Source organism: Equus quagga, chromosome 7 (genome assembly GCF_021613505.1).
Source record: "Equus quagga isolate Etosha38 chromosome 7, UCLA_HA_Equagga_1.0, whole genome shotgun sequence".
NCBI classification, from domain to species: domain Eukaryota; kingdom Metazoa; phylum Chordata; class Mammalia; order Perissodactyla; family Equidae; genus Equus; species Equus quagga.
In genome coordinates this window covers 122,145,791-122,217,879 of record NC_060273.1, presented here as the reverse complement: position 1 = coordinate 122,217,879, position 72,089 = coordinate 122,145,791, and the positions used below count along the sequence as shown (strand labels likewise).

The window sequence follows — 72,089 nt, the reverse complement described above, 5'->3', positions numbered from 1 at the left end:
TGCATAGTGATAACATTTAGAAAACTCTTCAAATCACAATTCTAATTATGCTCCTTCTCATTTCAATAATTTCTCCTTATTACCTATTATCTAAATAAAACTGATTGTATTTTTTATCCTGGCCTTCAAGTCATTCCTTAATCTGGCGTCAATATATCCTTCTAGCCGTATTCCGCTATGTTGTTTATGCAGACTATGCTATCGGCAAACTAAATTATTCAACATTACCCCAAATACTCTACTTTCCACTCTGTGCCTCTAATCATGTTTTCCCTCCACTTAGAATGCCTTTCCATTATCACCATCCTTCAAAATTCTACCGTCTCTTGAGGATCAACTTAAATGTCACCTACAGATGACAGATTTACTAACTCTCCCAACCAAATAAAAATCTTCTTTGTTTATACTTTCACAATTATCTGAAGCATATTTCTTATGGCGTTTGTAAGATTTTTATTTGTTCTAGAATTATTTTATTTTATAGCTATTAATATTTTTTATCTTTATGTTTATTTTTTACTTTTGATTTTTTAAAATCTTTTTACTGATAAGAAGACCTAGCACCTGCAGACATAAGTATTTAAAAAGTAGTATAATCCACTCTTCCTAGTGCCGCTATATTTATCTTTGTAAAACACAGAGTTGAGCCCATGGCTTTGTTGGGTTAAAACTTATACATGAGCATTAAGCATGATTATGTAGTCTAAACCCATACCACACTCCTTTTGTTAATTAATGCTGTAATCCAGCAAATGTTTGGTGAATGAGATAGGTGTTAGGAACTTTAAGAAAAGTAAATAATTAATTAAAAGTAAAGTTTTATTTCACTGAAGAAGAGAGGTATGTGTCAACATTCAGCCCTTTATTTTTATGTTCTTTAGCCTGATAAACCTATCTATTTGACGAATTTTCTCCTGTCTCCTTTCTACAGTTAGTAACAGAAATGATGTTTTTTTCATATGGTTCAGTAATTCAAACAAAAGCAACACTACAACATCTCTTAGGCTTAAAAAAGTAACAATATATTGGGACCTGCCTGGTGGTGTAGGATTTCAGTTTGTGCCCTCCTCTTCAGCAGCCTGGGGTCCACTGATTTGGACCCCAGGTGTGGACCTACACACAGCTTATCAAGCCATACTGTGGCAGGCATCCTACAAATAGAATAAGATGAGCACAGATGTTAGCTCAGGGCCACTCTTCCTCAGCAAAAGAGAGGAGGATAGGCAGCAAATGTTAGCTAATCTTTATCAATAAGTAAATAAATGAAATGTATCATATATGTTTCAAAAAAGTAATAATATTTTATTCTTTTATATTTCAACTTCCAGTAAAAAGAAAAGCAGTCATTTAGATGAGAAAAAAAATCTAAAATTATTTTTTTAATTTAAAGATATTTTAAATATCAGATTTCAAAATTTAAAAAATACATTGCAAAATCTGAACTGCATTCTTTCAAATAAAAGCATTTTTCACTTAAGACCCAGAGCATATCTGTTTTTCAAAATCCATGTTTCAATTAGAAATTCAACATGGACATACCACTAAAATAGGATATAGTGGTATTTTTTAAAGTGATCACTACTCTCTGACTCAGGTAAACCTTCGGTATAAGTTCTAGTCTTTCTCATGAAATTCTACTGTATTATTCTCCATCTAAACTGATAGTAATAGAATAAATTTATTACATACTGAAAAGTGACTTTCAATATACAATCAACAAATTGTCTGAAATGTAGATGTACAGATGATCATGGGAAAAAAATCAGATACGATACAAGCCCTGGTCAAAAAAGTTTTTCTTTAGCACACTCCTACCCGCTTCCCATACCTCCCTCTCGGTGTTAGAAACCCCTCTGTCTCCATCAGAGATCTAGCCACCATCAGCTTTACTCTAATTCAGCTGTCAGAATAGTTACCAAATTATAGACAAGCATTTTGATTTATTCTTCCTTTTGGAGTACTGACGCTTTAAGAGACTTTGCTTACTGACCTAAATAAATGTATCAAAAAGGGGAGATATGGGGCTGGCCAGGTGGCGCAGTGGTTAAGTGCACACATTCCGCTTCAGCAGCCGGGTGTTGGCTGGATCGGATCCCAGGTGTGGATGTGGCACCACTTGGCAAGCCATGCTTGGTAGGCATCCCACATATAAAGTAGAGGAAGATGGGCAAGGATGTTAGCTCAGGGCCAGTCTTCCTCAGCAAAAAGAGGAGGATTGGCAGCAGATGTTAGCTCAGAGCTAATCTTCCTCAAAAAAAAAAAAAGTGGGGAGCTATAGGGCATATTCCAGGAAAAGATCCACTTTTGAAGCAGCTTTTCCCAAGCACCAGAATAAAAAAGGTATAGATGCCTTACCTACTCCAGCTGTTATTGGCCATGCTTCTGAAGGAAAACACAGACACAAATAATACCAGGATTCTGGATCTCAGAATTCCATATCCCAAGTCCTAGCAAGACACCCAACACACAGTTAACGCCTATTCTGTGTGGCTAATTAGGGCGTCAGCCTCAAATTCTTGCTTTCTGGTTTCTTCCCTCATCAACAATATTATAATGCAGACAACAGTCAAGATCCCTTTTCATCACCCTCTTCCCTTTCAGCCATAGCACCTTCCTTTCTTGGAAGTTGTACTTCAGGAGATTTCACCCACAGACTCCATCTACATGACTGTCACACAGCAGAGCAAAAAGGAAGAAGGAAACTTTAAATGAGATCTTTAACTCTTTTGCAATCCCACCAAAGTTTCATTCACCATATGTCTTTAAGAACTCAAGTTTTCCTTGAATCATAGCAAGGTTCTTCTTTTTTGGGAAATGAATGGAGAGAGACACGAGTTTTCGCTGAACATCAGTGTGTGTTCTCTACACATTTGTATAGTTAGTAATAAGAACAATAACTGCCATTGATCTGGGAACTCAACTGCTTGCCAGGCACTATTCTAAGGACTTTCTGTGTATTATCTCATTTAATTGCCTCAAAAATCAATTAGATACTACTATTATTCTCATTTTACACAAGATGCAACTGAAACACAGAAGTGTAGGACCTTGTCCAAGACACACGGTTCATAGAGTCAGAACCCACACTTCAGCAGTACAGTTTCAGAGCCCCCCAGGGCCTTTCCTCACATATTTGGATCCTTTATCTTTTTCATTTGATTTTTATAACGATTCTATGGAAAAGTCCAGGGTGATTATTTTTATTTCACAAATGAGAAAAAGATTTCAGAGGTATTAAGTGACTTATGAAGTTCTAGACTGCATTTTTCAATATGCTGTCCACTGTGTGGTTACGTAAATTTAGATTAGAATTAGTTAAAATGAAATAAAAATTAAAAACAGTTTCTCAGATCCACGGGCCACATTTCACGTGCTCGATAGCCTCATACGGCTAGTGGCTGCTGTACTGGACAATGTAGATTCAGAGCTTGTGCAGACAGTACCGGTCTCCGAGAATATGCCTGTTGAGTCTCCGGACAAAGGCAGGCAGATCCTATCCTTAAGGTCTAAGTTTGCTAAGAGCAGACACTCTAAGTGGATCAGGATGCCGCTGCAGCACAGCCAAGGTATTTTTAATACAAAGGAAGGGTAATTTATAGTTAATGTCTTTTAATATAGTAATCGCCAAGTCCATTTTAACACTTAGATTGTAAAAAAAAAGAGAGTTAGATAAGGGATTAGAATACAAAGGAAAAGCTAATCAAAATTATAAAAGATAAGGAATTGTGTCTAGTTCAGTTTTGAATTAATCTCAAACCATAACTCATTCACTAGCATTCAAGTAATCTACTACTCTGTGGAGAAAACTAAACATTGGTAACCATACTATAAACTTTACAATGCAAAGTTTTCAAAAGTTATGAAAAAATTACATACTGCTTTGCATTGTTACTGGTGCAAGTGCCGATCACTAGGAATTCCGTGAACTTAAGATAGAGTGCCTCCTTTTCTAATGAAGTCCATGACTTTATAAAGAGAGTCCTTCACAGTGATTTTCTGTTCCTCTGTTCAGTACTGAGCACACTGTTAAACAAAAACGATTGACTAGAAATAAGGTGATGCAGGCAGTAATGGCCTTGTCTATAATATAAGACCCTATTTCCCGGGAAAACATTTAATTCTATACAAACTACCTTGCAATTAATTTACTGAAATTGAACCAAAACTACTAAATACCTTGGTGCTTCATTTTAAAGATAATATAATTCCCCCTTCAGTAAAAGCAAATGTGGTTTGGTTTTATGGTGAAGATTCCACAGACATAAATGAGAAAAGAAATAAGGATAAGAAAAAATGATTTTGTGGTTGTGGATAGGCAAAGCTAACTGGGCACAGAAAATCAAATCCATGTGGTAGTAGTGTGAAGGAGGGTGGTGGAGTGTGGTACGCAGGGAACTCAGTGTCTCAAGAAGAAGGAAATGAATGGATTCCCGGGGGCTGGAAGTTAGCACTAAGGGAAAGCATTCCATATCAAACCAGCCAGTACTGATCTCCCACTGTCCCCTTGCCTGGTGAAAACAATTGAGTTACGTGGAACCTAAAAAATAGAGAAAGAATGAGAAAGGTAAAAACAGAAGAGAGAGAAGGAAAGAGAACCCACTTTCTGTTGGAAGGAATAGAATTACCAAGCTACAGAGGTAAAGACGGACTAGCTCTCCACTCCTGACATTACCTGAGGCTCAATGTGAGCCTGAAGCAAGGTGAGCAAGCCCAAGGTGGGCAAATGTGAAGGAGAGGGTAATATACCACACTTCCTTTGCCTTTTCATGGTTTGGCTCTCCCTTCATAAGTTGAGCACGAGGCTTGTGGGTGAGTTGTGATTCCTGAAAATCGCTAATGAGGCTATGCAAAATAGTTAATTTACCACCAGGGAGCTTTTGGCTTGTCTCTGCGTTTATCTTCCTGGGGAAAATCTCTAGAATAAAGAAATCAGGGACTATTGCATGTCTTACCTAAGACAAAAATCATGTGTGCAAATCTTATCCCTGACAGGAACTTAAAATATCAGCTGTCTCCTCCCAATTTCTATTAAGACTATCTTGTAACCTTTGAGAAGAGGAGTTTTCCTACTTTGAAACTGCCTCAGGGAAAGATGCTTCTGCTTCTACGGCAGAATAGTTCTCCTGATCTTTCATCATTCACACCCTGAAAGTACGCAGTGAAGAAAATCTGTCTTCTCTATAAACAAGTCTCTCAAGGAGCTCACCCGGCCTTGTGCTCTCTCAGTGGTGATAAGCTTTTCATGGACAACGATCAAATCTCCCTGTGTCTTTAGCACTTCATACTAAGAGTTTTTTGCACATTTAACCTTTTGATTAAGTGCCTACATATTTCCCAATCACTTTAATGATAAAAAAAAACACTGAAAAATTTGCAGTCATAATTTATTCGTTATCTACAACAAATTGCCTCAATTTTGATTTCATTGTTTCAAATGTGACCAGGGAGTTTGTTTCCATAATTACTAAATAAAAGAAAGCAAATATTTCCTTACTGGAAAGTCAATAAGTACATTTTTTCTCGGTTATGGTTTAAAAATACATCCAAGAGTACAATTGCAAATAAGATACTTAGCTACTCATTTTATTAATTTTGCCATTTTGAGTTTGGCAAGCCAGTTTTTCAAAGCACTGGTGTGTGTTAAAAAGTAAGGGCCTATTTTTGTGTTTTTCAATATAATAAGTTTCAACTGGTGATCTATTTCATGCAAATAATTAAATAAATTATGATATGTGGTGAGTAGCAAATTGCTAATAGAATATGCCTATCAAACCTGAAGAATATGAGAATGTGCATGTGGGTTCAGTTCAGTTAACAGAAAAATTGGATTCCAATCATTTACTCTTGATAGCAATTTTGCCCTCTGTTCTTGGGTTCATCTGCTATAGCAGTACAAGACAAGCTGTATTTGCAAAATACCACCTGGGAGCATGCCTTGCAGAAAATCCGTTATTTGCTTAACAGTTTTATGCATGTTCCATACATTATTTGAAAAGTCTTCAGATGCACAGTTGACATGTTACCAGGGGATTCTGCTTCTGCAACTTTTCGATAAAAAGTAGCACATCTAAAAATCAGAATATAAGAATATAAGATTTCTGTGGAGTAGTATAACAAAGTAGCTGATTAAAAATGGAAAGACTTTTTACCCTTCATAAATTCCGTTTAAGCTCTTTGAAAGTTGAAATACTAATTAGCAACATAATTGTTTGAGGACAGTTAAAAAAATATTTTCACATTAATCCTTCTTCCATTAAAAAAAATAGCTTTTCCACACCTGCTATTTAGGCTATTACGTACTTTCATTAACTTCCTTTCTTGTGAGAAAAAAAGACTGTGGCTTTACTAATGGTAACATAAGGCCTGAAAACATTACCAATACCATATGAATGGACGTATACTGGGAAGAAAACAATTTTTGGGTACTGGTTTGTGCATTATAATAATGACACCTCTCACAAAATGCCATTTGCATTTTTTGGAAAATTTGCTCTTCGCTATATTTACTTCATTTCACTCTATCCTAAACTGTAGAAACAACATTCCACAGAGCTTAAAAAAAATGCCTATAATTTGGTCACAAAGGGAACTGTATATGAGAGAAGTGAGAGAGTAGATCAACTCTATCACATTTATCATAAAAGAAATCACCATTGTCTTCCCTGCAATGAATTAATGGTGTCATATTTGTACACATATAAATTGAGTGAGATAATTATATAGGCTAATACTTATGTAGGCACTTTTCTAAGGGTTTTACCCATATTATCTCTTTTAATATCAAAACGACTCAACGATGTAGGTGCCATTATTATTTTGTCCATTTCACAGATAAAGAGACTGAAGCCTAGCGTTTCAATTTCTTTGAAACTTTTAAAAGGAAAAATCAAAAATAGTTGTTTTGAAATATTCACATTAATCAAGCATAGCATAGCATCTCACCCTCAGTGGATACTCAATAACTGAATAAACATTTCTATGCCTTCCAAGAATGTTCCACAGAACACTGGTTTGAAGAACACTGATAGTATTGCATGAAATTTATTGCAGCATTCAATATGTATGAAAAGCTCTAGTCAAAATTAAAAATGGTGGGTTTTTTACGTAAGACTTCTTAGAACCCAAATTATAACAACGTGTTAAAAAGAGGGTACGATTTGCTCTATTTTTTGAAATCATTAAATTACAGAATCTGCCTTGTTTAGACCTTCTCTCTTGAAGAGCTAGCATTTGGCAAAACACATTTTCAGAACATTCTTTAAAATTTGCCCTCTAAAGTGATCATTTTTATGTTCTTTGAAGGTATTAGGCCTTGGAAACAGTATGTCATTTCAATTTGCAGTTTTTGTGCCTGATTCTTTGTCCCATGAAGGAAGAAACTTGATGGTAAACCCACAGATTTCCATAAGACACAGAAAATTTTCACTGTCCACGTCTAAAATATTTGGTGTGTTCAGTCAGGGATTTTAGTTGCAAGCCACAGAAGCAGATTCAAGTTGATTTTGGCAGAAAAGGAATGTATTAAAAAGGTATTAGTAGCTTAGACGATCGCAGGAGAACTGGAGAACCAAGCTCAGAAACAGTTTAAGATGGTGCTTAAAATCATGCCATAGAACAGCTGCCACCTGACCAATGCCGGTACACGACCACTGCTAAACCCAGCACTGCTGCTGTAGCAGTTGACCATTACTGCTGCTCCTCTTGCCCCAGAAACTCAATCGTGTTTTCATTGACTCCACCATCAGGAGGAATTTTCTAGTTTCCTCATTAGTTACTAGCTTCTGAATCAAACACTAGAGTGGATCCATTTGATCAGTGGATCCATGGACATATACTTGCAACCTCACCAACGGGAGGCTGGGAAATATGAATTTGGCAATTTCATATTCCAGCCTCCCATCAAGACTCATAATGTGAGGAATTCCTCCAACCCCAGGAAGGAGTTCAGGTTCTAAATAGTTACAATGGATTGGAAATGTGCACCACGTGGAGGCACTAATCTTCTGCGTAAATTGAGTTCTGTATCTTCTAAAGGGGGTATGGATTTCACTACAACGAGAGCCATCAAGAAGTTAATATTTCAAAGTGTGTGTAAAAATGTCTGCACCTAGTAAGTGCAATAAAAAGTTTTGTCAAATAAAATTGCATAAAAAAGTAGTCTTTCTCCTGATGCTAGTGACTGAAGGATAGAAAGAGAACTCTGGTAGATCATAAAGAATCAGCATTGAGAAACACAAGTGTTCACAATCTATCTATTTGTTACAGCTGTTTGCCCACCTGGTAAAGACATATGTGAATGTATCTGGATAATCAAGAGACAAGGACTTTCATTGCCAAACTCCACCTCTTCGATGGCTACGACTTGCCCTCATCTCCAGCTCTCCACTTCCTAACTTGAGGAGATCTGTGGAATTCTACAAAGATCTCTTCTCTTTAATTCCAGACACACATATAGTATTTGAATGTTTATCAGGAGTGCTTGCCTAAGTCTTGTACCAGGCACTTGAAGTTCCTAACATGGTGCTTAAGTTAGATAATAATAATAATAAAGATATTATTGTCTACATATTATTGTAAACTACAACTGTGATCGAGTGATAAGCCTCCGAAAATTTACTTTCTAGTTTATCTGCTTTGGAGAAACATAACGTATTTTCTACCCTCATGTCCTACCCCAAAGTAGAAGTCAATGATTAATTGAAGTTTATGTTCAAACATCCAAAACCGGAGAGTAAATGCAGTGGAGTAGTTCTCGGCCATGTGAACCAGAAATTCCACACATCGGATTTACTGCCCCTTTAGTCTGGAAACTATAGCTCTAATATCTTCATTAGGTATTGATGGAACTCTCTGACTGAAGAGCCCAATCAGAGTAGCAATCATAGAACATGTCACCTAACAATCCACTATCAAAATCTATTTCATGATGAGAGTAAGTTTTTGACAGAGGATACAAATTTCTGAAAGTATTTTGCCTGATGAATGAGTAACTATGGAGGACTGGTGACTATTGATTTCTGCTGAGGAGAGAAAACAAAGAAGTTAAATCACCCTAAGAATACAGCTAAGATCCCAACCATCCAATGACAATTTCTCCATGTGCATTCTAGTGGCTTACCATTCTGGGGAGTTTCCAAACAAATGCTGCCCAGGGATAAATGTCTGATGGATATATTGGGTACAGCAATGAGACATAATAGCCTCCATCATGTTGAGCAAGAAAAAAACAGATCCATGTGAATGTCATGATTTTTCTCTCCCATCAAGTGTCAGGCATAGCCCTCAAGAAAATGGGGTAATACTGATGTGAGCTCCGTGAGTCAAGGAGTTGAAAGAAAGATTTCTTGGACTCTCAAGCTCTGGCAGTAGTGCTCTTTTATTCAGAGAATAGTATGGAATAGCATGGGGACAGGACCTATGGACAGTAAAGAGCTGCAATGTATTGAGCGTTAGAGCTAAATTTATAAGGCATAGTTATGTGTGCTATTTCTTTACAAGACAAAGGAAAGATGATGTAAAAAGTCATTAAATGGTATCAGTGTAGGTGGGGTCTGGTTCTTGAGTGGTCGTATAACTTTAGATATGTATTAGGTCATATAGATCGGCATGTAGGCCAGGACACCTTGGGCTTCTCTACCTGGGGCAGTCTTGATCCGCATCAGTACTACAGGGACAATTATGCATAGACACTCATGAGACCCCTAAGTATCCAATATGGCACTCAATTAATCTCTTATTTTGTGCCATAATTCTCCAAAGGAAATTTTCTATAAGATAATACAATCTAAAGTCCCCTATCTCTATCTTTTTAGACTCCATGGGTCCCAATTTTACAGGTCATTATAGTGTGTCTTGGCAGCACACACTCCCTACATTTTGATGGCTTCCTTCTTCGTTGTGAGATTGTAACATCAGCTCCCATTATTTTGATTCAGAGCTCCCTACACAGGGAACTTCCTTCAACACTCAACAAGAGGCCCTCAATTTTACATGCTTTTCACCCAAAGTTAACCATGTTAGAGACTCTGTAGTTTGTGGGTGGATCACTATCTCATGCCTGGACTACAGGAAACAGCCCATGCAGTTAAATCTAGCTTCCCGATCTCAACAAGGAATAGAAAGACAGGGATGGAATAGACTGGCCTTTTTATGTAAACCATCTTCCTTCACTTTCCATGAGGGCAATCCTCTCAAGAAGTACAGTTAAGTAGGAATTGCTTTACTGAAGACACAGGGGACTTTTCAATTGAAGTGTAATAGCGGAAAAATTAAAGCTGCTCTTAAAATAAAACTTTTCTTGATCCAAAGACAGTCACTTAGGAAATCAAGCCCTTCGCATATTTCCCCTTTAAACCTCTTTATTCTCCTCCACACATTTCCATTATCACTTGGGTTTTTTTCACAGGCTTTGCAGCACCATGAAAAGCAAGACCTTTTGCAAACCTTTTCTATGCAATTCTCCATTTATCTGTTTAGAAATGTCTCCAATAGAAAATGATTTTGCTGCCTGCACCCTTAGCCTTCCTTCTTCAGTTCATTTCCTCCCTCTGGGTAATTTAAATTCTAATTAGCCCACTCAAAGACCTCATCATAAGAACAAGATAAATACTGAGAAGGGACCAGATGCTAAGTGACTTGGGATGGTTCCTTTAGATAGGAATGTCCTGTCTCAGTCTCCTCTCCAGCTTAAGTTGAAGACTTGGCTTTTCATTGGCTGATATTCCTATTGAGTTCAGCATTTCCACACATTATAAGGAAAGATATAAACTATTAGGATAGAACAATATAACTTAAACGAGAAACGTATTTTTCTGACAATCATTTACTCTGAAATGTCCTTCGTCATCCCACAAAATGTCACAATACTGTGTAGAATCAAGTTTAAATTATTTCCTCCTTCCTCCTTAAGTTTGCCAGAATAAGAAGGACATTTTATGGGAGGCTTAATTGCTCTTCCCTTTGAAATTAGCCAGAATTGGAGGTGTTCTCCCTCTGTCGTCTGTCCTGACAATGTGGCCAGTTTTGATTTTTAAAGCAATAAGCTGAAAATTGCTCATACAGTACCAAAGAACTGTACTGACAATAAATGTTCAACCAAGAAGAAAATAATGGTGATTTTTTGCAACAATGAAGAAAAATGACTGTGTCTATATATAATGATTTAATGAGTGTATCAAAATTTTCTATTAACTGGATCTCAGGGAGAATTATTGTACACATATTATCTCTGTATTCAAAATCATTAAAAGATTTAACAAGATTATTTCTCAAAATAGCTTTTTGTTTGACTGATAACTATTGATTAAGTGATTAGACAAAATAAACAATTTCAAATCTACTCTCTCATGTTCTGTTTACTTAAGATTTATTACTATTTCATTCCTTTGCATCTATAAAGCTACAAACTGAAGCATATAGTTAAGCATGGGACAAATTTTCAATTTTTTCTGAATTTAATAAAAGGAGAAAATGAATTCTAAAACCAAAGGAAAACAAACAAAGACAAGATGTTACAAATCAATAAACCAATATATATAAAAAATCCAAAGGAGAAAACTGCATTTTAAAATGTCTAGTCACCAAAAGAAACGTAATTTAAGTTAACAGAATTTATAATGTCATTTCATAAACATATGATAAGTAAAAATGTGCTCTAGAGCTAAATCACATTGAAACTTTGATGTGGTTATAAATAGGCTCTAGAGAGCCAGTCTGGGATCAAATCCCAGCCCTGTCGTTTACCGACTGCCTGGCCTTGGCGAGGTGAACTCTCTGCATCTCTTTACAGTTTTGTCCTATAAAGTAGAGATAATAAGATTACCGTAATGATTATATAAGTTTATAGTTGCAGGCACTTGAAAAGGACCTGGCCAATAGGAAGAACTCTAGACATGTTTTGTTGTTGTCATGGGTTGCTGTTTTTGACGTTTGCAATACTACATGCTGTAAGACAATGGAACACAATACTAAATCAACTTTTAGAGAAAAATATACATACTTCCTATTTCTTTAAACTCTCAAAAACACATCATGTAAAAAAATACATTAATGATGGCCGGTTCTTGATAAGACTGTATTTTGAAAATAACATTATTCATGTGTAATTACAAGAATTAAACATAGGTTATCGCAAGTATTTAGATTACAAGTCATTCTTAATAATACAAGAAGATACAACATGGTGAACAGCAACTGTGGAAAATATGCTTCATTCAAAGAAGATCTAAGATGGATAGATCCAAATTCATGTCAGGAGAGTGATGCCACAGAAATCAGATATTTAGCATAATGAAATGTCAGATATCAGAATTTAGCATAATAAAGACAGACCCAATGTCTACTGAAATGGAAGCTCTAGAACACACTGCGATGCACAACTCCTCAAAAGGAGATGAAAGAGAGTTCGGCTTTAACATTTGGCCAAAATGCTTAAATGCTTCATCAGTCTACACTGTTAATTACCAAGAACAATTCATTGTTATAACACAAATGGGAAGTACTCATGCTGAGTCGGAAAGATTAACCATGATATTTTTCTGCTCATTCACCCAAACACTTTAGCCTTTTTGACTTCTCATTCTCCCTTATTTATTGTATATTATCTACTCTTGAAGGCAGTCTCAAAGCCTATCTCCTCAAAAACCACTGACTGATTGCTACCCCTCTGCCCACAGGAAGTCATCTCCCTCATCTGAATTCATACTGCACCTATTTTCTCTTATCCATTTGCCCCTTATTCTGAGCAAGCTTTTGCTTTTAGCTAACTTTTCACATGCATATTTTTGCTGTTAACTAGATAAAATTTAAGTTCCTTTAGTTCAGAGATAAACTTGAATAGGTTCTATTCCCCTAATTTATCTATGACATCACCTTGTACAATGTATTTTCACCAATATGTGTTACTTAGTGAAAGAAAGGAAAAGACAAATAGGGAATTTATCCTCTTATTTTTTTTATATTAAAAAACCTGAGGTGGGTGGGTCGGCCTGGTGGCACAGCGGTTAAGTTCTCACATTCCGCTTCGGTGGCTTCGGGGTTCACCAGTTCAGATCCCAAGTGCAGACATGGCATCGCTTGGCAAGCCATGCTGTGGTAGGCACCCCACATAAAATACAGGAAGATGGGCATGGATGTTAGCTCAGGGCTAGTCTTCCTCAACAAAAAGGGTAGGATTGGTGCCAGATGTTAGCTCAGGGCTAATCTTCCTAAAAAAACAAAAAACAAAAAACAAACCTGAGGGACCAGCCCGGTGGCATAGTGGTGAAGTTCGTGCTCTGCTTTGGTGGCCAGGCACTCGCAGGTTTAGATCCTGGGTGCAGACCTACATATCACTCATCAAGCCATGCTGTGGCAGTGTCCCACATACAAGATAGAGGAAGATTGGCACAGATGTTGGCTCAGTGATACTCTTCCTCAAGTAAAAGGAGGAAGATTGGCAATAGATGATAGCTGAGGGCCAAATTTTCTCACCAAAAAAAAAAGGCTGTTTCCCAACAGGCTGTCATGGGTTAATAAATTTGTTATTAAAAAAAAAAAAAAGCCTGCAGTTGTTCATTTGAACTTAAATCACAATATTCTTGCAAATGGCTTAATATTTGCTACTGGATCAATGGTAGTAACGATGTGATTGATATGAAAACACTGTCATAATTTTCAGAGTGAGGTAAAACATAAGATGAACAAAAAATAAGCCAATTGTTATTATAATAGCTATTTTTAAGGAAGCAAAGTATTTCTTTTATTTTCAAATTATTGCAAAGAAATTCCAGTTGATTTTCCTGAAGCTATTGCTGTTCTCTTTTTAACCGATGGATAGATGGCAGCCTATAAAATTATGCCTGCCTTGTAAGTAGTATTCTGCTTCTCTGTCATTCAACCATTAAACGTCCCATAGGCAGGTGAGAGCCTCAGCAAAACACATCTAATATTATATCAAAGCTTGTCATTCTCCTTGCCAAGGGCCTGACCATAAAAGGCATCTGAATCTGAGCAAGCTACTGGAATTCAATCAAAATAGAAAGTGTGTAATGGGAGACTGCAGACAACGGAGATCAGAGAGACAGGGAAGGCAGGATTTTACAACTGTGGCAAAGGTTAGGAACAAATTTCTCATAGACACAATGAAAAACAGTTCCATTTTAATTAGGAATAGAACAATTGTATATAGTATTGCAATTGTATATAAAATAATATGTATATTTAGTCATTCTTCAAAAAATTTAGGCTCACTTGGAGCACTGTGCAACTAACATATAAAAAGATAAACAGAGGCCAGCCCAGTGGCGCGGCAGTTAAGTTTGCACGTTCCACTTTGGCGGCCTGGGTTTGCCAGTTCAGATCCCGGGTGCAGACCTATGCACCACTGGTCAAGCCATACTGTGGCAGGCGTCCCACATATAAAGTAGAGCAAGATGAGCACGGATGTTAGCTCAGGGACAATCTTCCTCAGCAAAAAGAGGAGGATTGGCAGCAGATGATAGCTCAGGGCTAATATTCCTCAAAAAAAAAAAAAAGGTAAACAGACCACTGGAACAATTTGCAAAGTCCAACAATGGACATTAAGTGAGAGTTCTGTATAATAAAGGCAGCATTCTAATAAATGCAGTTAAGATTTTTCTTTTCTTTCTTTCTTTAAGTAAATAGTATTTGGAAACTGAGGAGGAGTCATTTGGAGAAAAATAAAATTCCATTTATAAATCACACTTACAGCATGATAAACTAAAAACAGAATAAAGATAAACGTAAAAAATGAAACCATAAAGGATTAAAAGACAACATGGTTAAACGCCTTTATAAATTTGGAATTGGGACTCAAAAATTCAGATTCCATAGAAGAAAAATGGATAATTTTAATTGCATTAAAAAAACTTGTATGGCCAAAAAAAAAAAAAAGAGAAAGAGACAAATTCAAAAGACAAATAAAAATGAAAAAGGTTTGGTAATATCTGTTGTAGAAAAATAGAGAATCTTTTTAATCAATGAAATTCTTAGACATCAAAAAAGAAAATATTACAGCTAAACAGAAAAAAATTATCATATAGAATGAGTAGAAATTTCACAGTAAAGAACTATAAAAGGTCCTTAAATGAATATAAAGATGTTGATTCTAATAAAGAAATGCAAATTAAAACTATAAGAAGTTATGCTTTCTCGTCTATCAGGCAAGTAAAAATCCAAAGTTGCCAGCAGCCTCTGTTGCAGGGGCTGTGGCAAAAGAACCACTCTCCCACGTTGCTGGAGGGAACGAGAGGTGGGACAACTCCTTGAAGGGCAATTTAGTAACATATAGCTTTATGTTACAATGTTACAGCATAATTTATCTACTGACTCTAAAAGCCCACTCTAGGAGCTTACCCTTTAAATAAACTAGCATATTTGTGAAATGAATAAAGAAGTTATTCAATGCAGCATTGTTTGTAATAGCAAAAGGCTAGAAACAACCCAAAATCCCCCTGTAAGCGACTACTTAAATAAACCATGGAAAATTATCAGAACTGGAATGCCAGGAACTATCGCCAAGGGAACTCTCTATGTATTGATAAGGAAATATCTCCATGATATATCATTAAGTGAAAAAAACAAGGAGCAGAACCATATCCGGTGTGCTATTTTTTCAATACAAATATATATATTCATATTCACTGGCAATTTTATAAGTAATATGAAATAATACACAGATAGATTTTTAGAAATGGCTAACTCGGGGCAGAGAGAAAGAGTATTTATGTTGACAGGAAGAGAATAAGATTTTTGTTGACATAGTTTTATGTTTAAAAAATCATATGAATACTTTGCCTATTTTTTAAAATAGCCACCATATTAGTGTATAGATTGTAAGATATTGTTGCCTTAAATTATGTTTCAAGCATTTTGGCTCATATAGAAAGTGGCTAGCCATAGAATTGCTTATCGTCCTCAATCTCATAGTCTTCAAATGTGTTCACTGACTAGGCACGTATGGAACACGAGGATGGCAGGAGATAGGGAAATGCCCATCAAATCAGATCACATTACAGGAAAGGAAAAAATAGGGAGTACAGGTTTTCATCTCTTGTCAAGACAAAGATTATAGCAGTTTTAAGGAGCATCTGGCTGAAGCTATTATCCCTATGCTCAAGTACCCTCTCCCGGGGCATCACAAGCATCATGCCAGATAGATCCATGGAATTTTATAATTTTTAAAATACTTCCCTTTCCAATATTTATTTAGCCCTATGGCATAAACAAGACCAATATGGTTATTTCTACTTTGGAAAAGGGAAAACAATTGCAATAGAACACTGAAATGTCTTGGTCCTAGTCATTGATACAGAATATGGTAGAATCAAGCCTTGAAAGTAGATCACCTGACTGCAGATTAGCACTATCAATCATGTCCAGTGGCTCTGGACTTTGGCCAGCACAGAGAGCTCTCCATAATTAGGCTCCCATCTCTTTTTCCTTTGCTGTCATACACATATATTATGCTCCATCCAGATTGGGGCTTCCTGTTTTTCCACTGGACTATTCAATTGCTTTCACCTAGAATTGCTGTGGCTCAGTTTACCCATTATTCCACCTCAAACACATTCTTCTCAATGAAATCTTCCCGAATCATCCACTCTGTTGTATAGGTCTTCCTTCACATAGACAATGAACAACACTGTGTTTTATGATCACTTCCTTTGGCATGTTTTGCCCATCCTTCTAGATTACAAACTGTGTTGATAAGGTGTACAATTTCTCTATCTTTCTGTTTCCTACAGAGCCATAATAAAATTTTGTTGAGGATGAATAAATATTCAGATACAATAATGAGAGCCTAAAAGATAGAGCTGAAGACAGTAAGGAAAGACAGAAATGAAAAAAATTAGCAACATGGAATAAAATTGATTGCAGTCGAGGACTGTTCAATGTGAGAAGATAGCAAGGGATAAAATAAGGCTGAAGATGGGGCCAGCCCATGGCTGAGTGGTTAAGTTTGCGCGCTCTGCTGCAGCGACCCAGGGTTTCGCTGGTTCAGATCCCAGGCGCGGACATGGCACGACTCATCAGGCCATGTTGAGCCGGCATCATACATGCCACAACTAGAAGGACCCACAGCTAGAACGTACAACTATGTATTGGGGGAATTTGGTGAGAAAAAGCAGAAAGAAAAATAAAATAGATTGGCAACAGCTGTTAGCTCAGGTGCCAATCTTTAAAAAAAAAAAAAAGAAGGCTGAAGAAAAGAATTATTAGTGCTATTAACAGAGACACTATTTGTAAATAAAAGTTGGTTTCAGGGCAATTTATCAGGTCCAGTTTGGCATATCTAAGATGTAGCTGGAAATACAAAACAAAACAAGACAGAAGTAAATAAATATTCCAGATATAGAGTTGATTTTCATCTAAATAGAGATGATTGTTCAAGATAAGGGAATAGAGGAGATCAGAGATAATAGGAAAGAATTCATGCTGGGAAAAACACAGTATTCTCCAACAAGGATGGGAGGATAAAACGAACCCATGAAAGAGACAACTGATGTGCTAAGAAGGATAAAAAGGAGGGAAACCAACACTCTCCAGGGCTGCAAGCTCTAAGAAGAGAGTTGTTTACAACGAAGTAGAGGAAGAAGAAAACTACATCAAATTCCATGGTTCAGGTATAGTTCCATCAGGGTGTACGAATGTGTGTGTGTGTCTGTGTGTGCTGAATATTACATATGTGTGTATGTATATAATACATATACCGATGAAGGTAGATATGAATCAGTCATGCTCATTACTTACTGGCTACTCTAATAAGTTATATTCTACAAAGTAATAAAGAAAATTGGAAAATGTTCTGTGGCTTTCATTTTTTCACCTTAACTTTTACCATGGAAAACTAAGATGCAGTTGCTATTGACTTTGGAAGCACCATTTGAGACATAATGAGGCTGGATCATTTTGAGAACAGTAAGAAAAATACGAAGTTTATCACTAATGCATTTAATGAAAAAACTAGCTTCCCAACTTTCTGGTACATTCATTTGCAGATCTTGCAAGGTCGTTATACTTTATTAGCAGTACTTTAAAGACAAAAGATGAAACACTCTATTTGCAGTGAAAGGAGTCTAGTCACTCAATGTGTTATCATTATTCCATTAGTGTAATGGGGGTTACATGTTTCGAGGAGTTAGACTACTTAAGATAACAGGTGATTTTTTTCCATTACCTTCTAAGTCAGTCCTGTTACAATCCCTTCTCACCACAGTCTGTGGACACAGCAATGAATGAGAATCACAAACAATTCAGGCAAGGACAATTGTAATTAACAGTAAATATCCCTAACAATATTTCAGACATTATTTCAAAGATCTGACATTTTTATTTTTCTCTAATCCTCCTATGCAGCAATTTCTTAAAAGAAAACAATTCACATTTTTAAATGGTTTTTCAATCCAACCCTTTCAAAATGGAAAGGAAAGCAACAGATAAGCATGTGTTTCCATGCATATCTAATCCACTATTGCTTAGATTAAAAAGTGCTTTTAGGCGGTCAGCCCTGTGGCTGAGTGGTTAAGTTCTCTCGCTCCGCTACAGCAGCCCAGGCCTTCGCTGGTTCGGATACTGGGCGCGGACGTGGCACCCCTCATCAGGCCACGCTGAGGCAGCGTCCCACATGCCACAACTAGAAGGACCCACAGCTGAAATATACAACTATGTACTGGGGGGATTTGTGGAGAAAAAGCAGAAAGAAAAAAAAAGTGCTTTTAGTTTGAAAAGAAAAATCTTGATAGAAATTTTTAAATATGGCTTTTTTTAAGCAGAGTTCTGATCTTTTCTTATTTCCTATAGTTTAAAAACACTCACTTTTTAATAAATTATACATGCTTTGAGCTGCCCTTTAAAGAGAGAAGACAAAATGACTTAGGGAATATGTGCACAGATCTATTCCTATGGAAGATTTTTTTTTTTTAAAAAAAACCTATAAGTGCAAATAATTTTGGGAAAATTTCTACATATCTTTTATTTTCTTTCTCTTTCTCCTTGCTTCTCCTTTTTTGTTTTACTTTTTTCTTTTCTGATTTTTTTCCAAAATTCATTGTATCTGTGACTTATACAAGCATTCTTCTGATTCACAAAATCGGAAACTCTGAGATTAGCTTAGACTGCTCTCTTCCTTCAGTCCTTCAGCTCACATTCAATGGGTTCCACGTTCCATTGATTCATTATTTGAAATATCCCTAGGATTGCCCCATCTTCTCTTTTTTGAGTTGCCGCTTAATGCACCACCCTAATTCACTCTAGTTAATTTCCTAATTCATTTCTTCCTGCACAGGTGCCAGAGTCATCTTCTAAAAATGTAATTTTCATCATATCACTTCCCAGCTCAGAAATTATGCTTTTCATGTGTAAATGAACAATACTCCTGCCATCCATATAATGCACCTTATTTTTCAAAATATTGCAATATATGTCATTTCAATGTATCTTTACTAGAGAAAATACAATGTTGGCCTTCTTTTACAAATGAGGAAAACCTAGTTATATAGGTATTAAGTAATTTGACCAAGAATAGAAAGAAAACTGAATCTATGCCTGGAGCACAGGGTCCCCGACTCCTGGGCTTGATAGTCTCACCACCATACCACATAAAGCTCAGTATTTAGGCTCTTCATTCATCTGGCCCTATTTTACCTGCTCAGCAGCACCTCTGATTATTCTCATATATGAAGAGCTGTTGGGCTAACAAGAAAGAGGATTGGAAGAGAGAATAAAACCAACAGCAATGAAAAAATTCCATTTGTTGTCCCTTTCGTCACTGGGAATTTTTATGTTCAAAGCAATAATTGCACCCAGGTTTATGACCTCAGGTGTTTGAAACTGTAACACCTTTGCAAGGTTGATTCTCAGTGCAGGGACAGTTGCCTGGAGAAACTAAGCCTAGAGACCTGGGCCACAGAGAGTTCCAACACTCATAGAAGTGTATCACCATAGGTGGGTGATTTGAAGCAATGGATTTCTAAGGTTATGCTGTGCTTTTATTAATTGATGTCATAGGCAGACACTTACCAAAGTTAAGCTGAAGATGCAGGGACACATCAACATCAGGAAGAGGCCTAACCCAACAGATGCCAGAACCCAGCATGGAGGTTTCATCAGACACACACACACACACACACACACAATGGGTTGAAATGACATATGTTTGTAAGAGCCCTTCTCAGATATTCTCAGATGATTATTTCACTAAACCAGAAATAAGATCTTCAGCTCAAAATGGAACAGAAAAGGAGGAGATCCAGGGAGAAGCTATCCTGTTTCTAATGAAATTCCAGACCTGGACTAAAATTTTCTCCAACTGATTAATAAGGAAAGCATTACATCAGAGCCTATGGACAGACACTTCAAAGAGTTTGGGCCAATGACAAAGTTAGAGGGCACAGTTCCCAAGACCGCCCTCCTTCTGACACCAATTGCAAATTTGAAGGGGTCCCAAAACCACTCGTGTGTGGTTTCAATAATTCTCTAGAAAACTTACGGAATTCACTAAAAGCTACCATACTTACGGTTTATTACAGAGAAGAGACATAACTTAACATAAGCCAAGGGAAGAAGCATGAGTGTAGGTCAGGAGAAGTGCCAAACTCAGAGCTGCCATTGTCCTCTCCTCATGGAGTCAGGACACATTACTCTCCTAGAATCGATGTGTGACCATACACATGGAGTATAGCCAGTCAGAGAAACTTCCCAAGCTTCAGTGTCCAGAAATATTGAGGCTTCCTCACATAGACATGAATGATTGATTGATTGCCCATATGGTTGATCTCAGTCTCCAGGTCAACTGGAGATACCACAGGACCCAAAGCCCATACCCTATATCACATTACTGGTCTTTCTGGTATAGTCAGCCTCTGCCCTAAGGCTTTATGGGTGCAGCCAGAGCCTGTCCTAATGCACATTGCTGGACTATCCAATATGATCCGAGGCCCCCAGGCAAACAAGGACACTCCAGTTAGGCATAACATTCCAAGGTCCCAGAGATTACCATCTAGAAGTTAAGGGCAAAGCCCAGACCTTTACTTGCAGTAAGGCCAAATTTACTACTACACAGATACTGTAATATAAATCAGGAATAACATAACAAAAGAGACATAGAGAAAGAAAATGCACGAAAATACTTTTTTCAGAAAATGGAAATAAATATCAGACACATCTACATTTCCATAAAACAAGATATGAAATATGACAGCACTTAGCTAAAACTGAAGCTAGCTGGAAGACAAAGCAGACATATAAAGATAAAAGAGATTTGAAAGCACAGTTTTTAAACTAAAAAAAGCATTACAGAATACTTATATGTGATTCAAAGAATTGATATTGCTTAAAAAAATTTATATGAAATAAGTGATGTGAATGAAAGGCTTGAGGAACCTCAAAACGTGGAAGACAAATAAGAAGTGAAAATGTTCAGGGAAAAGGCTCGTGTATTGAGAACAGAAAATGGAACTCCAAAATTCAGATAATTACTACTTTTGAAGAGTACATAAGAAAAGATGAAATAGGAGCACTTTTCAAAGCAATTTAAAATTTACAAATAATGATAGATTTAAAACTTTCTTGAACTATTATAAAAAAGAAAACAAAATATCTCTGGATTTTTTATATTGTAAAGTTCAAGTCATTACCTAAAAAGACATTAGTATGATTTAATATCATCAAGGAAGACAGAACAGTAAGGCATTCATCTGGAAAAAAAAAAGTCAAGTTTACCCACAAAGGCTTCTTTCAATATTCTTTTTCAACAGTATTTTAAGAATATATATATATATATTGCCTTACCTCTGCAGAATTTTAAGGAAAAAAGTTTGCAAAGCCAAAAATATGTTCATTGTCAAATTATCACTCATTGAAGAATACGAAAGACATCTTTAATAAATTAAGACTCAAAAACATCACCAAGCAGCGTTACAATTGAAACTTAAGAATTTGGCTCAATAACAAAAAAACAAATAACCTGATTATGAAGTGGGCAAAGGAATTGAATAGATATTTCTCGAAAGAAGACTTACAAATGGCCAACAGGTGCGTAAAAAGATGCAAAACATCACTAATCATCAAGGAAATGAAAATAACCATGAGAGATCACTTCACACCTATTTGAAGGACATATTATCAAAAAAAACAAAAGATAAGTTTTACTAGGATATAAAGAAAGTGGAACTCTTATACACTGTCGTTGGAATGTAGAATGGTGTAGCCACTATGGACAGAGTGAGCCTTCTCAAAAAATTAAAAATAAAACTACCATATGATCCAGCGATCCCACTCTTGGCTATATAATCCAAAGGAATTGATGTCAGGATCTCAAAGAGATATCTGCATTCCCATGATCATTGCAGCATTATTCACAGGAGCCAAGATATGAAAACAGCACAAATGTCCAGCAATGGACAACTAGATAGAGAAAATGTGATGTATATTATTAAGCATTGAAAAAGAAGGAAATCCTGCCATTTGTGACAACATAGATGAACCTGGAAGACCCTGTGCTAAGTGAAATAAGCCAGTCACAGAAGACAAATACTGCACGATTCCACTTGTATGAGGTATCCAAAATAACGAAACTCCTACAAACAGAGAATGATGGTTGTCAGGGGCTGGGGAGATGGGGAAATGTGAATTGTTTTGCAATAGGTAGAAAGTGTCTGTTATTCAAGATGAATAAGTTCTAGAGATCTGCAATAAACATAATACCTATAGTTAACAATTCAGAGCTGTGTACTTCAAAATATGCTACGAGGATAGATCTTATACCAAGTGTTCTTACCAGAAAAAAACTCATAAAAGAACACAAGGAAATTTTTGGAGGTGATAGGTATATTTAGTTGTGATGATGGTATCACGGGTTGCATATGTCCAAACTTATCAAGATGTAGACATTAAATGTGTGCAATTTTTTGTATAGCGAATATACCTCAATAAAGCTGAAAAAGATTAAGAGTTTGAGAGAGTATAAGGTATCGTGTAGAGACAGTGATCATTAAACCAAATTAAACCTAGAATTAAAACTGAGTAACTGTTCTAAATAAAGTTGCAATACATAATGTAAATTTTATTAGTAATTTTTTAAAAAGGTGCAAACAAAATAATTTCTGAATAGGATTTAAATTAAATATGATTTAAAATTTTAACCCATATTTTTAAAATGAAGAACAGAGAGGAAAAATAAAAATATATCGTTATATGATTCATTTAAAAGGATAATTTTAATAGTTAAAATGATTGAGTGTCCACCATATGCCAAGACTGCCATGAAGCTTTTCCTTTAATAACCTCAACAAATCTATAAGGCATATTATTATTGTCCACCTCTATATTAGTTTGCGGAGGCTCCTGTAAAAAATTTATCATAAATTGAGTGGCATAAAGCAACAGAAATTTATTCTCTCACCGTTCTGGATAACCAAAGTCCAAAATCAAGGTGTTGGCATTGCCGTCCTCCCTCTGGAATCCCTGGAGGAGAATCCTTCCTTGTTTTGGTTTACAGTGGCTGCGACCATTTGTTGGCTTCCTTGACTTGGGGCCACATCCCTGCAATCTTTGCCTCTGTCTTCACCTTGCCTTCTCTGTGAATCCGTGTCTTCTCCTCTTCCATCTCTTATAAGGACACTTGGATTTAGAGCTCACCCCCGTAATTAAGGATGATCTCACCCCAAATCCTTAACTAAGTCTGCAATGACCCTCATCCAATAACGTAACATTTACAGATTCTGGGAATTAAGACAAGAAGATATCTTTTGAGGGGCAACCATTCAACCCACTAAACAATGTTACAGATGAGAAACAGCTCCAGGATTCTAAGTAGCAGCTCCAAAATCAGAGATTTGAAGAGTATACGACTTCAACACATAATGTGTCATTGTCTGTCCTCATCACAATTCTTGCGCTTAAACACTTGAGGAAGAATACCTTCTTAACATCACATTTAAAGATGTCAATTAAAATCTCTTAATTCATTACCTATCTTGAAGAACTAAATGAATTTTCATTAAAATCCATATTAATATAAGGATATCTGTTGTCACCTCTCTTTGTTGTTTAAAAAAGTCTATTGTCTGAAAGAGAAAAATAGAACATTTATCATTAATAAAAATTAGTCTTTTGTGGTTGGTATAATTTTAGAATTGCAAGAGGATTTTAGAGAAAAGTTATTCAAACAGTTTCTAAGAGAATTCAGCAAGAATATTTGTTATAAAACAAATTAAAGTAACTCAATAGTTTTTCCATAGTCCAGTGCTCAAAACAATTCATCTACAACCCGTTTGTTACTGGCTTGTGACCAGATAAGGTGTTCACTCCAAAATGTAAGATGTCAATCACTGCCCTGCTTCTTTTATCAGGGCTGTGTTGACAAAAGTTAGCTGAACTAGACAGTGTCCTTAGATCATTTATATTCTGTCACAGCTTCTTATTTGATCATATACAAGTAAATATTTCTCCAACTTGTACCACTCTGTGGCCCAATATTGAGTAACACTGCTACAGACGAACAAAAAACAAATTAAAAACTACACAATGCAAAAAAATGGCATTCACAGCAGCGCAAAAACATATTAGCTATCTAGGAATAAACTGAACAATAAATAGGCAGGATATATAAGATGATTTCAAAAGTTTACTGAGACAAAAGAAAAATTCGATAAATGGAGGAAAAAAGCATGTTCCTTGAAAGAAGACTCCCCAGAATGAACTAACTGAATTGTATTCCATTAAATTTCATAAGAGATTTCAATGAACTAAATAAAAAGTTTGAAGGGTTGTGCAAAATGTGGAGTTCTAAATAGTCAAGAAAACATGGAGATAGAAGAATAATTATGGCAATCTTGTACTATCAGAAAGCAAAAACATCATGAAAATATAATAACTAAAGTGGCATGTACTGGCAAGTGAATATACAGATTAGATCTATGGAACATAATCAAAGAATCTGTCAAACACACACACACACACACATACACACACAGAGCATATGATTTGGCATATGATAAGAAAAGAGATATAATAGGGAATCATGGTATCTATATAAGGGATAATGAGATAGTTGATTTCTGTTTCTTTGTGTGACAATAAATATCAAAATGGATTAAATGGATTATACAGTAAAATATAAAAAATAAAACCAAAAAATGATTAGAGGACAAAATAGTTTTTATAATCGATAAATCTTTGTGATTTAACAAAAGAAGAAAATGTACATTATTATAAACAAATATATATAAGTTAAAAGGCAAGTTACAAACAATGTTAACTAAAGTATTTTCTGTAGAATGAAACTTCCAAAATAAATAGGTAATACTGAAGGCATTTTTGGCCAAAAATTTTTGGAATTCTTAACCAAAGGTTTTCCCAGGACTGTTAATATGCTATTGTTCACTGTGAATAGCACATTTATTTGTCTATTTCCCTCCTCCTCCTCTCCACCGCCTCAGAGCATCCCAGCTGACAGATAATTAAAACTCCCTTCACCTTTGCCTCTTTAGTGGGTACAGAGTCTCAGTTTGGGAAGACGGAAAAGTTCTGAAACTGAAAGGTGGTGATGGCTGCACAACAATATGAACGTACTTAATGCCACTTAACTGTCACTTAAAAATGCCTAAAACCATAAATTTTATGTTATGTGTATTTTACCACAAAAAAGAAAAAAGAGAACACCAAATTCTCAGAATTCCTTACAGGTAAGAGAGGCTATGCGACACATCTATAGCCGTTGATCCTTGGATCCATTAGATCCTTAGTCTGATACCAATTCTATCCTGCTTTGCCTAAGTTCTCCCTGCATGGAAGACAGACATGATGTCTGGAGCAGCAGTGGCCACCTAAAAGCCATGAAGTAAAAGTGAGAGGAAAAGGCCGAGGAAATCAACGAAAATCAGCCCAGACATCTCAGCAACATAGCACCAACTCCTTCTAATAACTATTTTGAGACTTACTATAATGCAAGGTAAAATAGGATTGCATTTGTTTAAGCAATTAAAGTTTAATGAATTCCTAAACAATGTGTGTGTGTGTGTGTGTGTGTAACACACTTTGAGAATAGCTGGTTTAGAAAATCCTCTTTCCAAATCTCTCCAGGGTTATAAATCACACTCTCTGACTTTTCATAGCTGTGAATTAAAGAACAATCGCAGTTTAGTGTTCCTGAAAATAACAATGAAGCTACCTTTTTCCTTGCCTTTGGACCATGAATGTATTACCATTAATGTATTAAAAATCAGGGGTTACCTAAAGCAGGGGTTTTAAACATTTTCTAATAACAGACCACACAGTAAATACTGTGGGCTTTGCAAGTCCTATGGTTCTAGAACAAAAACAACCATAGACAATACATAAGAATTGAGACAGTGTTCCAAGAAAACTGTAGTTACAAAAATGACTTGGCAGTCCAGTTTTGCCCCAAGGCCCACAGTTTTCCAATCCCTGACCTAGAGCATAACAGCAATATCTTTCTCCCTGCCTGCTCCTATTGGTGTCTCTCACCTCATTACCATCTCAAGCAGAAAATGTTTGTGATCGGGATGTTTGATTTGAACCTAGAGGTATTGCTGTCACCTCTTCACTGTGTCCCGCACTGATTCCTTTAGTCTGCTGGCCTGGAGTCTTAAATAGAGGAATCTACTACCACTTAAGCTTGAGATCTTCAATTCCCTTTAGAGGTTCAATTTATGTTGTCGGGCATGGTGAAAGCGTTTTCTGCAAACATTCTTAAGTATCAAACATTTAATCTTTCAAATGACAATGTATAATAAAGTATGAGCATAAACCTTGTCATATTTGTTTAAATTATGGTCTGGTTGGCTGTTCAAGTGCCATTAATATCACTTGTGATTTTACATAATTCACTTTAAAATAGTGAGTCAATATTAAGCATTTTACTATATGTGTAAATCTATTAGGGAAAATGAAAGTCTTAAGACAAGGACTCGATGTATGTATTAATAGTTTCCTTTTGCAGAATTATATTTTCCTCCTCTGTTATTTTCATGGGAATTGGCTCTTTTGAAAGGTGTGCTTAGTCAAGGAGTAAATAACTACCTCCAGAAACCACATAAATCTTATCTACACCACTTACATCCTTCAGTGCTCTGGGAACCAATATATTTAAGTTCTGACCCTCAGGTCTTTATGTACTTTGTACTATCTTTGGAATTTTCCCTTCCCATCTATTTTCTCAGCTCCTTGTTGAAGACCTCTGATCTCTGTTTGGTATTGCTATAATGAAATCTTGCCCGGAATATTTTCAAAAGAGATTTTACAAACATTGAAAAAAAAATTAGTGAATGAAAAGTAATTTTAATTGTTAAAAATTTTGTGTTTAAATTGATAGGCTTATAAAATATAAAAAGAAAGTACAGCTCCTTAAATATACAAACACAGTCAGCAACAGAATTTAGTTATGTTTCCTAACGTGATATAAAAATCACAAAGCAAGGAGTCAAATATATTCTCACACAATGATTACAAGAAATAACCTGCAGACTCACAGCGAAGTTGGATCCAATCTTTCTGCTGAAATACAGCAGAAGAGCTACAAACAAGAAGATAACTCACGCTCAGCATATGAACACATTCGTCCCTGTTGTAAAATCGATCTACATATGCAGCACAATCATGTTTTTTCTTTTGAAGATTTTTTTCTAAAAGAAACTCCGAAAGAAACAAAAGAAATAACACATAAGAAATGAATTTGCTGTATCTGCTGGGACTTAAATATAAAACAGTGAAAGATAAAGCAAAATAATCAATTTACGTAAAGAGGGAAGCAAAAAAGATATTCTAGAGCAAATGGGGTAGGAGTGACAGCCAAAAGACACTTAATTAACTGGTCAAAAGATTAAGATTCAATCCTTCATTGGCTCTTAAGCTAGAAGCACCTTATATTTAACATTAAATAGCATTGATAAGAAGTACATTAGGCAAAACGACCCTCATCTAGGTCTTGATATACATAAATTTTGCTCTTAAAAATATTTCCAGGGGCTAGCCCTGTGACCGAGTGGTCAAGTTTGCGCGCTTCGCTTCCACGGCGTGGGGTTTTGCAGGTTCGGATCCTGGGCATGGACGTGGCACCGCTCACCAGACCACGTTGAGGCGGGGTCCCACATGCCACAACTAGAAGGACCCACAACTAAAAGAATATACAACTATATACTTGGAGGATTTGGGGAGAAAAAGCAGAAAAAAAAAAGGAAGATTGGCAACAGTTGCTAGGTCAGGTGCCAATCTTCGAAAAAAAACAATATTTCCAACTACTTGTTATATTTGTTACTTACATTTGAGCTGTGAGGCCTGATAAGAAAATGTGGGAGCCCCCCAAAACCTGTGTAGGACTTGCTTGGATAGAAATTCTTAGAAACAATGGACCCCAGATTTCCTAAACCAGCAGAAGTCGTCCCTACCCAGTGCTAAAAGAGAGTAGCTCCAGTTGCCTCGAGACATTGCAAAGATCTCACCTGGTGGATGATTCCAAGCTGATAGCTGCCAAGATGCCGTGTGTCTTACTCAACTTCTGCCTACCTCCCTCATTGCATCCAGCCCACTTGGGCCAAAAGTCATTGATGGAAGAGGCAGGACTTTTCTTCCTTCTCTGTTCCACTATTGCTACCCTTTCATTTGCGCTTCCTGAGATTATCTTGGAAGCAAACTATCTGAACTCAAGTCCTGGCCTAAGGGTCTGAGAACCCAAACAGCCCTAAGAGTGAAATTCTAGTCTTTTCTCCCAGTATGGTTGATCAAACGTGACTTTGATGTATATGATGGTATATATCAGTATATGATCAATATCATATACTGATTATGGAATCAAAACATTGCCAAATTTTAACAGATGTTAATGAACTGTGCTCAGATTTAAATTTAGAGTAATTATAAAGAGTCAAGTCCAAACTTAAAGTAATTTGACCTAATACATTACCTATTCTAATAGGCAGATACACAAACATACATACACAAACACCCTTGCTTTAATGAAATGAGAATGTTAAAAGATCAACTAAATAGGCAGTTATACGAATATATAGAGTACATACGTACAGGATGGTAAGCAAGTTGAAATTTGCAAAGGCCATCATCAACATAATCTTTTTTTAAATTTCTCAGCACAACTTCAGGGAAATAGACATGTCACTAAAACATGCTGTTTCAAACAGTAGAACAATGAAAATTTCAAAACAATTTGCATTGTAATATTTAGATGCCATATTTGAAGACCAGGAACATATTTCTTTCAATGTTCTGTCTTAAAAATACTGTCCCTTGTTTATTTATTAATTAAATTTATTTTTTGAAATGTAATTTGCTGAGAACTGACCCAGTACTTACCTAGGAGTGTAGTGTGGAGCATAGAGAAAAAGTGTACACGTCACGGACTAAAGAGCCCTGGAGTCATTTTATTTGGGTTTACATTTCATTTCCTCCATCTACTGGATCTTGCACTGGTCACTAGTACCCCACTGATCCCATCTGTTCAAAGAAAACAGCTATTTTAAGGAATTAATAACATTATGCTTATAAAGTGCTAGGCATAGAGCCTACGATACTGTAACATCTCAATAGATTTTTTATAGTTTTAAGGAGATCTTAGCCTACTTGAAGGCATCAGACAAGTATAATCATCATTTTCCTACAAGTTAAAAAAGGTAAAAGGCATCTAGCAGTTTATTGGGGGCTTGTAAACATAATTATGCACATCTAGAAAGAGTGAGCTAAGAACATATACATGTATTTAACTGAAGTGCCCCAAAATGCCTAAATTAAATGGAATCAATCCCCCTTCCCAATTTCCACCAGATCACTTTATCCCATATTTGAAATCCCTCATTTTCTCTTTAGTTCAACATTCATGTTATTTATGTAACTTGATTTTACTAACATTTCTGGAGGCCAGTGAGTGTTGAAGGTGGTGTAGGATGGGGTGTAAACGACAAGGTATGATAAACAATCTGATTTTATTCAGACTCTGAATCTCCCTATGTGTCTAAGGAAATCTCTGTTGAGATTATTTATTGTATAGATATTTTTCTTTATTTGTTGCAGGCCTAAAAAAAGTAGCTTGAAACAAACAAAGAGAAAAACTCCTCAAGAGAGAGCAAGGTCAACTCATTGCCCTGACATTCTCAGGAGAAATTCACCTTCTGAATGTTCTGATGAATACTCTGACATACATACAGTTCCATCTAAACAGACAGTACATCAGAGGCCAGAATCTTTCATACCACTATTGTTCTTCTAACTCATCACCTCTGTTCTGTAAATGTCTATAAATCAATAAATTGCCACTCGTCAGTTGGACACGATAGAGCATGTATTGTGTATTTCTTATACCAATGAATTCACAATCAGATTCTCAATGTATTTTAATCAGCTGCAATGTTTAATTGATAGCATTCATCCCAGGTACAGATAAAATTATATTTTCTAAGCAATGTACATATTTAAAATATATTTAAGTTTTACATACTTTAAATGAGTCTTAGAGATGTTCATACATGATCAAAACCAAATATTTCAGGCTAAAATATTGGTTCTATATGTGGGTTACAAAATTTAAGAGGAATATCTCTAGCACATAAGCAATCACTTTCTTGTGTAATTCATGGTTACTGTCAAAGAAGAATATATCCCATCAAGAAAGTGCTCCTCAATCATTAATAATAGTTTCCTCCTTAATTAAAAATAATTTTATATATTCAAAAAGTAAAAAATAGTACAAAATCAATAAGAAAACATTCAAATGCATAGAGGTAAATAAAGTGAGAGACGAAAGACTTTCCCACCTCTAATAAATTAACACTGACATTGCAATATGTGCACTTAAGAATAATGTTCCAAGTCCTTGTGTGCATTATTTTAAGCTATCCATACAGTTTTGCAATTTGCTATTTTTAAAAACTAATAATATATTATGGTCATCAATCCACAATTATTACACACACAGGTTGAATGTCCCTTTTAAAAATTGCTTAATATTTTATTCTATCAAAGAACAGTAATTGCTTAATCTTCTTTTAATGGCCTTCTAAATTATTTCCAATATTGTTTTAAGATACATATTCATACTGGGGATGTAATGTATGACATGATGACTATAGTTAACACTGCTGAGGGTATATTTGAAAGTTGCTAAGAGAATAGATCCTAAAATTTCTCATCACTAGGAAAAATACAATTTTTTCCTTCTTTTTTTGGTATTTATATGCGATGGTGGATGTTAACTAAACTTGTTGTAGCAATCATTTCACAATACATGTAAGTTAAGTCATTATGTTGGTAACATCTTAAATGTATACAGTGCTGCCTGTCAATTATATCTCAATAAAACTGAAATATATATTCAACAAGCACATTTTTGTGTATAATGCTATATATAATGTGTAAAAGTATATTTATAAAGTTAGATATATCTTATATAATACATATAAGTATGTATTTATATGTACTTTATATAATATATTAACTATATGTCTATTTATTACAACATGCACATTATATCTTGCCTCTCTTAAAATGTCTTTTAAGCACATACTAGAAAGCCAAATGGAATGTCATCTATAAAAATGTATTTGGTTACAGAAGTGTGTTACCTTTTCTATCTATGGAAAGAAAAATTACTAATTTTCACAGATATATATCATTACAATTAAACAGAGCAAAGGAGCAAATAATTTGTAAAGAGCCAACGTCAAGGAGAGTGACAGATTTTCTGCAAGATCGTAATCTTCTAAATGTGTTGATTTCACTAAGTGCCATGATTCACATATCTCTTGGGTAGTGCACTTACTTATAAGGAAGAATAAATCAGGTTAAAATTGCTGTAAATCAAGTTTCTGCAGATGGATTTCTCCAGCTTTAGAAATGCTAATATGAGCACCTGCTTCATTTTATCAAGATGGGTTGAGTTAATCTACAGATGTTATTTTTCCACTGCAGACTATTTGGGAAATGATTGTGATTGGGGGACTGTCACTTTGACATTGGAGAGTCCACACCACCTGTTTGCTAGAGGAGTACTCAAAGGAATATTTTCCTTTGAAGGAACAGCCACAGAATGCATTAAAAAGCATCAATACAAGTGTAATAAATCATACTTTTTGCTAAACTGAAATACATAAGAGACTATAAAAGCCATACTTAAGAAGAATTTCACAGAATTAGGGAAAAAAGGACTAATGTTAAAAATAATAGGAAGCCAAATATTGGGGATAAATATTTTTATCATTATCATTTTGAGCTGCTTTCAGAAAGGATCAATATAGGAAAAAAAATCTACCTGCACTTTTTCTTAACTCAGCCATTTTTCCCAAAGGAAATCAAAATATATCAAAGAAGTCATATGTTATAAATGATTCACTTCATGGATTTTGTTCATGTTTAGTCTAAGATGAATACTAGAAATTTAGAGATGTTATGCATAATGCTGAAACCATAAATTAGCATTAAGAAATATGCCAATGTTTCTTAATCTTTATATGTGTTATTTTAAACAAAGACTTGCTAAAACAAAATGATCATTTGCTCTATGCATGAGCAATAGTCCACGACTAAATGAAAGAATTGCCAATATTCGAAAGTCTTTATGCAGCCAGTTTAATGGAGCATGGATGCCTCATTATGTGAAACATACGTATTTCCTTTTAGTATCCTTCTAAATATATTTAGGAAGTTTTCTTTTTATTTATTTTATATTAATTTCTAAATATGTATAAATGTGTGTACAATGTTAATACATGTAAGTATTGACCCTTTTGAACCAAATTTAATTTACGCTCTATCTAAAGTATATTCCTGCATACCATGTGAGAAACGAGTTAGATTCATTTATTTTTAATGACGATATCCAATTGATTCAGAACAATTTATTGAAAAGAATATCCTTTTTCCCTGCATCACAGTGTCACTTCTGTCATAAATTATACATTATAAATGAGCAGGCCTATTTCTGAATTTCTTATTCTGTATCATCTATTTCCCTATCCTTTCACCAATACCACACTGTCTTAAGTATTGAACATTTATAATAATTTGTGAAATCTGGTAATGTAAACTCTTCAACTTCGTTCATCTCTTTCAAGATGCTGTGAACTATTCTAGATGCTTTGCACCTCCACAAATTCTAGCATCATCTGGTCAATTTGCATACACAAAACACGCTTGCTGGAAATTTGATTGGTATTGCATTGAACTATAGATCAAATTAGTGAAAAGCTTACTTTTTTACAATATTAATCTAGCAATCTATAGCCATGATATATCTCTCCAATTAGTTGTTTCCTTAATTTATATCAATACTGTTTTGTTGTTTTCTGTTAGAAGCTTATGTATATATTTTTTCTTATACATAAAATACAGTAATTTTTAAAATACATATGAACTTAAACTGGCTAATTTTACTTATTAATTTTAATATCTTGTCTGTAAACAGATTTGATTTTTCTATGCATGCAATAATATCATTTGAAAATAATAACCATCTTTTCTTCTGTCTGTATACCTCCTGTTTCTTTTTCTTACCATATTGTACTTGCTAGGACCTACTGTACAATATTATAAGGAGTGTTGATAGCAAATATTCTTGCCTCCGCCCAGATCTCATGGGCAAGATTTCACTATTTTACTATTAAGTATAATATTTGCTATAGGTTTTTTTAGATACTCTTTATTAAATTAAGGAAGTTCCCTATTATGTCTAATTTGCTAAGAGTTTTTTCATTAATGAGTACTGAATTATATTAAAAGCTTTTTCTGCATCTCTTGAGATAATCATATGGTTTTTCTACTTCATTCTGTAAATTTCGTGAATTATGCTAATTGATATTCAAATGCTAAATTCAACATGTATTCCTGGAGAGTGATATCATCAAGATGACCACATAGGTCACTTCCAGCTTCAGTCCCCCTCACAAGAAGACCAACCAGCAACTATCCATAGGTAAGACACCATTGTGAAAATTCCAGGACCCAGGGGAGAGGCCGAAGCACTCCTTTGGACATCAGACACGGAGAAGGACAAGGGTAAGAGGAGTGGTTTCACTTTGATCACATCACCCCACCCCTCCTCCAGGCCAGCACAGCACCACACTAAGAGGGATCGCCCTAAGCCTGTTGTTTCTCCAGTGGGAAAAAAAGAGCCCAAATGGGCATCCAGTTGCCCAGCATCGTGGGACACTTCCTGGGAGGCTCGCTCGAGTCCCGCCTTACGGGGATCACTAGGAGAACCTGCAGAGCTCAACCAGGCAGGGAGATGAAGGGAGGTGGGTATTACAGTAACTAGTGCTCAGATCTTGGCTGACTGCATTCCTTTTTGCAGCAGCACCCTCTAGCAGAGATCCCAGCCAGCAGCTCTGCCCTTCTGCAAAACCAAGCCAGTGACCCCATCTGGCCAGAGAGCTTGGTTGGCAGTTCTGCCTGATTTGAACCTCCAATCAGTGGACCATACCAATCACAGAATCCACCCATTCTATGGCACCACCCAGGCAGGAAGCAAACACACTCTCACCTAACTGCTCAGCATAGCCTCCAGTCCCATCCCTCCGGGAAGCAAGGTCACAGGTACTTGGCAGCCACAGAACACATCTATGGCCCATCTGGGCAAGGAGCCAAGCCAATATTCCTACCCAGCTGTTGAGCATAGCATGTGGCTCTGCATACCAGGGAGCCTGAACAATGACGCTGAGCAGACTTGAAGCCCAGCCTATGGTAACACCCAGCACAGAGCCCTACCTACAACTGCACCCAAGCAACAGAGCCCAGCATACAGCCCTGCCAACTGGTGAACACAGTTTACAGGCTTGCCCACACAAAGAGCCCAGCCAGTGGCCTGTGCCAATCTCAGATCTAGCCTGTGACCCCACTCGACCAAGAAGTCAGGACAATGACTTTGCCCAACCTTTAAGCATAATCTCCAGCCCACCCAGCTGTGGGGTACAGCAGAAGGCCCCACTCTACCAGAGAGTACAGGCTGCGACCTTGTCCAACAGCAGAGCACTGAAGCTAGAGTCCAGCAAGTAGCACCATCTGGTTGGGGAGCACAACCTAAGCAACTCAACCAGGAGCAATTGCAGAGCACAGTCCACAGCCCTGCCCAACTGTGGAATCCCACCTGTGGCACCGCACTGCCGGGACACAGCCTGCAACCCCACCCAACTAGAGGTGATTCAATCAAATGAAAAGGCAACATACAGAATGGGAGAAAATGTTTGCAAACCACCTATCTGATTGTGGATTAATAACAAGTATATAGAGAATTCATATAACTCAATTGACAAAAAACCAAACAATCCAATTAAAAAATGGGCAAAGGACCTGAATAGACATTTTTCTGAAGAAGACATACAAACGGCCAACAGGTACATGAAAAGATGCTCAACATCACTAATCATTAGGAAAATGCAAATCAAAACTACAATGTGATGTCACTTCACACCTGTTAGAAAGGCTATTATCACAACAGCAAGAGAGGCCAGCCCTGTGGCCGAGTGGTTAAGTTTGTGCACTCTGCTTCAGTGGTCCAGGGTTTCGCTGGTTCAGATGCTGGGAGCAGACATGGCACTGCTCATCAGGCCATGCTGAGGCGGCATCCCACATAACACAACCAGAGGCACTCACAACTAGAGTATACAGCTATGTACTGGGGGGCTTTGGGGAGAAGAAGAAGAAAAAAAAGACAAGAGATAAGTATTGGAGAAGATGTGAAGAAAAGGGAACTCTGTGCACTGTTGTTGGGAATGTAAATTGGTACAACCACAATGGAAAACAGCATGGAGGTTCTTCAAAAAATTAAAAATAGTACTACCACGGCATCCAGCAACTCCACCGCTGGGTATACAGCCAAAGGAAATAAGATCACTATCTCGAAGAGATATCTGCACTCCCGTAATCATGGTAGCATTATTTATAATAGCCAAAACATGGAAACAACATAAGTGTCTGTTGAGGAATGAATAGATAAAGAAAATGTGGTATATGTGTATATACAATGGAATATTATTCAACCATAAAAAGTAGGAAACCCTGCGATTTGTGATGACATAGACATAGGCATTATGCTAAGGGAAATAAGTCAGATAGAGCAAGGCAAATACTATATGATTGCACTTATATGCAGAGTATAAAGCAAATCGAATGCATAGAAACACTGAGTGGATTGGAGGTTACCAGGAGCAAGGGAGTGGGGGAAATGGGTGAAGGTAATCAAAGGGTAGATACTTCCAGTTATAAGATGAATGAGTTCTGGTGGTCTAATGTACAGCATGGCGACTATCATTACCAATACTGCATTGTATACTTGAAAGTCGCTAAGAGAGTAGATCTTAATCATTCTCATCACACACACAAAAATTGGTAACTACACGAAATGATGGATGTGTTAACTAACCTCACTGTGGTAATCTTTTCACAATATAGACTCATATCAAATCGTCACATTGTACACCTTAAACTTACACAATATTTTGTCAATTATATCTCAATAAAGCTGGAAAAAAATGCATTCCTGAAGTAAACTTCCTTGTTTATGATGTACTATCCTTTTCATATTTCACAGAATTTGATTTGCTTTTGTTTAAGATTTGATTTTGTTAAAATTTTCTGGATGCATATTAATGAGGGATATCAGCCTGTAGTGGCCTTTTCTGTAATATACTTTTCCTGTTGCATATCTTCTTAAAGATTGGATATTATAAGCACATTTAAAATTCTCCCTGCCATGGCTGCCATACGTTCATTTATTCATTCATTCATTGTAAAAGAGTTTGTTTAGAGCCCATTGCATGCCAGACACTGAAATAAGAGCTTCACAGTTAATAACACATTTACATCTCACAATAATATCATGAAGTATTTTTAGTATCTCCAGTTTTTAAAAGAGGAAAAACATTGAAACTATCCCAAGATTGCACAGCTCATCAGTGGTGGAGCCAGCTCCTGAAAGAATAATTAGCTGAATGCCTGGGACACGCTGGGCATAATATAATATAAACATGCACGACAGGAAGGGAGAGAAGGAAAGTGAGAGAAAGGAAAATGAAAGGATGGAAAATAAATGATTAATAATAGTTTAGCTTTTTCAAAGTAAAAGATACAAAATGCTCACAACTTATAAGCCATATTTCACACTAACCTAAAATATATGCACATAAACAATGACTAAGTTTACCCTCCTTTCTTTTTGTTTACGTATCATTTATGGTCCTATAAAGTTCACGATTAACTGCCATTTATGTTAATGCCTCGGTGGTTCACACTTACTCAAATTGAAGAAGTTACCTATTGAGAAACAACAGTACTGTATAGAAAGAATTCAATAAGTTCATCTTCCACACACCACCTGAGTGCTTCCAATTTTATATTTCTTGTTTTCATATCCCTGTCTCATTTCACTAAACAGAAAGCATGTTCATAATGCCTCAACCATAAATGGTTGAGGATTTTGCCTTATTTAATACAATTTAGTATTTGCCTCACTTAAAACCTATATTTCCCAAAAAAGAGAGATTTAGTGAATTCTAATTAAAATTATATTGGAGGTTATTGCACTGAGCAGTAGCTGTTTTATAAAATTATATACGTGTAAGCAATTTATTTACTTTTTATAATTGTCAAAACCACAAGACCCTAGAATTAAGTTTTTTGAAGACAAGAAATTGTGTGAAGGTTTCTGTCAAGATGATAACCACCTAGTGACTTTTTGCCTTAGTATATATGAAGTTTCAAAATCAAAATAATTCTGAAATCCTAAGAAAAGAGCAGCAGGATTAAGTTTCCCCCACATATCCAATATCTTTCATAACAAAATAACAAATTTACCAGCTGATTTACAGGTGTTGGGAAGATGTTAAATGAGATTGCTGCACATTTTTTCTACTCCTTGATTAACCAAGTACAATTGATTTGGAAAAAATTAAAAGCTGGTGTTTGTTTTGCCCATCAAAAATCATTCAGGAAAATCATATTTACAATGTAGTGCATTCCTTTACCAATTCCACTATGGTCAGCCCCAGACAAGGCAAGATTGGAATCCTGGTCCAGAAACTTACTATCCTGGATACCTTGAGTGATTTCATGTGATTATGTTAAGCCTTGTTCTCATCTGTAGGAGGAGATTAATACCTCCCTAGACAAGGTGGGTGTGGAGAGTAAGATGAAAGGCCCTTGACACTTCCCAGGTCCTAGCAGGTGCCCTTGTCCTCTCAGAGGGAGTTAGGCAATAGGGTGGAGAGGTTAAATTCCAGGCCAGCATCACGCTGTTTGGGTTTAGGGACCACGCCTACATTTCCTGGCTCGATGACCTTGGACAAGCCACTTTATATCTCCCTAAACCTAGACCACTTTTTAAAGATGAGTTTTCTCACCTTTAAAAGAAAAAAGGTATTTTATTGCCTTAGGTAATAGGTAAAGGCAATTGAAATAATATTTATTTATTTATTTTAAAGATTTTATTTTTCCTTTTTCTCCCCAAAGCCCCCCAGTGCATAGTTGTATATTTTTAGTTGTGGGTCCTTCTAGTTGTGGCATGTGGGACGCCGCCTCAGCATGGCTTGATGAGCGGTGCCATGTCGGCACCCAGGATTCGAACCAGTGAAACCCTGGGCCACTGAGGCAGAGCATGTGAACTTAACCACTCAGCCACAGGGCCGGCGCCTGAAATAACTTTTAAAATGCTGGGCTCATTCTAATGAAAGTAATGCCCACCAAGGAAAATTATTTTGAAAGGTGGAGTATTGGTTTTCTTGGTTGATCAATTCCTGGAAAGTGTAATTGATATAAAATTTTCGTATGTATATAATGTGCAAAATACAATATTAATACAATTTTCAAATAGCATATTACAAGAAATTATATGTGTCAAAGTGTGAGTACAACACTGGCAATAGCATATAAATAGAAATCCCCAAGAAAATGAGTAGTTTATACTCAAATAGAAAGCAGGATTACAGGATAAAGAGAAACAGAGAAATCCTTTCTAAAGTTTTGCAACAGTGTAATACACTAACAAACAAAATAAAGAAAAATTGTGCTTAAAAATAGTTACAAAGATTCATAATAATGCCTTATTTTAGGTATCACTCTATATGTACATATCACCAAACAAAATTCAGCAAAATATATATTCTCCAAACACAATTCTTTAGAAAAACTCAAATCATTTTTTTAAAACACCAGAAACAAGATGAGCTTAAAATTGATCCAACTGATATTATAGCTTGCTATGTTAGGTTCACTTACCCCTCTGCTATCTGTCATGTGCCTAATGGATGTTTGCTGGATCAATGAGTGATTTTAGCAAACTTGTTTTATATCAGGTATCATATTTCTACTTTTAAAATGGAAAATCAGTATGGTCTACACTATTTTGGTATAGTTTGCTTTCTTCTGGGTAAAATACACATGAAACTAAATGTTAGTTTCTTCAGTGTGCCCTAGCACTTTCTGCTATGAAACTAACACTTTTACTCTTAAACAAGAAGTTTCTTATTCAAAACTGAGATCCATTTATATTTTTGGCTTGTAAATATATGAGAGTTCTGTTTTCCATCCTAACTGCCAGACTTTTTGATTTGTTAATTCAGATATTTTCTTTTAAGAATTTTCCCAGCAAAATGCAAAACATCACCATGTTTACTTACATCTGGTATTTTTAGATGTAAGATATATAGAACAGTCTTATATTTCCCAGGTTTCTAAATTATTAAAAGCACATTCTCCTGCATTTGGAGAGTTTCAACATAAAGCATACATTTCTGTATCTATTGATGAAAAATACATATCTTATAAATAATTAATTTAGGGAGAATAAATATCCAGTATCTTTGCCCACAAAACAACTGTACCTCCGCCTTAGCACCTTAAACAAAGTGTCTTCTTTATCTTCTGCAAATTGTCAAAATACTTTTTTTTTAGGGTGGAAGGAGTATGCCAGAAGTCTAAGTTCTGTCTGGATTTATGCTCTCCTCCTTGACGGAAGTTTAGAGCAACTTAACACAACTGAGAGAGAAAATATAAGTTCAGCACTGACAGTGACTCCTCCTTTATCAATTTATCAGTATAGCAGTTAAGAATCTAGCTTCTAAAGTCGTACTGTCTGGTTCACATCCTGCTCTTCCTGGAATTCGGCAAGTTGCCTTACTTCCATGTGTCTCAGTTTCCTTGTCTACAAAATGATGATAACAGTTACCAGCTATATGTATTCAGAATCTTCTACGCATCAGTAAGTAGTCTCTTCCCTTGGGATGCAGCAATCAATGAAAGAGAAGTGGTAAATTGTATTCTGTTCACTAAAATGTAGTCCCTTTCCCAGCACTGTTGAATTCAGGTGTGGCCATCTGACATTCTTTGCCTAATAAATGTAAGCGGAAATGATATGTGTCACTTTAGAAGCTTTAAGCCCCAGTGAGCAATTCATTCTTCTTATTTTTCTCAGGCTTTGTGATCATGAAAGTATGTTTAGAGATGGAGTCTTTGGATTCTGGATTCCTGAGTGGCAACATTGTGCAGAGAATCTTCTGTAAATTCATAATGTACATATTACATGAGTGAAAAATAAACTTTATTATTTTAACCATTGAAATTTAGGGGTGTTTGTTATTGCACCATAATCTAGTCTATCCTGACTATTTAAACGGAGATATCTGTCCTTGAGGAGCACTCATTGTAGTGGGAGGGGACGACAGGAGAATAAAACATGATAAATCAATAAAGCATCTAGTGTGATAGAATGTAACAAACTCCATGGAATAAAAAAAAAGTAGAGAAGGTAAGGAGTAAGGAGTATTAGTACTTAAGGGGGAAAGGAAGTAGGAAGGAAGCAGGTTACAGAACTAATTAGGGAGGTCAACTAATTAATGATCTCCCAGCGCTTAGCAAAGTTTCTTATACATAGGAAGCACTCAATAAAAGTTATTTATTTCTTTTCATATTATCTAGATTTAATATAATGGTTTTTGTTGCTATATAGTTCTGCTTTTTGATCTTTTTCTTCCCGTAACTCCTCTTGAAATCTAAGGAAGAGCCTCACGTGTTAGTTCAGAAGTTGGGGTGGATAGCGTTACACTCCCAGGTTTCTGAACCTTCGTTATTTAGCTTTAGGGTATACAAATCTTGTTAATATTAGGTCTTACAGCATCAGTGCTACCATACTTGTGCTCTGGGAAGAATTATTTTCAATACCACTGAGAAAACCCAGGTGTGCAGCATGCTTGTTAATTCGTACTACACATTTATCTGCTTGGCAGGCACAGCCTGTAAGGAAAGTTTGCGCGTTAATGTTGCTATAATGCACCTCTCCTCACCCAGCTGTCAGTGGGAATACTGCATGTGAAAGCAAAACAGTGGAAAAGGAAGAACATTGCCCAAGTTAGGTTTCCTAAGCTTGAATCAGAGGGGTTTTGTAATAAATACGTAATCATCTTCAAAGTAGTATTTTAAAAGTAAATGCATTTTTGTGAATTAATTAAAGGAATAATTTCCATTAAGAAAATGATAGAGATAAATATGTCATTTTTAGATATTAAAAATAAAATTTTATAATTAAAATATTGACTTCAAACTAGAACTCTATTTTCTTCAAGTTTTACCAATCATCTTAGAGAAGTTGTCAAAACATTCTACTTCTCAACGTCAAAATGTAGGAAAGCTTTGTTTTCTCTCATAAATATTAATGAGTCCTTGATTCAGAAACAGAAAATACCTCCAAAGATAAGGAGAAAACTTTTAATTTGTATTTCTAGAGCCTTATAACATTGCTGCTATTTATTGACAGGTTATGGTTATGAAAAGAATAACAATAGATATAAATGTATTTGTACCCATTACAAATAAAAATCCTCCCCATAATTAGTGTATAACATATCAAATCAGTATTCATACTCTTTCCCTGTGGAAATATGTCATCCCTAACCAGTATTCTTTTCTCTATGTGATGGAAAACACCATCTTAGCTCATGTTTTGACTTCCTAAAAGTAAAATAAAACAGCATCAGGAAAAAAAAGCAAAGTCCTTTCAATTTCCCTTACTTCCCAAATCTCTTTTCACTTAAATTTAATCAAGCAAGAAAAGAGCAAATTAACCAAATAGCTGGTCGTTTTAGCCATTCAAGTGATCTTTCTAATCTGTTAATAAATTTGACTCTCATAATAATTATAGCCATCTATATGGATTTATATAAGTATCTTTACACATTTATTGCTACAGTTCATCCTGGAATATTGACTTGAATATGTACAATAAACTTCAAAAAGAAGTTGAATGGGTAGTTCACTTCATTCCTTCATTCATTCCAAGTGTTTATTGAACCTGGACAATTTACCATGCACGATTAAAGGAGCTGATAAACAAGACAAATGAGGTCTCTGCTCTTGTGGAGCTTTCATTCTAGGGAGGAGGAGACAGAAAATAAACAAGTGACAAAATAAAAGACGACATTATTCTAGATAGAAATGAGTGCAATGAATAAAATACAAGAGGAGGATGTTGTAGAGAATGATGTTTGGTGGACACAGGCTGAGAGGTAAGTCAGGAAAAGTTCCGCTCAGAAACCAGTGTGACAGAAGAACATTTGAGCTGAAATCTAAATGGCAAAAACAATATAGCCTTACAAAAATCTGTGGACATAGCATTGTTAATATGGGGGGTGACTAATCTAAAGACCCTAGGTAGAAGAAACTTGGTTCACTTGAGGAACAGAAGGGGCAATGTGGCTGACGTGTGATAAAGGAGGACAGTGATAGGAGATGAAGTCAGAGAGAAAGAGGCCAGATCATGAAGACTCAGAGGCTGTGATAAGCTAGGAAGGGAAACCATTGTGAATTTTTGTTCATTTGTTTGGTTTTGTTTTGCTTTATTTTGAATGCAGAGAATGATATAACATTATATATAAAAGTATACTTTTATATATATATACTTTTATACATATATATGTATATATACATATATATGTATATATAATTATTCTGATTACTGTTAAGAGTGGATTAATAAAAAGCCAAAAATACAAAAAAGGAGAATAGTTTGGAAGGTACCAAGTGAGAGATGACAGTGGTGTGGACTAAAGTTGTAAGAGTGGCAATGGAAGACCTGGAAAGGTAGATTCCGGACATGTTTATAGACAGAGCCATGGAGCTCGATGATGGATTGGAGGTTGAGCTCATGAGAAAAAGGAAGACATCAAGAATGCTACAGTAGGTTGGGGGCTGGGCACCTTAGTGGAAGTTGATACTATTCACCAAAAAAAGAAGAAAAACAGTTGACGTGTATTAAGTATCTACTGACAGTCAATCACTGTTTTTGACTTTAAAGACTTGGCTCTAAAAATTTAGCCGCTTAGTCATTTAGTCACTTTAAGATTTAACTCATTTAGTCTTTGTAACAAACCTATGAATTGAATACTATTTGATTCTCATTTATGAATTAAGAAATTGACACCCAGAGAGTGCTTGATACAAGTACTTGCTACGAGTAGCTTGCATTAAGTCACAAAGCTAGTAAGTGGTAGAACAGAAGTGGGCTTATGCCATAATTCATGCTCTTGACCCATATCAGAAAAGATACATATGTCTACTAAAAGACACGTACTCGACCATGCGTAGCAACAATATTAGTAATAAATAAAAATGGAAAAGTACGTAACTATCTATTAAGAGGTGTGTAGGTAAATAAATTGTAGTATTTTCACACAATGGAACACTGTGCAACAATAATAACAAACGGATGGATCTTAAGAACATAGCGTTGACTAAAACAATCTGCTCCAAGAGAGAATATACTGTGACATTCCATTATATGAGGTATAGAAACAGACAAACCTTTGAGAGAGTGTTATGACTGAAAAAGGGTATGGGGATGAAGTGTAAGACATTGGCAATATTTTATTTCTTGATCTGAGCACTAGTTACACAGATGTATTCTGAAAACTCTTTAAGATGTTCATTCATGTATACTTCTTGTACATATAGTGTACTAAAATAAAAGTTTGAAATAAGATAAAATAAATTCCATTCCAAAAATATTTAAAATAGAAAGAGGCTCAGGACAAAGCCCTGACACTCTACAATTCAGAGATGTGACATATGAAGAAAAACCCATGAAACAGGTTAAGAAGGTGCAGCCCATAAGATTAAAGGGATACCAAGAAGATTTTGCGTTGAGTAATCAATCGTGGCAACTGCCGCTGAGAGGTCACAGAACGTGAGGACAGAAAAGTGATCATCACTTAACATTTAATTCCCAAGCTTCTTTCCTTTTCTAAATCTAATCTACAAATCATAGTGCTTTTATTCTGATACACTTTTACCTGTGTATCACTCTACTATAATTTATTTGTGATGTCAGTAGAATAGAAAATAAATCTTGATTAAATGTTTGAAATGAAATTGCTTTGTAAGCATAAGATTTAAACTAATAAATCAACATAGTCATTCCCCTGCTTCCAATGAAGACTGCCACAAAATCAGAGCAATGATATTAAATGATGTCATGAAATGTAAGCATCATTTATTGTTAATCATTCCTTCAATAAGATACATAATTTCAATTTTTGATTGTGAGAGAACTTGAAGTAGAAATTCCAGTTAAGTATCATCCTAATTCCCGACTCAGAGAGCCTGTGAGATAATAAATATATTTTATTTTTTTGTTTGTTTTGTTTTTGAGATTTTATTTTTAATTATTTTTATTGTGATATAATTGACAAAATTATGAGATATTTAAAGTGTACAACATGATGATTTCATATATGCATAAATTATGAAAGAATTTCTCCCATTGAGTTAATTAATACATCCATCACCTCACATACTTACCTTTGTTTTCGGGGGGAGAACATCGAAGTTCTACCCTCTTAGGATTTCAATTATACAACCCTGGGTCATCAACTATAGTCACCATGCTATACCTTAGATCCTCAGGCCTTATTTATCTTATAACTAAGAGTTTGTACCCTTTTACCAACCTCTTCCTATTTCCCCCAACCCCCATCTCTTGACAACCACTTTTCTCCTTTCTGGTACTATGAGTTTAATTTTTTAGATTACACATATAAGTGATACTAAGCCGTATTTGTCTTTCTCTGTCTGGCTTGTTTCACTTAGCAAAATGCCCCTAGGTTCATGCATGTTATCTCAAGTGGAAGGATTTCCTGCTTTTTAAAGACTGAATAATATCCCCTTGTATATATACTCCACATTTTCTTTTTCTATTCATCTGTTAACAGACACTTAGGTTGTTTCCAGATCTTGGCTAATGTGAACAATGCTGCAATGAACATGAGAATACAGATATCTCTTTGAAATAATAGTTTTGTTTCCTTTGGGTATATATATCCAGAAATGGGATTGCTGGATTATATTGTAGTTCTATTTTTAATTTCTTGAGAAACCTTTATATGTTTTCCATAGTGGCGGTACCAATTTCCATTCCCACCAACGGTGTACAAGGGTTCCTTTTTCTCCACATGTTTGCCAGCATTTGTTATCGCTTGTCTTTTTGATGGCAGACATCCTAACAAGTGTGGGGTGATATCACATGGTGGTTTTGATTTACATTTCCCTGATGATTAGCGATGTTGAAAACCTTTTCACGTACCTGTTGGCCATTTGTATGTCTTCTTTGGAAAAATGTCTATTCAGGTCATTTGCCCGTTCTTTTATTTGTTTTTTTGCTATTGAATTGTATGAGTTCCTTGTATATTCTGAATATTAACCTCTTACTGGATATGTGGTTTGCAAATAATTTCTCCCATTCCATGGGTTGCCTTTTCATTTTGTTGATGGTTTCCTTTGCTGTGCAGGAGCTTTTTAGTTTGGTATAGCTCTAGTTGTTTATTTTGCTTTTTGTTGCCTTTGCTTTTGGTGCCAAATTCAAGAAAGTCATTGTTAAGATCCATGTCAAGGAGCCTACCTTCTAAGTTCTCTTCTAGCAATTTCACAGTTTCAGGTCTTACATACAAGTTTTTAATACGTTTTGAGTTGATTTTTGTGTGTGATATAAGATGAGGGGCAGGTTTCATTCTTTTGCATGTGGCTGTCCAGTTTTTTCAACACCATTTATTGAAGAGACTATCTTTTCCCTATTGTATGTTCTTGGCTCCTTTGTCATAAATTAATTGACCATATATGCATGGGTTTGTTTCCAGGCTCTCTATTCTATTCAGTTTGTCTACGTGTTTGTTTTCGTGTCAATATCATACTGTTTTGATTACTATAGCTTGTAATATATTTTGAAATCAGGAAGTATGCCTTCAGCTTTGTTCTTCTTTCTCAAGATTAGTATGACTGATCAGGGTCTCTTATAGTTGCATACAATTTTAGGATTGCTTTTTTAATTTCTGTGAATAGTGCTATTGGAATTTTGATAGGGATTGCATTGAATCTGGAGATTTCTTTGGGTTAATATTAATAATATTAATTAATATTATATTTATTAATATTAAGAATATTAATTCTTCCAATCTGTGAACACAGAATATCTTTCCATTTATTTGCGTCTTCTTCAATTTCCTTCATCAATGTCTTATAATTTTCAGTGCACAGGTCTTTCACCTTCTTGGTTAAATTTATTAAAATTATTTTATTATTCTTCGTGCTGTTGTAAATGGGATTATCTTCTTTATTTCCCCTTCCTATAGTTCATTGTTGGTTGTTTTAAGCTGCTAAATTTGCGGGATAATTTGTTATGTGGCAATTGATAACTAATACATGAGGAGTATTTTTTCCACACTTAGAAAATAAGAATATTAAGGAAATTTATAGCATAAAGAAGAGGCTTTTCTTTTCAAAATCATAAGTCATTTCTACTGACTTAGAATGAATTAAATGAGAAAGAATTAAAATGAGATTAAAACCTTTTATGGTGCCTAAAATACATACTGCACTGTGGCATTCTTTTGGCAGTATATGTTTGCATAAATGTGTAACTTACTATTCACCTATACACAAGAAAATTAACCAATAAAGAATCCCTACATATTATTTTAATTTGATAAAACAAAATTATTAGAATTGTTTTTTAATTTCCTCTTTTTTGGTGATAGTGGTGTGTGGTTTACAAGGCATTTACAACTCTCTAGAAAATATGTGTATGAAACTCTAAAATGATTGGGTGCATGTGTTAAGGATGTGTGTTTTTGGAAGGATGAAGTCAGGTATAGATACATAGCATAAATACTGGGAGAATACAAATCACATACACCCCCACACACCACAAAAAATATTATATTTGAAGTCATGTTTCCTAAGTTGACTATCCCAAATTTAGATGACTCTGTCATTGATCTGAAAATGGATTGTTACATTTAACTGACCTAGTAGATAAAGTGAATTTACTTGGATTAATAGGATTAAAAAGGAGCTCTCTATCCTTTGTACAGTGGCATATCCTGATCTTCTAAAGGAAAGTGCTTTAGCCCTTTAGCACTAAATTCAATTTTCTATCTTGAAAAGGAAAGACCACTTCTGAGGACACAAATCCACTCCTAGCTTGAAATTTAGACACTTTGCAGTTTTCAAAATCCCTGGAACAAAAGTGTTATATCTCCGATAGAAACTCTAAGTTCCTTTAAAGGGAGATTTAAGGAAGTGAGTCACTCAAAATGGTGTTTAATTTTTACTTTACTCGGCATATTAACTGCATATAAAAAGAATATCATAAAATTGTCTACAATATGAGTATATTTTTAGGTTCTGTAAGTAGCTCAAATTTAAAATACAGGTATGTGAGCCCAAATTAAACTTTTAAAAATTTCTCAGATACAAATGAATTGCAGACACAAAACCTTTCTCTAGGCAGCCTAGAAAAAACTATTTTTCTTCCTCCATTTTTAAGCCAAAGAAAGTAAACACACTGACAGAAACTGAAGCAGACAAAAATCACTTATGATAAATAGAAGATATATGAGCCAACCAGAAATCATCAGCAGAAGGGCAATCTCCTGTCAGTTCCCTCTTTCTATACTTAGTTAGAGCTTTCATCCTTCATAAGAACAGATTAACTAGATATAATAGATTTTTAATAGCTAGGCTCACCCTTCCTAGAAAACGTTTATTCTACTGGATAAGATAGGGTTCCTGATCACGAGTAATAGAATCTGACTCTGGAACTCAGGCAAAAAGAAAAGGGAAAAAAAAAAGAATTTATTGGGTGGATTTTAAGGAATTTATTGGATGGAACTTGGAAGGCCAAGCTTGGATAGCAGGGCAGCATCAGGACAATTCTGACAGGCGAAGAAGCAGGAAATGAAACCATCATCATCTTTAGCAGAAACAGTCTGTTATGGACACTGCTGCTGCAGGTTGTTATCATGGTGGCAACAGCAACAAGTGAATTCTGACCGTGCCCTGGCATTTGCTCGACTAGCTCAACATTCCGAGTCTTGAGTTGGAACATCTGATTGGTGGGACTTAAATCTCATGCCTACATACTCGCTGCCAAGGAGCAAGGAAAAGAGTGTCTGACGCCTCAGCTTTTGATGTTGGAAAAAAACGTACCAAGATTACACATGTTGAGAAGTTCCCTAGTATAGCTAATAGGAGATCATATGTGGGGCAAACAAATAAACCAATAGAAACAAATTATCAAAAACTAGCTCATGTTTTCTTACCCCTTTCAATAATAATAAGACTTCTTGAAGGATTACTCTAGTGTCTGTTTCTGTTATTAAGAGAATTTTGCTACTGGATTGATACGAGGTGATTGATTTTGTTAGGTAAATGGATAAACAGCTATCTAATGTAGTTCCCATTCTAAATGTAATTAAATGCTGCACAGGCCCAGATCTTGAGGGCAGAACTGTGATGATTAAGTTCTCAGTATTAAGTGGCGTGTTAGGCATTCATTGACTAATCTTTTTTTATTTGTGTGTTTGTTAAATTGATTTTAATTGACAAATTCTAAACATCTTGCTAATAATAGATATTATTTTTCCTCCTTCTCTCTCTTTTCTATTTTTCATTCACACATACCACTCTTCTTTCCATATGTGCTTCTGGACTCCCATTTGTCACTGGGTTCACATCTCTTCATGACTTCGCCACTCCAAGATTCTGGCAGTAACGTTTTAAATAATGCAAGCACAACAGCACTTCTGGTCTTTGCTACCCCCAGCATGATTTTGATCTATACTCATAAAATGAAAATAGTGCAAAACAGGAACTGGAAAAGTCCCTTAAAAGGCTGAGAAATGATTCTTGGGAGTGGCAAGGAGCATGGGGAAGGGGAAATATAAAGGAAAAAGCCCCGCAGCAGCTCCTCTCAGCCTGTTTTCACACTGAGCTTCGTATATGTATTTCTACCTCAGGACAACTATGTTTCACAGGAAATTACCGCCTGCCTCAGATGTGTCAGAGTAATACCAAGAAATTGCACAGTCATTCATTGATCAATGGACGGCAAATATTTAACTTTAGGGAAAAAAATCAAAACTAAATTAAAGTCTTACAAACTTTATTCAGAGCTGCCATCTGAAAAGCTTTAGCAGCCTACGAATTGATGGAATTGATGAAAGGATTCACAGAGCACATTCAAATAACGGAAACCTTTTCCTCAGAGGCAATATTCTCTAAGGAGTCTGATAAATTTCCAGCAAATTTGTGGTCTTTAAGAGATGCCTGCTGGAGAGTTTAGTTCTCTCCTTGTTGGAGGAGGAAAAGCCTGCCAAATTCCTACTAAAGTTACAAATAAAGATTTCAGTTTTGCTCTAGAGTTTAAAGGCCAAAACTGTTAAAATAAATGAATAAATAAGCATTCAGATTCAATGTAACCTCCATTTTCAAAAGAAGTAAAATGTCTCATTTTGAGTTTAGCTACTAGATTAAAAAATTATTCCTAGTTTTTAAGTAGTAATAGAAATTGGTTTCTCATGACCCAGCAACTAGGGCATAGTGCGGCTGAATTTAAACAGAAATCTTATTGTATGGCCTGTGAAGGAAAAAAATGGGATATTTAAAATAAGGGGGAAAAATGATTGTCTAAAAAAGAGAGTGGAGGGAAGGGGGAATCTATGAAAGAGAAAAATAGTTACAATCCATTATGTGAAAAGGCAAGTAGAATGGAGCTGATAATGCACAATTATCTGAAAGTCAAAATAGTATCGCTCCAGGTAAGAGCTGGAAAGCTGTTAAAATCTGTGATGTGTCCAGAGTATGCAGTCTGAGGTCATCAAGGAAGGTCTGTCTGCAGAACTGGTTTGAATGTGCCTCTCGTGAACTATCATCTGTCCTAAATGCCTACCCTTAAAAAATAATCACTGCTTAAAGAAAGCAAGTTTGTTTTCACCTAAACACGGCAACAGACAAAAACCCCAAAGGAGGACAAAGAACATTTGTACAAAACACATCTATATAAAGGTTTTTATTTCAGCTTTTCAAGGACTCTGCATACATAACCTGGAGGGGACAGGATGTGTTTTCTGCCATGCAGGTGTCTCAGAAAAGATGTTTGGATGACAGCAAAGCAAAATTTCCTAGTCATCTCTGAAAAGGCAATACTTGATAAAAAAAAAAAAAAAGCAAAATAGATAACAGAAAGAGATTGTGTGAATGAGAAGGAAAGAAATGGATGTTTCCCTTCACTCCCTTTTCATACCAGGACTGAAGAAAAACATTTTCCTCTTCTCAGAATCCGAAGAGAAACATTTATCTCAATGGTACAGATGCTTATCTGCTACTTTTCAAGGTCCATCATATGAACCCTTGACAATTTCTACAGCGTTTACTATGTAGATTTAGTCTTATGAGAGCCATGGAGTTCTTTTGTATATATTACTCTATATACACATTAACTTCAGAATTCATTTTTATAAGTAGTTTCTGTCCTTCCTCTGCCATCTCACAAACTAGGGAGTCGTATAAATACGCACACTTCAAAGAGTCAAATCAAATCTAATTTCAGGAGTATGTGACTCTTTAAAATGCGATCATGCTTAGTTGGACAGGTTTAGGCAAACCAAGGGAGAAACTTCACACTCTACTGTCTACAAACGTTATCAGCTTTTCATTTTAATACCTTTTAATTTTAGAGATACTTCTGGGATTATTTATGATCCTGCAATTTCCCCTAAGAAAAAAACAAAGTACATTCTTTTCCTAAAATTAATTTCAGTTTTTGATTTACCATACAGTAAAGTTGACTTTTTTTTGGTGTACAAGTCTATGAATTTTAACACATAGATTGATTTGTGTAACCACCACCGCAATCAAGATATAACCTCTAAGACTCTCAGCCACCCCTCTGCAGCCACTCCGTCCTTCCATCTTTACCCCTGGCAGCCATTGATCTGTTGTCTATTACTATAGTTTTATCTTTCTTTTGTTGTTTAAAATACTAGTTTATTATAGGTGTGCTTTATTTTAAAGCAGCTTTGTTGAGGTGTCATTGATATATGAAAAACTGCACATATTTAATGTGCACAATTTGATGAGTTTGGACATATGCAAACACATGTGATTATATCACCACAATCAAGGTAATAGGTGTAGGGGCCTGGAATTGGCCCCCCCAAGATATGTCTCTTTGGCATGATGATTATTTGAGGCTGGTTACTTTGCAGACAGGAAAGCAACTGAAAAGTAGAATTTACTTACCCTTTGTAAGGGACATTTACATTGTAAAGAAACTTTCCATCTGTAAAGATATCTCCCTCTCTACCAGGAAGAAGGGGAGATGACCTTGTCTCTAGAAACTCTTAATCAACGGGTAAGTCAAGGACTTAAATCTGCATTTGTTTATTGTGCTTGTCTGGTAAACTCCTGTAACTGGCTTCCCTCCCCCTCCCAAGGTTGCCATTTCTTTAAGGATTAAGCATCTTTCCTTAGGCTAGGAACTGATTGCTGCGCTCACCTCTGACCACCCAGCTCAAGACAATAGACTTGCCTCCTGCTATGCCCTCCAAGATAGCAGTCTCACTACCTGCTGTGTCCATCAAGAGCTGTGCCCACAGGGCAATCTTGTGACTATTGTGGGAGGGACATTTCAATCATATGTGAAATAACCTGTTTGGGGGTATATAACCACTCTGTGCACCCCACTTCTTCAGTGCCCTTTCTTCCTTTGGGAAGAAAGGCCCTGAGCCATGGTCCTCATAAAGCTTTGTTTAATTTTCTCTTGCTGTTCTGCCTCATGTGAATTTAATTCATTCTCCAGCCAGACGAACCCACATTAGGTAGAGGAAAAGTCTTCCTCTCCTACATAGGCATATCCAACACCTCCCAAACTTTCCTCAGTCCCTTTGTTTTTTGGTTTGTTTGTTTATGATAAGAACACTTAACAAGAAATCTACCCTTTTAACAAATTTCCAAGTGCAAAGTATTGTACTGTTAACTATAGACACTATAGTGTACAGCAGATCTCTAGAACTTACTCATCTAGCACACCTGAAACTTTATACCTGTTGAACAACTCCCATTTCCCCATCCCCCAGGCCCTGGCAATCGTCATTGTGTTATCTGCTTCTATGAGTTTGACTCTTTTAGATTCCTCATGTAAGTGGAATCGTGCAGTGTTTGTCTTTGTCCTCTAGGTTCATCCATGTTGTCACAAATGGCAGGATTTCCTTCTTTTTTAAGGCTGAATAATATCCCATTGTATATATACACCATATCTTCTTTATCCATCCATCTGTCAATGGACATTTGAGTTGTTTCCGTCTCTTAGCTATTGTGAATATTTTTCCAAGAATTTTATGTAAATGTAATTATACAGTATATATCTATTTGAGACTGACTTTTTGTTCACTTATTATGCTTTTGAAATTCACCCAAGTTAGTGCATATATCAATAGTTCATTCCTTTTAATTGCTGAGTAGTATTTCACACAGTTTGTTTAAGCATTCGTTTGTTGCAAGACATTTAAGTTGCTTCCACTTTTTGGTGGTTAGGAGTAGAGCTACTATAAACATTCATGTACAAGATTTTTAGAAAATATATATTTTCACTTCTATATAGTAAGTACTCAAGAGTAAGATTGCTGGGAAATACATTAAGTTTAACTTTACAAAAAACTACAAAACTATTTTCCAGAGCAGCTATACTATTTCATATTTTCACCAGCAACTTATGAGAGTTCCAGTTGTTCTGCAACCTCACTAGCTTTTGATATTGTCCGGAATTTTTCTTTTAGCCATTCAAATACACGTATAGTGGCATCACACTGCGGTTTTAATTTGCAATTCCTTAATGATGATATGATGTTCAGTACATTTGATATTATTATAGGCCAAGCTCATACCTTTCTCATAATGGATCTGTTCAAATTTTTACCCATGTTTAGATTATATTGTTGTATTTTTATTCTTCAATTTTGAGAATTCTTTATATATTATTGATGGAAATGCTTTGTCAGATATCTGATCGCAAATATTTTACTCTAGTCTGAGTCTCATATTTCATTCTCGTAACTATGTCTTTCACAGAACAAAAGTTTTGCTTTGTTAACATTTTTAAGATATATATATATAACAGACTGTGCTTTTGGTGTCATATCAAAGAATTCTTTGCTAAATGCAAGGTCCCAAGATTTTTCTCCAATTTTTTTTTCTGAGTTTTACTGTGCTGTAGTTTTACACTACAGTTAGTGTTGTGGTTTACATTGTCTATAATCAATTTTGAGTTAATTTTTGTATATGGTGTGAGATTTAAATTGAGGACTTTTTTTTCTCTCCACATGGACGTCCATTTGTTCTGACACCATTTGTTTAAAAGACTTTGCTTTCTCCATTGATTTGCTTTTGTGCTTTTGCCAAAAATCAATTAGCCATCTGTGTGGGGTATGTCTGGCCTCTCTATTACTCTTTCCCGTGATTTATGTTTCTTAACATAACATTACAGTGTTATCTTTATTGTACGATTCCTCTACTTTTTTTCTTCTTTTTCAGAATTGTTTTAGCTATTTTAGTCCTTTTACCTTTCCACGTAAAGCTTAAAATCGCCTTCTCCATCTCTACAAAAACATCCTGCTGGGGATAGAATTGTGTTAAATCTGTAGGTCAATGTGGGCAAAATTGACCTCTTTACTATAATAAATTTTTCAATCCATGCAGACAATATGTGTATCCATTTATTTAAGCACTCTGGTTACTTTTATCTCCCTTCAGGGTTTTCAGCATACAAATCCTATATATGCTTTGGTAAAGTTATATGTAAGTATTTCATTTTTGGAGCTATTGTAAATGGCATTTTTAAAAATTTGGCTTCAAATTTTCCATTCCTAGAATAGTGAAATAAAATTCATTTTTGTGTGTTGACCTTGTATTCTGTGATCTTGCTAAACTTATGTATTAGTTCTAGGACATTTTGTTTTGTTTGTTTTGGTAGATTCCCTGGTATTTTCTATGTAGATAATCATGGCATCTGCAAATAAGGATAATTTAGTTTCTTTCCCATCTATATGAACTTTAGTTCTTTTTATTGCTTTAATGCATTGGCTAGAATTTCCAGTAATATGTTGAATAGCAGTACAAAGAGTGTACATTCTTACCTTAGTCTTAGGCCAAAAGGATTCCGTTTTCACCATTACATATGAAATCACCTATGAATATTTGTAGACACATTTTATTGGAGAATAAAATCTTCTTCTCCTTCTAGATTACAGAAAGTTTTTGTCATGAATGAATGTTGAATTTTGTCAAAAGCTTTCCTGCATGAATTGATATTACATGATTTTTCTTCTTTAGATTGTTAATTAGTAGACTATATTAATCGATTATTGAATACTTAACCAGCCTTGCTTTTCTAGGGGAAAAAACTCGTTTAGTTTTGTGTATCATTCTTTATCTATATTGCTAGATTCAGTTTGGTAATATTTTGTGGAGGATTTTTGCATCTGTGTTCATGAGGAATTGTTTTGTTTCTTATTTTCTTTGTCTAGTTTTGATAGAGTTATGCTTGATACATAAAATTAGTTGGGAAGCGTTCTCTCTTCCATTAGCTGTAGAACAGGTGGTATTTCTTCTATAAGTGTTTGGTAGAATTCAACAGTAAAACCAGCTGGGCCTGAAGATTTCTTTGGGGAAAGATTTTAAAATATAGCTTCAATTTATTTAATAGTTACATGATTATTCATGTTATCCATTTCATCTTGGGTGAGTTCTGGTAATTTGTGATTGTCCAGAAATTAACTCATTTAATCGAAGTTAATGAATTTGTGTACAAGATTTATTTATCTAATACATAAATGACTCTTTGCACGTAAATCCTTTAGACATCTGGAGGATCTGTAGTCGTATCTCCTCTTCTGTTTCCAGCATTGATAATTTGTGTCTTTACTGTTGTCTTTTACTTTGCCAGTCTTGTTAGAGGTTTTTTGATTTTATTAATCTTTTCAAAGAAATAGCATCTGGTGTCATTGATTATGTATTTTTTTCTGTTTTCAACATCAGTGATTTCTGCTCTTAGTTTTAATTATTATTTTTCTTCTGTTTGCATTAATCTTATTTTGCTCTTCTTTTTCCTAGTTTCTTAAGACAGAAGCTTAGATTATTGAGACCTTTCTAATAAAAGCATTTATATTAATTATGCTATACTTAATGCTATAAATTTCTCTCGAAGCACTGCTTTAGCTACATCCCTCAAATTCTGGCATCTTATATTCTCATTTTTGTTCAGTGTAAAATATATTCCAATATCTCTGTGACGTCTCCTTTAACCTACAAATTATTAAGAAGTGCATTGTTAGTCAAGTTTTGGGTATTTTTCTTGTGCATTTTTTTTTACTGATTTGTAATTTAATTCCATTATAAATCAGAGAACATATTTTAAATAATTTCAACTCTTTTAAATCTGTGAAGGTTTATTTTATAACCAAGGATATCTTCCATCTTGGTGAATATTCTATGTCCACTTGAAAAAGATACGTATTCTGCTGTTTGGGGGTAGAGTGTTGTATAAATGTCAAATAGATCCAGTTGACTGATGATGATGCTCAGCCCTACATCTTTTCTGATACCCTGAACACTAGTCATACCCACTCCTGACAGAGCAGTATTGAAGTCTCCAATCGTAACTGTACAATTATCTATTTTTCTTTTTGGTTATCTCAATCTTACTTCATGTATTTTGAATATTTAGTGTTAATTACAAGGTAGGATTATTTTTTATTCGTGATGAATTGGTCTTTTTGTTGTTGTTATGTAATGTCTATTATCATCCCTTAATTTTCTTTGTTCTCTGTCTACTTTGCTGATAGTAATATGTCCACATTAATTTTCTTTTGATTAATGATTGCATAGTATATCTTTTTCGATACTTTTACTTTTAACCTATCTACATCATTATATTTGAAGTTAGTTTCTTGTAGACAGTATATGATTGAGTCATTTTTTATCCTGTCTGATTCTCTGTCTTTTAATTGGTGCCATTTAATGTAATTGTTGATATGTTTACATTTAGGTTTATTATATTATTATTTATTTTTCAGTTTGCTCCTGCTGTTTTATGGACTTCTGTTGCCCCGTCCCTGACTTCTTTATCTCACAGTCTACTTGGAATCAATATTTTACTACTTCAAGTACAATATAGAAATCTTACCACTCTATATGCCCCCTCATATATATATATTATATTATACATTAACATATATTCTAGATTTTATATGTCCCCTTCTTATATTATAGCTGTCTTATTTATTACGTCTACTTACATTGAAAATCAGATATAATTTTTGCTTTCAATCACCAAATATAGCCTAAAGCAAAGGAGAATAGTTTATTATATTTATTGAGATAGTTACAATTTCTGTTGCTTTTTTTCCTAATGATCCAAGTTTCCTACTGACATTTCCTTTCTGTCTTAAGAATTCCTTTTGCAAATCTTTTAAAGCAGATCAGCTAACAATACATTCTCTTAGTTTTCCTTTATCTGAGAATGTCTTTATGTCACCTTCATTCCTGACATTTTCACTGGCTATTGAATTCTGAGTTGGCAATTGTTTTCTTTCAGCACTTTAGAAATAGGGTGGCACTTCCGCCTGTCTCCACGGTTTCTGGTAAGAAACCCTCAGTCATTCAAGCTGTTGTTTCCCTCAGGTAATGCTCTGGTTTTCTCTTGCTGTTTTCAAGGTTGCTTTTTCTTTAGTTTTAAGCATTGTGATTACGATGTGCCCAGGCATGAATTTCTTTGGGTTCATTCTGTTTGGAGTTTGTTAAACTTCATGAATGTGTAGGTTTATGTCCTTCTCCAAACTTGGAATGTTTTCAGCAATGATTTCTTCAAATATTTATGCAGTACTGCACACATTCTCCTCTCCTGTCTCCCTTTAATGACATGAATGTTGGACTTTAATTGTCCCACATGTCCCTGAGCTTTCATTAATTTTTTCTATAGTTTCTCCCTCTTTTGTTCAGATTGAATAATGCTATTGCTAAGGACTGAATGTTTTTGTCAGTGGGAGAGGCCCAAGAGAGTACACTTACTGTCTTATCCAGAATCAAAACCTTCCAGAGTACATTCTTTATGTCTTAATTATGCTATTCAGCTTTGTCTTCAATTGTAGTCATAATCAAATAAATGATGAAAATAAACTTTTTCAATTGCAATTTTTCTTTTCCATCGTAGGCTTCCATGAACTTATGAGCACCCACAACCAATTTGTTCACGACAGTGACACATTATATTAATGTAAAATTATAGAAAATAAAAAGAAATAGTTGCTACAAAAAGTATGTATACATTTTTAATTATATTACGGTTTCTCTTAGTTTGTAACATAGACACTTTTTTATTCATGGCTTAAGTAAATGTTTATGTGGTTTATGAGCAATATGACCTGGCACATTTTGAATGCACCATCAGTAGTAATAATGCACTAAGTAGACTACTGTATTGAAAAATCACAACTTCACTAAGTTTTATTCTTTTCTAAATGATCTTTTAATTCAGCACTATATGAAATCCACAAAAAATAAACAGATTCTATAAAACCACCTCCCACAAGCTTCAGCTTAAACAGCTAGAATCCTTAGGATGTAAAACACATCTCGATTTTATCCAAATGACTTGAATTTAATCTCTTTTGCCACCATGAGGATAATCTGAAATGAGTTCAACTGTTTAGTGACCTGCTCTTGTCAAGCTGCCAGCTACTGTCAGTGCACTTCTTTTCCTCTGGAAGTAGCAAGATACAGTTTAAACAATTGAAAGTGCTGCCTATGATAACTTTATAACACCGTAGGGTCAACATATTGAAAATGCCTCACAATCACAAATTTAAAAAATACATCCATGGCAGGTTTTTGGTTGGATTTTTTTTTAGCGTGTTTTGTCAGTTCAATAAAAATTGTAAGAATGCATTTTGCTAGTTGTAGAAATTTTGGCTGAAGCTGAATGTTTTAATTATTGTAATGTAAGACCATAAAAAACTTGATTTGTAACTGGAGAGCCCTTTAATCTTTTCCAACATGCATGATCTTTTATACCGTTTCTCCATTAGATTCATTTGATTTAAGGAAATTCTAAAGCTCTAAAAAATTTACACTAAAATCAATTAGTTTGGTGAAGTTCACGTTTCTGAAACTAGAAAGAATTTTAGAAATCATATAATCACACCTCTCTCATTTTAGACATGAGAATTCTCAGACTCAGAGATCCAACCCACATTATCAAAAGTCAGGAATGCAGGCCCCTAAATCTGGTCCTGGTGTTCCTTACACAATAAGAAAATTATTTTGTGAGTCTCTTGTCCCTTTGAGAAATAATGAATATACGTGCAAAAGTTTGTTGAAATTTTAGGGGTTCATTAAACACTCAGGGATGCCATGAGAGTCTCTAAATTAGGAAACCCTACATAGGGACAATCAACTAGCCATTCAGATAAAGAAAGATGGATCTTTTTTTAAAAAAAATTTATTGCAGGAACATTGGTTTATAACATTATATAACTTTCAGGTGTACGTTGTAATATATTTTGAATTCTGTATGGATTACATCATGTTCACCACGCAATGACTAATTACAATCCATCCTCACATATATGTGCCTAATCACCCCTTTTGCCCTCCTGCTACCCCTCTTCCCCTCTGGTAACCACCAATCCAATCTCTGCTGCTATGTGTTTGACGTTCTTTTTCTCTTCTACTTATGAGTGAGATCATATGGTATTTGACTTCCTCCCTCTGACTTATTTCACTTAGCATAATACTCTCAAGGTCCATCCATGTTGTTACAAATGGCCAGATTTCATCATTTGTTATGGCTGAGTAGTATTCCATTGTGTATATATACCACATCTTCTTTATCCATTCGTCCCTTGATGGGCACCTATGTTGCTTCCAAGTCTTGGCTATTGTGAATAATGCTGCCATGAACATAGAGGTACATGTATCTTTGCGCATTTGTGTATTCAAGTTCTTTGGATAAATACCTAGCAGCGGAATAGCTGGATCATATGGTAGATCTATTCTTAATTTTCTGAGGATGCTCCATACTGCTTTCCATAGTGGCTGCACCAGTTTGCTCTCCCACCAGCAGTGTACAAGAGCTCCTTTTTCTCCACCTCCTCTCCAACACTTATTGTTTCCTGTCTTGGTAATCATAGCCATTCTGACAGGAGTGAGATGATATCTCATTGTAGTTTTGATTTGTGTTTCCCTGATAGTTAATGATGTTGAACATCTTTTCATATGCCTGTTGGCCAAGAAAGATGGATCTTTATCACATCTTAGAGTAAAGCAACTTCCATGTGGGTTAAAAATTTAAATATGAAAATGAAACAATTAATATTCTGAAATAAAACATAGGAGAATAATTCCATTTCTTTGAAATGAAGAGTTGACTCTAGCAAAAATCCACCCACCCAAAAGTAAAAAATAGTAAACTTGACTACATAAAAGAAAAAAAAACATAAGAAACATTGAAAGACAAATCTAGAAATCTATCCACACGTTAAGGGCTAAGGTAGTGTGGTCGGCAGAATGACTCCCCAAGGAAGTCCACACCCTAACCACCAGAATCTATAAATATGTTGTGTTACATAGCAAAGAGAATTTGGAGATATAATTGGTGTTTTTTTAAACTGCTAAGTTTGTGGTAATTTGTTACAACAGTGATAGAGAACTAACACAACTATCTAGCATTTGAGTGAAAATTTAGCCAAAAGATAAAGCTGCAAACACTAAATAATTTTTCCAAATTGTTTTTCATTGAAGCATTGCTTGTTACTGTTTCTAGAAAAAGACTGGAAACCACCTAAAAGCCCATAAATAGGAACTTGTTAAATAAAATGTGTTACGTACACATCATGGAATACTACTCAGCTATGAAGAATAATAAGAAGCTTTTCATACTACTAAGAAAAGATATCCAAAATATACTCTTAAATGAAAAATGCAGGTATAGTACCTTGTGTATAAAAATGACAAAAAATTAAAAATATGCTTATATATATTTTTAATTTGTGCATAGAATCCTTTGGATGCTATAGAATAAAGCAGTGGCCATGGTTACCTATTTGTAGTGCAGAGGAAAGTGGATGGATGGCATTCATAGGTAGGAGGGAGGTTTCACGGTATACACTTTAACAATATTTTAGTCATGCAAAGGCATTGCCTTTCTAATAGACAGACAGAGAAATAATATAAAAAATAGTGTATTTAAAGTTCTTCTGTACTATAGTGTACTTCCTTTCATATGTGTGGCTGCTTGATGGCATGATTCATCAATAACGAAAAAATATTTCCTGTCTAAAGGAAGGAAGAAGAAGAGAAAAGGGATGAGACAAAGAAAAACTTTTAAATTTGCCATTAATGCTTTATGTTCCGTTATTGGTATCAACGCCAAATAACCAATGACCGTTCTATAGATAGGAGAGAGAGGTGAGTTTTACTTGAGCCAGAGTGAGGATTATAACCCAGGAAGGCCTTTTCCAGAAAGGAAGAAAGCCTTCTCGAGAAGCACAGTTTTCAGTACAGTCTTATAACCTTTTAGAACAAAGAAATACATTAAACACACTCAGGATGCATAATCCTCAAAGTTTCAAGGGGGTATTCAGTTGCAAATTAGCAGGTCAAGGTGACCCTGATGTAGGGAAGGGGACTACTAATACTGGCGTTGCCAATAGCGTGTAGGAGGAGAAGTATGCTTTCTTAAAACAGAGCATTCCCTACTTTAATGGTTAAGGCAGATGTACAACATATGTTTGATAGACCATAAATCAGGCTTGTTAGTTCAAACTGATCAGTTTTGAACCCAAATAGTTACCCCATATACCTCAACATGTGAAAATCTCTTTCATTGGTAAATAACATATTTGTTTTTCCCAATTTCATTGAAGCTGTAATATAAATACAACCTGAAAAGATAACATAGTTTCTTCTGAACATCTCCCATGAAGAGATGTGACAGGCACAGGTTCATGACACATTATTCGCTTTTAAAGGGGAGGGGAGTGGAGGAATAGAAAAGAAAAGAATGGCTAAAATAATGAGGGTCAAGTACTGAAAAGGGCACCAGAGACAAACTACTTCCCTAACAGCTGGTCCCTTCCCTCCCCGACGGTTAGCATCTCGACCCTTTCTCTGATCGCCACTCTGAGAAGGAAGCCTCTCTCTTATCAGCAAATTTATTTAACAGTAGAGGTCATGAAAGTAAAAGCAGGTTTTCCCAATATTCATAAAGTAAATCTGAGGCCAAGGAACTGGCAGAAATCCAGGCCTTTCAGTTCTCTGCCAGATTTTCAGAGGATCCCTCCCTAATGCACACTTGGCTGGCTGCTAAGAGCACTAGCAGAGACATGGGGAAGAGCAGTGCTGGGTGGGGCTGGAGCCTTTTCACAAAGCTGGGGAAGCGTTTAGAGTAAGTAAGATCGGACAGGTGATGTGACGTGGGGCCACATTTGGAGGGTCTTGAAGACTAAGTAACGCTAACTAAGCAATCAAGCACCTTTAAGCTTGTTCAGATGGAGTGGCAGGATCAGAGATACACCTTGGAGATTAACCTGGCAGAGTGTACACTGTGGCTGGGAGGAGGAAGACAAAGGCCAGAAAATTTGCAGGTAAGAGCATGAGAGAAAGCACTTTTAGATTCGAAATCTATTTTAGCCTTCTAAAAGTTAGTGAGGCTGCTTGGCAGCTTCATTACTTACTGCGAAATCTGATTAAACCCCAAACGCATTTTTTAAAGGAGAGATTAAAGGAAGTGAAGTCAGAAGTTAGGACCAAATGAAAGCGTCTACAATTTTTCAAAAAATCATTTCCAAAGGGCCATTCAGTTAATTTAAGAAACACTCTGATGCATCCGTGGCTAAAACTCTGATATTTCTTATGAGAAGTGTCATTTCTAAAGTGTAATTGCATAACACATTGCTAAAACAGTAATGAAAGAATTTTAGAGCATCCATCAAAGGACATCACATGTGAAATAAACAGCGTTGGCAGTGAGTTGAGACTGCTGTGCGGCACGTTGGACAGCGCTGCCCTCTGCAGTTAAACGCGGTCTACTAACCCATCCCTGGGAAGCTTGTTATAAACCCAGGCCTGAAACCACTCAGATACTTTATCGTTTCATTTACAATAGCCAGTCAATGATGGCACTACCAAAGTCTCCAAAATGGAGGAGGAAGACAAGAGGCCAGAAAATTTGCAGGCAAGAGCATGAGAGAAAGCACTTTTAGATTCGAAATCTATTTTAGCCTTCTAAAAGTTAGTGAGGCTGCTTGGCAGCTTCATTACTTACTGCGAAATCTGATTAAACCCCAAACGCATTTTTTAAAGGAGAGATTAAAGGAAGTGAAGTCAGAAGTTAGGACCAAATGAAAGCATTTGAAATGAATGCAGAAAGAATTACTTAAGATGTTGGAAATTAGCATATGTATAGGACTAAGGAGGACAAACCTGGTTTTATTTGGTGACTATCACACACTAGGCACTGTTCTCAATGACCAAGATTGGCAATTTCCTTCCTGAATTCTTGGCAGTTCTACTTTATGGAAGTGTAGAAGCAGACAATAAAAAAATCATCAGACAATTAAATAAAATACTTATAAATTGTCATAATGCCAGAAGATAAGCAAAAAAAGAAGCTAAGACAGGTGGATCTCATTAAAGGAGGTGATATTTGAACTGATACCTGAAGGATAACAAGGACCTAAGCATGTGAAGAGTGGGAAAAAGTACATGGGATGGAATGTGCAAAGATACTGGGGCAGAGAAAGAGATGCACTTGTTCCAAGAATAGCAGGAAGGTGGTGTTGCTAGACAATATTGAAGAAATGGGACACTGCTGACAGAACTGAAAAGCTAAGCTGAGATAGACCATAAAAGTATTACCTCCCTTTACTATCAGGTAAAGAAATTGAATTTTATTCTAAACGCAATCAGACACTTTCGAGGGGTTTTAACTGAGAAATAATTTGGTAGTGGTTATGTTGTTACAAGATCATTTGTGCTGCTTTGTGGCAAATAATTTCCAGAAAGACAAAAGAAGGCAGGGGTCTAGACCACTTTCATATAACTTGTCTACAATCTAACAAACACATTCTAGTTTAATTCTTTGTGTTACGGGGTTCAAGGATTGTTAGGGAAGGTAGAGGCTATACTCATTTATAACAAATCAATTCACAGCCTTAAAATGATAAACAGTTGCCCGGAAATTATACCATTGTCTTCAGCAAAAGAAGATAGTTTAGTGACTAATTAATTGCAATCTTAAAAATGGATTAAGATTATAAAATCATAGGTTATATTTCAAACAAAAAAAGCTCATAATAATTTATCTTCTCCTTTATGATGGAAAGGCCCACCTTGTGCTAATCGGCTTCACTCCACAGATCTAACCTTAAATTAGAAACGTTCGTAGATGGTAAATGGTTCGTCTAGTATCCTTGCGCAGTCAGGAAGTTTGTCTTACATGAACTATAAATCCCTCTTAGACCTTAACATGAGAAATGTGCAAAATCCAACAAATAACCAGGATTACCCAACCAAGAAGTCCTTTCTCATCCATTTCCCAGAGCAAATGGCAGGTTCATTTCTGATCTAGAACAAGGGAATGGAAATAATATTACTGATTTTTTTTCCAGGAGTTTGAACGTGTCAATCTACTCATTTTGAGTCTGTTATCATCCTTTCTCCCTTACATGAAAAAAAAAGAGAGAAAGAGAGAGAATTTTGCTCACTATAACTTATCCAGAATCTCCTTTTTGTCCTTTAAAACAATTCAGCAGTATTATCCATGCTATGGTTCCACAAAGAGGGAAATTTATTTTCCATAAAAAGTAATACATTAAAAATTCTAGTTTCTGGCTACTGCATTAATGAACAACTTAAGGACTTCTGGAATTGAATTAGCTGCCCCAGTACTCTGAAATTATTCAGATTTCTGAGTCCAGGCTTTTGCAGTTTCCAAGCACCTTCATGAAAATAAAATCATGAAGACAGTATTAACGGATTGATTAAGAACCTTCCAACCAATGACAGAATCTGCTGTACAAATACTAAATGAGATTAATAACTGTATTGATAATATTCCCTATAGTTTGATGCACACCATTATCTATTTCAGTCCTAACACATCTGCCATGCTTTTATTTATTTGTATTTTTAAATGAATATAAATAGCAGAAAGCCAACATCCGTGTAATACTAATACCTTTTCTGCAGCAATGAGTCAAAGTTTGGCTCTGTGAATATTAAGTTCACTTATCAAATGTCAGAGTGTGTGTGTGTGTTTTAGGTTAACAGTTCCAGAGTCTGAATAATGCTAAAAATTCAAGGGATATTTGAAGCCTAACAAACTTATCAATACTTGTACTGGTTGACTTTCTTCTTATCAGTGGAAATATAAAAATTATTTAGTCCTAGTTCTGAATTAGGAATTATTAAGCCTGGAGGATTTTCTAGTGTTCTTGAGGGCACATCTTTGCTACAAGGAGATGGTTAAACCATGAAAATTCTATCCAGCATTCCAAATACACACCGCATCAAGCAGGCTGAAGTCAAGCTTCTGAGACTTTTCTGGTCTGATTAGCAATGTTATTTCAAAGAAGATCGTCCTTTATGGCTTCTGCTTTTGGAAACCAAACACCAAGGAAATGTTTTTTGTAAAGCAACATTTCTTCATTCTTGTATTTCCCTTCTCTCTTCTGCCTAAAGAATTAAATTTTCTTCCTATCTTTATAGCTAAGCCTCTTCAATATAAATGATTCTACAAATGCCAATGTCTCAATTTTGTATTACTAATAGTTATTGCTAAATGTACCTTAAGAGAGCCAAACTAGTAAATTGGAATTAGATCTAGTTCAAGCCTACCAGGAAAAAAATAAGTTACACAGAGCAGTGGATCAGGAGCCCAGCGCTCAGTGAGGACGCAGGTCATGAGGCTGGGGTATTCCAACAGGTATTTTATTAGATCACTCATGATTATAAACATTGGAATTCCAACGAAGTGACAAGAATCTTCATATCTTTACAGGAGTCTATGAATAATTAATGTTTAACAAGTACCTCATACATGGAAGTCTCAAGATCTAGCCTATCTCTTACATGGTTTCATTTAATCTTACAAGATCCCTGTGAAATTTCTACTTTTAACTTCCCCATTGAACAAATGAGAAAACAAAGGTTTTGAGAGTTTTAATGACTTGCTCAAGATCACAGAGCTCACAGTGTTGGAGCAAGGATCCCACTAGAACTCTCTATTTCCTACTTTCTAAAAGTGTTTATTCAGCACCTACTATGATTTCCTATAATCTTCTAGGGTGAGTGGTGCTGTTCTCCTTCCACAACTGAGGGAACTTAAGCTAGGGGGAAAAAAAGAAGTAACAGACTTAAAATTGCACAGCAGGTGAGTGCAAGAGCCAGGTCTACACTTTCAAGTTTCACCTCCTTTCAGATTAAAATCACCGAAGGACTATACTCACAACCTTAAGACAGTTGGTATCAACTTTACCTGATTTTCCGTAATTATAGTTTCTTGATATCTCTTGCAAATTCTGATATAAAAGCCGAAGTAGATCCTGACTTATAAGAATTCTTTTCCACGTACATTTCTAAGTTCCTTTATTGTAAACCAGAAAAAGCCAGAATTATTCCAGGAGAAGGAAAGCATATTGGTTTATTTTGTATAGAATACAACCATGAAAAGGAGAAGCAAAAACCTATGTTTTGCTACAGTTCTATCCTTTAATCAGGACGCTTCCATCATATAACACTGCCTAATCCTCTTTGTCCTAATCTTGGAGGCAGGAGCCAAGGGGTAGAAGTAGGCGCATAGAGCATGGTTATTGAAATACTCAGAGGATGACAAGTTTGTGCATATTGTGTCATTATAATTTGAAGATGTGACCTGCCCACATGTCATCACTTGTTCTGGCATCAAAGAACATCTAGAACCATTTGTAAATGTAGTTTACTCTTTGCTTCTGAACAGTGCTATCTGTTGGTCTCAGTGTTAGGCTCACCTCGTCCACACAATATTATGTCCGGCTGCGGGCATGCACTGCAGGTAAATTCACTCGTGTCTCTAGTAGCTTTGTGGAAATGAAGAGGTTGGAAAGCAGAAGGCTACGTCACACTTCAGTTGGGTTCTACAAGTTATCAAGCTTTCACCAAGCAGACTCCCGCCTACAATAACTGAAGCGAAGTATAGTCAGGTCCACCTCTGCTGTTTCTGTGTTTCTACTGGCCACAGTATCAAATGTCCCCAGGTCCGGCGTGGATGGGGTTGAAACCGTGTGGTCCTAGACTCAGCACTTTTGGCAGCTACTTCCTACTTGCTTCAGTTCTTGATCTCGGCAGAGAGGACCGCTTACTTACGCTAGGTCAGTACCTAGAGAGGCAACAGAGCAGATGGTTACAGGCATGGATTTAGGATCTACATTGGCCTGCATTCAACTGCCAGGTCTGCCACTCAGTAGTTGTGTGATGTTGGGTAAGTCACTAGATAAAAGTGCCTTGTGAGTATTAAAGTAGCGAATATACGCAAAAAATGTACAAGCACCCCTGCACGGTAGGAAGAACTAGACACCTGTTTTATTGCAATGCTTTTCTGGGACTACTTCCTACAAGTCCAGCCTAGATCCTGCATCTCCAGCTCTTGCCACAATTGTGTAAGCATTCAATTCCCGGTATTAAATCTCTTTTTGCTTAAACTAAATAGAGTGGGTTTTATTGCCTTCAGCTGAACCTTAACTGATACATTGCCCATTCTATTTCCTCTTGAGAAGTAGCTATTGAATTACAAAAATCAAGAAATTAGAGAATGTGAGGCAGTTTGAACGCTAAAGGGGCATTCTGCCACTTCCTTATTAAGGCAAGTACAACACAAATGCAGGACTGGATCCACATCAGTAGAGTAAATCATTTCTAAAAAATGTTTGCTAGAAGCTTGGAGTATATTTCCAGCCATGCTTCTTCAGGCACAACTCTTTAAAGCTATTGTCTTTAATAATTCACTCCTCTGACTCTTTTTCTTCTTGTTGCTAATTTGGCAGAAGGGATCATCCAAAAAATCTTACTGAAAATCAGATTGCCACAATGAAACCTACTGTATTAAATTTATTTATTCTTAAGAGATTAGAGAGGCCAGTCCCGGGCCCGGTGGTTGCGTTCACACACTACACTTCCGCAGCCCAGGCTTTCCCCAGTTGAGATCCCAGGCGTGGACAAGACACCGCGCGTCAGGCCATGCTGGTGCGGTGTCCTACATAGCACAACCAGAGGCACTCACAACTACAATATACAACTATATACTGGAGGGCTTTGGGGAGAAGAAAAAGAAACAAAAAGATTGGCAACAATTGTTAGCTCAGGTGCCAATCTTTAAAAAAAAAGATTAGAGATTTAAGAGGCTCCAAAAATCATCAGTAAACCTGAGACTCATATGCTTTGTTGCATATTCCACATCTCCATTTGGATTAAAGAAGTATCTTAGCTGGTCGCCGCCGAGGCTCCGCTTTCTGTTGCCGTTGGGGTCGCCCCGGCCGCGCGCTCGCAGCTCCCCGCGCAGCAGCCGCGCCGCGTCGGCGCCGTCCCGGGGCCTCAGTGCTGGGCGGGAAGCCCTGGCCCCGGGACCGGGGCATGGGCCAGGGGCGCGGGGTAAGGCGGCTTCCCGCAGGGCCGTGAGTGCCTGAAGACCCTCACAGCCGCCTACTCCGGGGTCCTGCGAGCTGGTGAAGACGCACAACCTGCTCACCACCAGGAACTACATCTTTGGGTACCAGCCCCACGGCATCATGGGCCTCAGTGCCTTCTGCTACTTCAGCACAGAGGCCATGGAAGTGAGCAAGAAGTTCCCTGGCATAAGGCCCCACCTGGCCAAGCTGGCCGGCAACTTCCGGAGGCCAGTGCTGAGGGAGTACCTGGTGTCTGGAGGCATCTGTCCTGTGAACCAGGACACAGTAGACTTGCTTTCAAAGAATGGGCGTGGCAATGACATCATCATCGTTGTCGGGGGCGCGGCCGAGTCCCTGAGCTCCACCCCCGGCAAGAACGCGGTCACCCTGCGCCACCGCAAGGGCTTAGTGAAACTGGCCCTGCGCCATGGAGCCGACCTGGTTCCTTTCTACTCCTTCGGGGAGAACGAGTGTACAAGCAGGTGATCTTTGAGGAGGGTTCCTGGGGCCGCTGGGTCCAGAAGAAGTTCCAGAAGTACATCGGCTTCGCCCCGTGCATTTTCCATGGCCGAGGCCTCTTCTCCTCTGACACCTGGGGGCTCCTGCCCTACCTGAAGCCCATCACCTCCGTCGTGGGTGAGCCCATCACCATCCCCAAGCTGGAGCACCCAACCCAGCAGGACATCGACCTGTACCACACCATGTACATGGAGGCCCTGGTGAACCCCTTCTACAGGCACAAGACCAAGTCTGGCCTCCCGGGGACTGAGGTCCTGGAGTGAACTGAGCCAGCCCTCAGGGACCAGGTCCTGGGAGGAACCAGCTGCAAATTGTTTTCTACCAAGTTCTCCAGTGCTTTTTTTTTGTTCTGTAAATTTCAAAGCGTCATGGGTGTCTGTGGATTATTTAAAAGATGCTCCAGCTTGCTCTCCTGTCTGCCCCCCCACCCCCCACCAGTCTTTCAAATCTGAGCCTGGACTGGCCTCCAGAGCAAGATTGGGAGTGGCAGTGATCCTGTGCTGGCGAGCAGAGCTGTCTTAGATGTACCATCTCTGGGATTATCCAGCCACCGCGTTCTGGTTGTAGTGACTGATTTTTGTCAGGCGGCTGGCGCCGTGGACCCAGCCCTGGCCCGACTTCGGCCTGAATTGCATACTTCCCAGTGGCCTCATTTTGTTTAACCCTCACCCCCAAGTGCGGGTGTGAGGAAGGGCTCCTCTTCCTGCCCACAGAGGGCCCTGGTCGTCTGAGCAGCAGACTGGTGCCAGGACAGGAGGCCTCTGAAGCCATGTCTCACATATTTGTGCCTTTATGAGAGGGTGGGGGCCAGGGAGGAAGCCCAGCGCCCCCCGAGTTCTGTTTTTCCTTGATGAGATCATTGTACATGTCAGACTTTTGTATATTCCTAATGAATAAACGAAAACGAGAGCAAAAAAAAAAAAAAGTATCTTAAACTTAACAGAAGGCTCCTTACTTACTTTCAACATTTAGTAAATGATGCTGCCACTGGCCCAGTTGCTAGAACTGAAAACCCACAAGCGATCCTTAGCTCCTCTCTTTCCCTCACATCCTGGATACAACCCATCTGACTGCTGGCCTAACTCTCAAAATATCTCCTGAATCAGATCTTTAATCACCACACTCTCGACAAAGTAGTTAGGTTCAGTGTAGGAGATAGATACGCTATGCCTTTCAAAGAGAAAGAATTTAATGAGTATTAGATGTTCTTCAAAAAATGCCAAAATCTCCCTTGGGCACTTTGAAATTTCTGACTCCCTTGCCTTGAATGCTCTTGTCCCAGGTCTTCTACAGCTGGCTCCCTCCCTTCTCTGTGAACGGTTTTCAAATGTCACCTTCTCTGAGTGCCTTTCCCGAGAGCCCGACCTAAAGGAGCACCCAGGCTCTTGCTCTCAGCAGCCTCAGGCTCCTTCTCTCACCTGATTTGTTTCAGAACATTTGACATAGTATCATATATTTATGAATTCAATTGCTTATTTTGCATTTCCCTAACCAGAGTAATAGTGCCATGAGGCTAAGAACTGTGCTGTTCACCACTGAATTTCTAGCAACTGCTGGCATCAGTAGGAGCTCAAAAAATGTTTGTGAAAAGGCGGAATCTCTATACCATCACTTGTTTAATTGTCTTAAGGGTTGTTATCCTATTCAAAAGTACAAAATTTTAGCTTGCTCCTCCTTCAGCATCACAGCATTAGTCAGACTGTTGACAGAGTCCATATTTGGTATTCTTTATGGTTGTTCTATACGTGCTATGTAATAGCCACCACTGGGTACAAGATGAATCAGAAAAGCCCAATACAGAATGCTTAAAGTGAGGAATTTATCATTTTTGAAAAATTTCTTAACACATACTTATAACAGTAGAGGATCATACCGAGAAAGGGCATCAATCATTACACTGGAGTTAGAGGAAGAAGATCTGTAGAGAATTGCACCACTATGTACTCTATATAAAGACTTGACTTCTGTGCACATTGCCTTATGACTTCAAATTAATGACTAGCATTCTTTGGGATTACTCCAATTATGGATTCTTTGCATGTAGCTACTATGTTATGTGCGTCTCAGCTAGCTAAAAACCTAGGCCCTGATATTTTCCTTGTGTGTCATTCATTGGACCCCTAAAGCAGCAATACAATCTTGAACATTGGATTCTTTCCTTTTATTCAACATTCTTTAAATACTTATTTTCTACTATTATTAATTATTAACTATAGCAATAATGCTTTAAATTTTATACAAATATATAATTTTGAAGCCTGTTTGTAAATGCTGTATCTCTGAATTTTGTTAGTAGCCCAGGAAGTGGCTAAAATATTGTTTTTATTTTACAGATGAAGAAACAGGCTTAAAAGGTAAGCTATTTATACAGAGCCATAAGGGGTGATACTAGACTATCAGATAACGGTTTTAAAATTCTTTCCACAATAAAAAAATCATAGACCTGAGCAGAGACACAAAAGATAGCTCCCTATCCTCAAGGTGATAACAAGCCAGTTAGAGAAATAAGATGCACACACAGCAGTAATTCAACTGGCTATGATATAACTAAGAGGGCTTCAGCAGTTCCCGGTCACGCAGGCTTCTTCTGGCCGACTCCGTGGTGGATGCTCAGTGCTAACCTCGCTTAATCCTGCAAGCAAAGACGAGAGGTAAGTGCTGTTATCTGCAATTCAAAAGCAAGGAGACTGCCTCAGAGGACAAGTTCGTGCAAGTGGTGAGCATTGGAACCAGGATTCAAATCCACATCTGTATGTTTCCAGAGCCCACACTCTAACATTGTGCTTTCCTCCTTAATAAAAAGAAACACAGACACACACACCTTTTTCTAGACTTCTGAGAACAGAGAATATTGTCCTTGGATGGAGGTTCCATGGAATTTTAAAATGTTACGTAAACCAAGAGTGGGATTGGAGGAACCCAGAAAAACATTCCTAGTAGACAGTAAGAACTTGATAATGAGCATGGCAACTTCTGGAGAGATTTAGAAGATTAGTCTAGAGTAGGAAATATTTTAAGCTAAGGCGAAGGGAGAAAGAGGATAAAGTCATATTATAGAGGTCTAGAAAATCTAAATAGAAAAAATTTGACTTTTTTCTACTAAGAATGAGAAATGGCTTCGATGACATTTGTGTTTAAAATTAGTCTAATGAAGGTTTATGAGTGAAAAGAATAAAGGAAGACCAGGTGCAGAGACTAATCAGGAGACATACCACAATCCAAGGGGAGATGTATAAAAACTGGAGAACTGAGGGAACAATAAAACAGGATTAGAGATGCCAAGGCCAGCAGGGTCAAGAAAAAGCTTTGTTTGGTGCTAGTGTGGTTTCACTGACAAAGAAGTCATTTAAGACAAATAAGACATTATTGAGCTGTTGAGAGAGATTAGAATTTCAAGCCTGGATGGTGGAATAAGTCTTTGCAAGAGAGCAGAGACCTTTTCCTCTCCTCTAAATAAGTTCTGCAATTAGATGGGCTAATGAACCAAGTGGTAATTCTTTGGCACAAAACTCTAAGCAGATCCAAGCCATGTTAATTTCTCAG

At 36.3% G+C, this 72,089-nt stretch overlaps 1 protein-coding gene across 1 annotated transcript; it reads left to right on the top strand.

Annotated features, from left to right (window-relative positions):
* The first annotated feature begins 42,438 nt into the window (after positions 1-42,438).
* LOC124242649 (diacylglycerol O-acyltransferase 2-like) lies at positions 42,439-68,809 on the top strand. Its single transcript, XM_046667816.1, is given in 4 exon segments — positions 42,439-42,509; positions 67,836-68,010; positions 68,082-68,496; positions 68,499-68,809. Coding segments are annotated over 4 exon segments (972 nt in total).
* Positions 68,810-72,089: the final 3,280 nt, after the last annotated feature.